Consider the following 59,346-nt stretch of genomic DNA (forward strand, 5'->3'; position numbering starts at 1 on the left):
CTAGTAACTGGTGGTCAACAGGGAAACAAAGAATTCTCCTCCTGAGTGGGTCCACTGTTGTGCAAATTTATTAAAAACAGAAAAACAAGAAGTCACATTCACAGAAGTAATTGAGCTGTTTTCACTTACAGTGATGTTTCTACAACTTACATGGAGTTTTTACATGGAGTTCACCTCTTACAAATTCAGCTGATTGGATTTGATTCAGAAAGACACACAACCCTTCTCTAAGTTTCTCTGAAATCTTTGTGCCTCAGACCTTCACTCACTGTTCTGACTGCCAGTTACTCCACTCTCACCATACTAATTTTTACCCATTTATTATCAAGAGGCTAACAGTTTAGTTTCATAACAACACAGTCCACACAGTTTGGTTTCTTTTTTTCCCTTTTGATTAACACAATAAAATAGTTTATAGATACAATAAAAAAGATAAGAATAGAGGCTCTAAAGATGACTCACTGGTATCTATGAACAATGCTTACACCAGATGGAATATGAATTTCATGAACTTCACAAATGTGCTGATAATTAAATAAAAGCTGAGTTAATTCAATTCTCCCAAATACACCAGAATTTTACAAACAAGAGGATGTGGAAGGAATATTCTAACTTTTATCTTCAGGTCAATGCTATTAAAAAAAAAACAGTCACCACAGAGACAATACAGCAAACAGCATACAGCCTGAGTGATCTGCTACTATGAAATAAAATAAACATAATTATACTTCCACAACCTAGAATTCTTGTTGTCCTTCTTCTTAATGCATATACAAATACACAAATGTTTTCCTTTCTTCTATTTCCTCTAAAATGTATGTTTATGCTTTATGTCCTTATAAGGCAGCACTTGAAACCCAAGTCATACTCTTGGTTTTGTACACACAAACTTGGCCAGTAAAGCTGATTCTGAGAGATCATAAACCATGATGTATTCTTTCCAGATTACAAAAAAGTGCCTTGATAGTTGTGAAGTACCTCAAATGTCCTTGACATTGATGTAGCTGTTTTTTTTATCATATTGGTAGTGTCACAGAGTTAATCAAAGCTTCAAACAACTCAAGGACAGCTTCTGTCTTACTCTTACACGACCAGAGGAGAAAGGAATACTGATATAAAAAAGTGTCATGTGTATTTACTGGCTTAATGAGTTGTACATGAGAATCTGCTGTTGTTGTGTTAATCCAGCAGTGTGTCTTCCTTCATCACATTTAGTGATGATAGTTTTTTTAAGAAGCTGCCTCATCTCACAGTGATCTGAAGAAAACTGGGTTGTGAGAGAGGGAGAAGACATGAGGCTTAGGCTGGGATTCGAAACTGTGATGGCCACATGGAGGCCTGAGGGCTCTTTCTATGGGTCCCATATCCCATATCCCATACATAGTATTAATATTCTTTTCAGCGTATTTACTATTGATATTGTTCACATGTCTGCCACGATCTACATTGATATTGTTTTATTGCTGGAAGAACCACTTGTATTTTTGTGTATTTTTTGGGAAAATGTTGCAACTCTGCTCATGCCAGCACTAGCCTGGCTATCGTCTTCCTATACTATTCCCTTCTCAGCTCTGTCTGGGCTTTCTGCCTTTGAAATGATTTGACTCTGGTAGAATCTGTAGTTAATTTGTATATTTGAATTGATTAGATTTTGTTGGTAATTGGTTAGACCCTCCCATTAATTTGAGTAATTAAAAACACACCGGGTGCTTGGTGGAGGCATTATTTGTCAAATGTTTGGTGTGTGGACGAGAGGTTTTTTGTAAATGATTTTTTGACCACTTTCCACTTTTCACTTTTCACTTTTTCGTACTTGAAACGTCACATTAAGTTTACTTTCGTTTTTGGCTAAGTTGTGCATTTTTGGTAATTATTTTGTCGCTAATTTTTTACAAGAAATAAAGAATATATTTTTTCAAACAAATTAAGTTGGATGTGCGTTCAAATCAAACCACCTGTTAACACCCACAGCCTTTGTTGGAATATTGTTTTTTGGAAACTAGAAGGCCACGATATATGTATTGTTTCAAATGATTTTTCATAACCAGAAATGTTTGGACCTTGAAAGTGTCCCTTAGATGTCCCTCAAAATAGAAGATACAAAACCGACACAACAGCACACAAAGCTGCATGCACACAAAATTTAACATTTGTATTTCTCTTAAATATTAAGGGTTCTGAGTATCAGATGAATCAGATCCACAAAGTGAGAAATGAATAACATTTTCTTGACTCAGCTCCCGTCGTTAGGTTGCAACTTTACAAATGCAAATTGACAAAGCCTTTAAAAAACACAAGCTGTTGTTTTCATTTTAATGGAAACAAAGAATGTTAAAATATATTGGGGCTCATTTACACCAGCCATGTTTAATCCAATTCTAGTTTGTTTGTCTAGAAGGTTTAGCTTGTTTGTGGAGAAGTGAATAATTGAATTCTGAAGCAGACCATAAAAGTGAATTTTGGTCTGCCTAAAAGCCTGCTGTGAAGTTGAAGTGAACTTGCACTTTGAATGCATATGTTAACGCCAAGCGGACTGGAGAGAGCTACAAAAGAAAAAAGCGAACAATAGCACAGAGCATTCTGGGTAGATATAACCAAAATAAATGCCAGTCTGGTTCTAGTGGGAGAAATGTCTCGTGTTTCTTTTACCAAAGACAAAAGAGAAATTCTCCAATCGCTAAAATCTGATGCTCCATTGTCATTCACATTTTGTGAAGAGTGAAGTTGCACTTAGTATCTTCTTCAGAGGTTTTGTGTTGTTTCCTTCTGTGGTTTTTGATGGAGCACCACCCCAGGTGAGGGGAGGAACAGGTTTTTCAAAGGTTTTGGCTTGTTTGACACAGTGTGAAAGAAAACCAATGGAAAATTGAGCAAACTTTTCAACATTGTTCCCAAATCTAACTGGGACAACCAGATCATCAGGTGTGAAAACGCCCCTAACCTCTTTCCATGTTACATAAGTACAGGTTCTCAAATCATTTGGTTCATAATAAACCAAAGTTGGCTGAGAATTTCATGTTCATATATTTTTGTAGAAACTTGGCATATTCAAGAGGAAAGGCAAAGACACAAGATCTGATTTGGCATCTTATTGGAAAATCGGGTCACATAATGTATGAAGCATTTAAAAAACATTAAAGTAAATTGGACTTCACAAATCGTTAACATTTAATTGTGACTTCACCTTGTGTGAAGGTGCGTCTTCATCTGTCTGACCAACACCTGGGGTCTCTCTTGCAGCTAAATTTGAGCAATCTTCTCCTGAGTCCTCTCTCTTCACTTTAACTTACTCCACAGCTTTTCTATAAGATTTAGGTGGAGACTGAGTCGGCCATGGAAGAAGGTGTAGGTGGTGTCTTGTGAACTCTTTATGTAATAATTTACCTGAAATGTTCTAGATCGTTTTCTACTTAAAACTCCTGATGATGAACCATTTGTAGTTTTCTAAATAGCATGAAAAATGTCCTGGTTATTCAGATATTCCATGATGCTGTGCACTCTCTGGAAATGTAAAACCCCCACAGCATCATAGAACCTCCACCATACCTAAAGTGGACATGAGGGACTTTGTTTTAAAGCAGACCCACCCTTTCAGTAATTCATGGCACAATACTTCATCTTTGACTCAATCTCATCATCTCGAACAGTATTAGTAAAGACATTTGAGTTCCTCTGGGATAGAAGCTATTCTGGTTTCATAACTTCAAACAGTGGTCTCCTGCTGTTGCTTGTGGCCACTGGTGCATACAGAAACATTTCCTACCCAGTCTGCTCCGTTTTTCTCTTTGCTGCTTGGTCCACTGCCTCTTACCTGCATGTATTTTGCTTCCCCAGGAGCCATGTCACTCTGAGGACATGTTTCTGTCTTAAAGGGATAAAACAATGGGAAGAACAGTCGATGTTATTTAGGGTGTGATCTAGTTTCTCCCCACCACGGCACTGTCCTTTGTGTGAAGGTGCATGTGTTTGGGGGTCATAAGCTAGAAAAGTTCTAAATAAATTGAGTTCATTTATCATTTACCCAACAACATACCTTACAGATTTGATGAAAAACAAGAAAATTGTGTTTCAGTGTATACTTACATTATGATAAAGAAGAATAGTGGAATGCCTCCTATTTGCAGTTTTGTATTAGATTGCAAATTCAGATATTTACACTGTTTCTGTGAAACATCATTATTTATGGAAAACGTGGATCTTTACATACAACATAAATGTTCAAAAGGCTGAAATATGTAGGTCCAATGCTACATGACGTGCAAATTGATTGGCACTGGCAAAGCAACCAATCCAGGAGGGTCATCTATTTTCTTTCGTGCTGATTGGCTGTACCCCGTAGAGTGGAAATGAGGAAAAAAAGTGGATTTTGTTTTTCTGTGGTAGTTCAAATCCAATTTCTACTGTGCCTACTACATGAAATCTTACTACCAAGTCCACCATTCCAACTTCCAGTGGCAGCAGGAGGGACTGGTGCATCTAACAGACTGACGGCATTGGGGCGGTGCTTGGTGTTGATGTAGTTCCATATAAAGAGGCTGTCAGTCGGTATCGTGGCCATTCAGACTTCGATTCCCAACCCTGGGAACTTTGGTGCATGTCTTCCCCTTCTCTCTCTGCCGTTAAATTGCATAATTGTTTTCTGTCCTGTGTGTCTCTGTGGTGGACAACGAGTCCACCACAGAGACACCTCAGAGACAGGACTCCAGGGTGGTCCCCACCTCTTCCCCAGTGACCAATAGAGAAAGGCTTCAAGATCTTTTCTATGAGCATTAAGGTGATTAAGTCAAATAGTATGAAAGCTATTGCAACAAAAACACCCTCCATGTTGAACAACAAACTGAAAACAACTGTGTTCTTGTTAGAAATACGCTTTTAGGCTAAAGTGTGTGAAGGCCACTCATTAATTATCCAATGTGTCTTCATTATGGAGAGAAGGCTGGAGTAAACACCAGCATTAGTAAGTAGCAGTGACTTTAATCAGCTGAGTTTGTGTGAGGATCAGTAAGAAAATATTTACACTGAAATCCTCTTCCTAGATGAAAAATAGGCTTTTTTTCAGACAAAGAAGTTGTTTTTATTGTGATGCATAATATGTCAGCCAACCTGACATATACTAAAACTACTTTACCAAATACCAACATTTTCTGTGCTTATCTTTGTCCCAATACATCATCATTCTCTGTATGATTTCTGCTGAAAATGTGTGAATGCCTTCTAGGCTGAATTTCTTGTTAGATTCATCGTGTCTTTTTATTGTAAACATTTGGATATTTCCAGAAGCAGACAGCGGAGAGAGAACGCTGATGACCCAGGTTGTGATGAAGATGATGAATCTAATAATGAATGTGGCTCAAAACAGTCCAGATCAGGCAGCACGGCAGAGACAATAGCACACAGCTAAATACCGGTAGCGACTGAAAAACTGAGGACTGAATAAGAGAGCTAACCAACACAGGACTTTACAGTACGACTGTGATGGCAGACAGACGACAAATGACATACGACGAGGATCCGACAAGAGACAAAGACAAGGTGGGACTAAATACACAGGGAGGGTAATCAAGGATGAGACACACCTGGGAAGCAATCAACGGGGAAGACGCAGAAACAGAGACTCAGGACAGAAACTGAACACAGAAAAACCTTAATATAAATACACAGAACACGGATCATGACACTCTAGTGTTTAGATCATCAAACAGATTTAGAGATCAAAGAGCCTTCAGACTGTCTGGATTCCACTGGTTGACTAGAAATCAATCCTTAGAGTGGTGAGAGAAATTAAGCTGTAAAATGTGATGAATCAGTTACTTTAAGATTTGATGTGGGGTGGTGGTTTATAAACTTAGTTGATTCATCACTGAACCCTGGTCTGATGATGGACCAGGTGTTGGTCTGCCCATGAAAGCTGCATGTTTTGAATATTTTCTGCAAATTCATATTGCTCTGTATGTATGATTGTGCAATGATTTCAAATATATTCATATTCCATCTTCTGTTACATTACTGTCACAAACTTCCATGTATTTTAGAGAGATTTTATGTCAGCAACACAAAATAATACATCTTGAACACTATGAAAGAACAACTAAAGAGCAGAAGTTAACAATGTTGTCTTAGAGCATGATTTCCCTTTCAGATAATTCAGAATAAGTGTGTCTAACCTGCTATGTAATGTTACAAAATAAGGATGTCTGCTGTTGGGTTGTATCAATCCTTAGCTCTCAAGTTACCATCATCAGTGTGCTGATAGTTGTCCACACCGAAGCAGTGTAAAAATATTAAGGTTCCCTCATCATCTAAGCAGTCCAGATTCACATGTAAACATTTAACAAACCCAATAGCACAATTATTTATCAATGGACTTAATCCACTGATGAATAAATATCACAGCTTTGTAAAGAATTCTTTGACTGTTTTTATCCAAAAGTAAGAGAAATTGAAAAACATTTCTAAACCACAACAATAGATTCACAAAGGACTAACAGTAGTCCTGTTTTAAATATGGATGAGAGGATGAAATATAACAAGATGACAAGGAATTTAATATTAACCATGTCGTTCCAGAATAAACAAACAAATGTGGATACCAGCTAATTCTGTCACACATTCCATCTTCAGAGTGACGGTATGATCTATCAGGTGATCAGCTGTGAACACTTATTTTGAGTTCTGTTTATTAAGATGGTGTGATCTAAACTATAAAAGGCAACTGAAAACTCTATCAGATCTATTTATTCCCCAGTGACCAGCTGACCAGCACTTTAACCATAAACTGTTTTCAGCAGTGGAATGAAAATAGAAAAAGAGCCCATCTTTCTGTTTTGTTGAGGTTTAAGGAGAGACGGCGCTGGAATCATCCTGGGGATTGGAGAAAAACAGCAAAGACTAGTTAAGAAGTGAAGGTGGAATTAGCCTAAACTTACAGGAGGAAAGATGGAACTGTCAGGCTGAGTTTTACTTGCATAAATTGACTCAAATTAATGCAGTCCCAGCATCTATGTTTAAGTATGTAATTAAGAGTTGGAAGTGTTTCCAAAAAGCGTGATTAATCATCTAAATTAGCTTAAAACTTAAAACAAATTAGATGAAGACTATATAAATAGCACTTTTTTTACAGTGCAAATATTTGATTGAATTAAAAAAGAAAAATAAAGCGCTCATATTAATTTAAAAACTGACAGATTAAATGTTCTCTGTGGATTCTTTCTAACTTGCATTAAAACATTTCTTTGTCTCCACCTCCCTTCACTTCTGGCATGACAGAAATGAAGTGAGCGCTTTAATCCCTAACAACATAACATCAAGGAAACTGTCACCTTTCAGCAACATCAACCTTTCTCTTTTATAAAACCCGTTTTTTCGTCGTCAGTCACCACCATCCCCATGAGGACAAAGTCTCACTTAAAGAGCAGAAAAATATAAAAGAAAACGTTTAAATGCAGTGCTGGAATTTACTAAAACAATTAGGGTGCCCTCCAGACGAGGAGGGAAAAGTATAAGTTAAAAGCACATGAACAAGCAGTCTGTTTGTATGGACATCACGTTCACTTTGACTACATTACATCAGTGCTCTTATGTGTACTCTGGTTCCACAGCTGCTGCTGTCACAGTGCATCAAACAAGAAAATGCTTGTTTTTATTACATCACAACTTTCAAGACGAAGACCTGGAGGAAGAGCAGACCGAGACTTCTTTCAAATCCAACTTCTTCTGATTAGATCAGTAGAAAATGACAGCAAATAATAGAAAATGCATTCCTGCTACTCGTAGTAAGAACTTACATTGAGTTTTTACATTTAGATATGTGTTCAGCATATATCTGAACACATATCTTAACCCCTGTGAACTCAATTCACAGGGGTTAAGAAACACAGTCGCCCATAAATACTTAAGTCAGCCTCTAAAACTGACCATTTTAATAGTTCAAAACCAAATATGCTTTAATATGCAGAGTGGAAACCATCTACAACAGAAACTAATATCTAAAGTCTTTATTTCTGCTCTTATGAGTCCAGCTAGTTTTCATCAATCAATCAATCAATCAATAACTAAAATACATGGAACTCCAGGATAAGCTATTTGTCAAACACCAGCCAATAGCCTGTCAAGAAGCATTGCACCACGTTTCAAGGTTCAGCTTCCCTCTTTGCATTTTGTTTTGCATGTTTTAGGTAAATTCTTTGGTTCCATATTTAAAATTCACCACCACCAATGTGGGNAATAAATAAATAAATAAATAAATAAATAAATAAATAAATAAAATACATGGAACTCCAGGATTAGCTACTTGTCAAACTCCAGCCAATAGCCTGTCAAGAAGCATTGCACCACGTTTCAAGGTTCAGCTTCCCTCTTTGCATTTTGTTTTGCATGTTTTAGGTAAATTCTTAAATTAGACAAATTATTTGTGAATAATTCTGAGTTACATTCCACAGAAAAATCAGCAAATGCTGAGCTGCGACGAGGCAGGAGTCCGTTGTACTGGAGCTTACAGTGCAATTACAGAGTATATCTAAATCCACCTGGCCTCACTGTGTTTGATGCTGGAAAATCAATAGAATTTGCCAAATGTTGCATCTTGCAGACACTGTTGTGTAATTTCTCTTTCTGCAGAGATCTTATAAAACAGTCTATAATTGTAGTGAGCTAATTTTTGATGAGCACTCTGGTTTTTGGGACCAGAGGTTACTATCAAGCACTTGGGTTGGGGCTGAAACTATCTATTTAATACTGCATGAAGCAGGCTAAAAAATTTGAAAAATCAAAGGCCTGCACTTTTACTTCCTTCACAGCCTTCATTACTCACTCTGCTTCATCAGATGGAAACCCAGACACACACAAACTGCCCAGTCCCTTCAGGGTCAAATGAATGTGGTATGATGTACTTTAAAATTCGTCATCAGAGATATTTATACTTTATGGAACAAGTGCTCTCTTTCAATAATTAGCAGGGCACCATAATGATGAAAACTGACATACTGCAATCCTGAGGCAGATGCACTCATGATGCACTAGAAACTGAGCCAGTTGAATTTACGCAATTTCTAAATGGTTGCTTAATTCTGTTAACGTTACAGTTACATAATTTAGCCATTTTATATTTTGCTTCATATTTTGTCAATACATTTTTAGGCTTATATTTGGAGGAACTACTTCAAAACACTGAGATATTTTTAAAGTACTCCAGTGAGGTTTCAAGTCACATTAGGTTAATGCCTAATATGTTGATGACTGTCAAATCCATGTTCTTGTAAAAAAACAGCACACCCAGACTGTTGATCATTTCTCAGAATGCCTGGGTAAAATCAAAGCTTAGATTTCCCTGAATCATTTGGGCTTCAGTGATAAAATGACTGAGGTCCTTCTATTCCAGTGACCCTTGTGACACCCAGCATGTCAATCTTGGCTCTTTGGTTCCATATTTAAAATTCACCACCACCAATGTGGGGGTAGAATTAGTTAGCAGTCTTATATTCTACACATAAGTCAAACCTGTAGGAAAAATAAGCCAAACAACTGGTGCTGCGTCAAACAACAGGGAAAGAAGATGAGTGAGACTCATTGGTGATTCTTGAGGCAAAGAATTTGGTGACCATCCATCACTCACTGACCGCCGCAGACTCCAGCAAGTCTTGCATACCACTACTAGTAATGCTGCCTCTTGTGCTGTCTTTTGAAATTATACACAAGTGCAAATCAAACACATTGCATTCACATTGAAGGTCTGGAAAATATTTACCAAACTTAACACGCAGTGAAATAAATAGTTCATTCGTTACGATGTAGAGTATGGATTATATAGCGTAAGCTTCTGGTAAGATATGCACAGTCTATTTCAAATCATTTTATTTGAAACGTTGCATCTTCCTGTCCCTCCTCCTGGACCACCTGCTTTAGGTTCCATTCTTCCTCAACAGTTCCTCTGCTAATGAGCTGGCTCTCTGATTGGCAGCTGGAGCAGCCGCCCAGCCGGGAGTCGGTGCAGCACGAGACATTCAGCTCGGTTGAGGCAGCTACAGACTTCATGGTCTGCTCAAGCTGGAAAACAACATTTGAATAAAACAAACAAGGGGCTTTTCATTTTTAACAGGCAGCGACCTATTGCTACTTGTTATTTTCCACCCTGGTGTTTCTTCATGTTTTTCAGTTCATGTTAAAGTTTTATTTTATTACTGTGTAATTATTTTGTGTTTGCTGAATAGTGAGACTGACGATAGGAGACTAACGGTAAAACCTTTGCTTTCATCTGGAGAAATTATAACCATGATATATGGTGTGAAGTTACAGTTTTCTATGAAGGAATAAAAAACAATGTGTTTAAGTTCTACATTGATATTTAAAAGTAACAATGTTTGAAGTTAAGGTTGAGTTTTCTAAGCCACATGAAATTACATTCATGCATACACATTCAAATATGCACATATAGTTCATAAATCTTTAAAGTGTTGCTCACATTTCCCACACTGATCCAAACTGATCAATGGAGGAACTGCATCTTTACACAAAGGAGGAAATTCTAAACACCTAAAGACTCTGAAGTTTAAGCAGTTAGAAGCTGTTTTGGTTTTAGTCCATTTTGCAAAGGTAAAAGAACACCAAAACTGGCAGCCTCAGAAGAACAGGAATTTATTATATTTCTCAGGAACAATCTAGAACGACGAGGCTAAGACCTTCTATGAACTACAAGTTCTGGTGGCGCTGTTTCACTACCACTTTATAAAAAACTGTCTCAAAATTCTTTAATCACCTAAAAACAAGTAGATGATTAAAACTTGGATAGTTGGCTCCAGCTGGATGTTCTGACAGGACAATGAAGACAAATGCACATCCAGACTTGGAATAGACCTCTCTTGAAGTCCAACAGAATATCCAGGAGGTTTGGATTGCTGGGTCTGCAAAGAAAACAGGGAGGATTCTGGGACACGGTACCGAGTCATAGATGGATCAAATCAGGAAGCTCAGCCTGGCTTGTTGACTTGGATCTACTCACCACCTGCAGCAAAGATGGCCATTTCTGACTGACTTCATTCACCGAGGAAACCCAGCAACAGAGAAGTCTCTGGGTGGTTCCAGATTGTCAGGTGGAATGATGGAATGTAACATTACAGAAATAATAAGTGACCATCTTGGAACCATATGAACTGTGCACCTAAAATGCCATACTGTTTATTATTATGTTTCATTTTTATTTGAAAAACTTATTCAGAATATTTACCCACATCCAATAGTACAGAGTTCTTAGTGCTCTTGTTCTGTATCAAACCTAACAGGAAGAGTTCCAGAGAACAGAACACAGGTGAAAATCGTTCCTGCCAGTAAATTCCTAAAACTGAAACATTGAACTTCACGTGAACAGCATTATCTCATAGACAATGTTATGGAGGAATGTCAATGTTCCATGCATGAGCTGTAACACTCATGCTTATGTTGTGAAATAAACAAGTGGAAGGACATTTTTGCAGGACTGTACAGGTTTTGCGCAGACAAACATCTCAGTCATTGAGCAATTATTGATTCAATCAATATTTTTCATATATCAACCAAGTTTGGATTGACACTTTTGAGCTGGCAGTCTGTTCCATTTAATTTTTTTACCCGAAAGATGTTTTACTTACATATGGTTTCTTTTAGGACCGCTCATGGTAGACGTCTTTCCTTCTCTTCAATATTTTATCGCCTTTTGGTTTGGAAACCAAACTCCTTCACTGTCTAACATTCTTGTCTGATCTGATGACATTCTAATCAGTCTCAGTGGTGATTTTCGATAATTTTGTCATTTCAAATTCTTGTGGTACTATTAGTGTTGCTGACAGGCAATTTGAAGAAAATCACCTCCTTTCCCTAACTGTGATAATAGGTCGTCTCCATTACAGCAGGTTTCATGACAAAATGTTTTTATTTGTAACTGATCACCCAGTCAACATCTTCAAACATCACAGAAATGCAGGTGATACTGAGTGTAGAAACACTATTGAACTTCAGTGGGACATGCTTGATGTGTGCTCATTATTAATTATTCATGACCGTTTTTAAAGGCCCCAAAAGGCAGAAATAAATGCATCACAGCATGCTTCAGTATTTATGGGTCAACAAACTAAGTCGTGTTTGTTTAGTCTCTTGAAACCCTTTACCTTAAAGTCTCAAGCATTACTCGTTTGTTTTCCCCTCAAGTCGTAAGTTGTTGTACATGGAAGGTTTGATCCGAATTCTTAACACATAAATGCTTCAGACCTACCGATCTGCTGCATTAGCTAAGTTCCAGCTTGATTAGCTGTCACCCGTGACCAACCAATCAGAAACTCTGTTATTATTTTCTGTATTGTATCCACTTATCATCTGCTTCTTTGTTGTGGGTCAGTGGCTTTGTACTCCACATAATGTTTGTTTTAAGTGTGTAATTGACAAAGATAAAACATTTCAAACAATTTTTGACATTTGCCATCTTTAAGGTTAACATGCACATTCTAAACTCTGTGATAAACACACATAAGCATGAACACCCCATTTTAGATCACATTCCTCTTCACCTAACATGAGTGGATCCACTGAGATCAGTGTGCTTTCAGATGCTGCAGACTGGATTGCAGAACCAAAGGCCTGTAGCATTCACCTGAACAAAGTGCAGATCATCAACTCCTTGGTATCTGGAGGAGTTCTGTGTTGCTGTTCTAACTCAGGCTTTCCACATGTATAACAACCAAAGTTTTCTATATCATCCTCCACATTTTAGCTCTATAGGATTCTGCTGATTAACTGATTTCTCAGGCCAGTTGGGCTCTGAAATGTACTATGTTGCTACTGCAACAGTTCATTTCGTCACATTTATTCCACATTCACATTTGTACATTGGGGGCAATATGTGTTACAGTTTATACAGTTTACAGCCATTTAAGAGGTTAATAACTTCCTGCCCTGACAAAGGCTTTGACCACAGGGCAATATTAATTCAAGTTTTGCCCCATAATTTTAAAGTTGGGGGCCAATCCCATTATCATTTAAATCTTACCTCTTCCTGCCTTTGTTGTCCCAGAGCTGAGCGCACTAAGTGGTGTGTGGGTGCCAGCAGAAAATGAAAAACTCATTACTCGCATTCAGTGTGTAGCTTGCCATTGCAGGAAATGAATATGTCATTAGCCTGGTTAACCCCACAAGTAAATTGTTTTAAATCCAGCCTGCACTATATGCATTATGTAAAGCAGTCCTGGATCAGCGCTGGACTCCTCCAGACCTTGAAGTCTGTTCCACCATTAATTAGAAATCATTGTTCATAGAGCACAAAAGAAAACCTAATTCATTTTTGATTTACATGTCATATTGATTTCAAGCATGCATGACTAACCTAACTTGATCTAAAATGAAGATCTTGGTTCATCAAAATTAATTATCCTTTCAGTTGAGATTTAAATGTTCCACCGTGTTCTTTTCATGTCATTGAAAACTGGTTTAAACATTCTTTTGTGAGCTAATCAAACAGAACTAATGTGTGCTGATATCTGAGAAACTCACAAAACGAGGAAGCACTGAGCTAGTTAAAGCATTTTAACCTATTATCAGAGAGGAAGAAACTAAAGCAGCAGATATGTAATGGATTAAATCTAGACTTTAAACTGGCTACAAGTGATTCACTTTATATTTAACAGTAAGAGTTCCTACTAAATTCCAGCCCCTCACCTTTAATTATTGACATGGTTCAGCTAAATGATTGGGATGCAACCAAGTAAAACACAATTATACATTAATTATACACAGATTGACGTTTTTAAATCTTTATTTTTGTTATTTATGATGCTTTTTCTGAGTTTAGATAGTGAAAACATGACATTACATATTAAAACACAGCACTGGTCTGGTTGGATGGATGGATTACATTAATCTACCAGGTATTAAAAATGAAAAACAATTTCTTTGGCCAAGTCTGGCACAGTATTCAAGCATGCATGTTGATTAATTAATTAAGTCTGTTATCTTTTTATGTTGGTTCTTCTTTACTTCAAATAATAAAGAACCAACATAAAATGATAACAGACTTCCTCAAAACCACTTATTCCATACTGGGTTCATCATAACATGATGTGTACATTCTTTTTTCAGTAGTGATGAAAACAATTAACATGAAGAGCCCAGAGAAATATATCTTAATATCACTGAATGACTAAATAAACAAACACAAACATTAGAACATATAATATTAAAATGTTCAGAAAATTCATAAAGCCAGAAGTTTCCACAAACAGTTTTAAAGTAGTGATATTCTTTTGAGTTGCAATAAATTTATGACTGGTTTATTTATAACTCTTAACTTTTAAAAGGATTTATATCATGTTTTCCATTTCCATCTTTGAGCGTTACATTGTGATATGATGTTGTTCCCTCGTCAGAAAGAAGAAACACCTGGACTGTTGCTTTGGTCTTTTATGCATGAAGGAGCAATCCTTTATGCTCAAAGGATTGCAATCCATTCAATCCATTCTGGGGTTCCTAATTGCCTGCTCTCACAAAGCTCCGCCTATTTCCACAAAGCTCCGCCTTGGAGCTGCAGTCTCCAGCTGAGCTCCTCACCCAGCGCCCCTCCCAAAAACCTCCCCCACTTAACTCCTCCAGACTAGCGACAGCAACAATTAGCAAACGCCTGGTGGACCTGCTAAGCTCATCATTGGATCTACAACTCTCCTAAGCTTTGTAATGATGTGTTTAATGGAGAGTGATGGAAGGAGTAGGACGTTCTTACAGAGACAGAGGCCAATTTCAACCTGTTGCCTACAGCCATGATGCAATGTCAAGTATTTTTGATAAATATAGCATTTTGTTTTTTTATTACAACTGAAGTTAATATTGTGTTATAAATGACACTGTGCCTGGAGAATACATAATACTGCCCCTTCTAAAGGTCAGGCAGGTTCTGTCCAGGTCTCTGTTTGTTGGACTCCTCCATGGTTTTGAGAAGGACATGAACATTTTAGGTTGAGCTTGAAATGGTTAATATTAGCTGAAGACGGGACAGATGTTAGCACACTACTGATTTAAGGATTTGTTCTCCTACAAAATGAGTGTGAGATAACATTTATCTACCACAGGTAAGAGAGGTTTTGCTGATATTAACCTCTTTGAAAAATCCCAACTATTCCTGTAGGACACTTGATAGAAATAATACTAACAATAAACAAATAAAAAAAGGACAAAATATGCAATAAAAGTCTGGTCAATAAACTGACAGCCAATGGGCAAACAATAAAGATTTAGTTTTATTTGACTGAGAATTTATAATTTGTAGAAGTAAAAACAAACAAACAAAAAAACAAACAAACAAAAAAACACATTATAAACAATTTGTTAGAGAGACTGATGAATAAACTCTCAAAATAAAGGAAGGAGACACCTGGTAGTCCAAAGCAGTAAATGACCCAAATTGACACCTCAGTCACAAATTTAGAAACATCACTGAATATAAAGAAGGGAGACAGAGGAGGTCAGTGATTGGATTAGCCATTTGGATGTGAAGATAAGCTAGTGAGGACAGCTGGCATTGCGCCTCCATGGCCTCCCTGATAACAAAGCTAATCCATCCATCTTAACCTCCTAGCCTCCGCTTTGATTCCCCTCATCAAACATCCCGCTACCCCATTGTTAGCCATGTTTGCTGCCTATCCTGCCACTGCTCTCTGGCCATAACTCTTCACTCTGCTGTGTAGTGACTGGGTCAGCCATTAATTTAGGTGAAGTGCCACTGTGTCTGCCTGCTGCTGGGCGCAGCCAGTCGAGCAGAACTGCTCTCCTGAATGAAAGAGACATGCTGCCTGTCATCTTTCACTTGCCAGGCTTGTAAGCTCCTCCGGGCCTTCTTTACATAACACTCACTTCCGCAGGTCCTCACAGTGACGGGCAAGACAAATTGCAATATTAAGGCTAAACTATCGGCAGGACATTTACTGTGGCCAAAACTTAACTGGACTCATAAGTCAGTTTCAGCAGACAGCCAGTTGCTGAGGATGTAGCACATACAGCGGGGCGCTGAGTCAGACCTGTTCGTTTTGCTCTGGTAACCTTTCCTGTCATAGCGCCCTCAAATGGTTGACCACTAATTCAAATGTGCATTGTTTATAAAAATGAAGCTCAGAAAAAACATTTAGTTGATCTCATTTCCCCTCATGCCTACTCTTAATCCCACATTCTGCCCATTCCGGATGCAGGTAGAGAATGTTGAGTGTTTTCTCTCTGCTTGTTGTTCTACTGTGGTAGAAAGGTGAAGGCGATCTGCTTTCTAATACTGGGAGTTTGAGATTTCTAAGAAAAAAACAGCAAAAAGCATGTTTTATTTCTCTGTTACAGCAGCTGTTTCATATTTGTCGAAGGGCTTTGCTCGGCATCATTATCAGAACCTCTCAACAAACATGATAGTTAGGGTAAACAGGTTCTTAATTGTCCATTAAATGTACATTATTTTGTCAAAAACAAAAAAATATAAAAACAAAGTTTCTCTTTATATGGAAACCCAGCAGGTTGCATCCAGTCATTGACTTGCATTCTCTCCTCCTGGACGAGCATATAGTGACTTTACAGCAGTCTCTCACACTAAGCATGCACGTAGCGAGAGTGGAGAAGAAAAACTCTCCTTAAGAGGAGAAAACCTTCAACAGAACCAGAACCAGAACCTTTTTCAGTATCAAGGCCATCTTCCACTTCCACTTCTGTTGGAAGTGCAGAAGTGCAGAGCAGAGACACTCAAAAAACCAGAAGAACTGATGTAGGATTACTTTCTGTTAATGAAAAGTAAAAAGTTAACAGTAGGAGAGGGAGAATTGGTTGATGACAGCACTATGTCATCAACTAACCAATCAGAATACTAGACCAGGTGTAACTTCTATAGACAGAAAAATAATTGTGATGGGTATTTTTCTCGAACCTACATAAAGAACCACAGACAACGTATATGAATTTTATGACAAAGCTTTTGCAAAAGGAGAAGTCTCCGATAGCAGCTTTTCCAAGCTGTTCACAGAGAGTTCTGATCTGCTTTCACGTGAGTTCCTTCTTTTATTGTCAAAGAAAAACAGTCACAGGGGGCAGTCAGTAAAAACAACAGAGGTCGTAAAACTTCTAACCCAAACACTAGCAGCCCAGTTCCAGGTGTGATATCTGATCTACGGTCTGAGCCCAGTTCAGCTCTAGGTCAAACTATCAACTAAGAAAAGGGTAAATAACACAAGAAGAATTTAAGGTCTGAGAACCACAGAGTTTGACTGTCTCACATGAAGATAAACAGACAGTCGTAACCTCCAGGTCAGTTTATACACAAATAAGGAAGAGAACACTTTAAACTAAAAATCACAATAATACTGATTAACATTAGACTGAATATGAACTAAAGTAATAACAAAATGATAATACCAAAAATCTCTATCAAATTGAGAGAAAACAAAGTTAACAGTTGAAATAACAACAAATAATGCAAACTGTAGAGGAGTAGAAGAAAATGGTCAGTTTGTCCTCCAGAAGTGAAGATTATGGCAGCTGCTGCTATAGCCAGTCTAACTTCAAGTTTTAACAAAAGGGAAAGTTGTGAGTCTTAAAAGTATGCAAGGGGTCTGATTCACAGGCCACAACTGGGATCTGGTTCGACATGAGAGGAGCCTGAGAAGCAAAAGATCTGCCTCCCATTCTACTTTTAGAAATGGTGTTGAACTGATATTCTTCAAACAGAAGTGTAAATATGTTGAGCATCCCTACTTCTGATTCTAGGAGAAGCGTTTCTGGCATGAGGACCAGTAATCACCTCTGCAGATCATGTTGAGGGTGGGAGACTCCAACCTCGAATATGTTTGCACCCACATGATGACTGGCTTCAAACAAGGACTGTAGTACGCAGAATCGCTGTTTGGTATGTGAATTTGTTTGGTATCTGTTTGATTTTATACAGCAATCTCTCTGTATTGAATCCTTCTGTCTGGTTTTACACCAAACAGGTGCAGGTGCTTCATATGTATGCAGGTATACCTGGTTAAGCAATTACTTTTTTGTTTATTTTTGTTAAAAAATAAAAAAAATGTAACAATTGAGAAATTTAGCTTAAAGCTTCGACATTCAGAGTGAAACTATTAAATACACTCCATTTGTGGTGGAAAATATACAGTAAATCAGAGCCTATATTTTAACTCCATTAAAGCTGCTCTCACCACTACAGTATAATATGTCAGATTTTTTTTTGAGTTCAATAATAAAAGGTTTGTCTAGTATAAAGTTAATCATATAAATAGAGTTCCATCTTCAGATTTCCTTCCTATGGAGAAAAAACTGCGGATTAACGCAAAAAGCTTTTCCATACGAAACTCCTGAAATGCCAAGCCAAGACATGAAATAATAATAAAAAACCCTGCAATTGTATTGCTGCTGTGCATCCCCATTCACCACTAGATGGAGTCCTTGAGGCGGCCGGGTGGAGGGTCCTCCTCCAGTACGTCATCCTCACACCGGGGACCAATTACCTCGTTACCTGATGCTTTTAAGAGAGGTGGAACGCCAGCGCTTCAACGCCGGAGTGCTGTCCAGTGATGGTGCCTCTCGCCCCTCCGAGTTATCTCCGAGTATCGGAGATAAAGAATTACTTTCAATACTGCTGTACTGAAAGTAATTCTTTCCTGTGACATCTGTTTTCCTCAGGTAAAACCTGAATCCAGATCTGGCTTTGACTCCTCGTGACGTCGCAGGCAGTTACCCCACTGCCCGAGTCTTCAGAACCTCCAAAGACAGTTGAAACTCGCCTCCAATCCAAGAGATCTGACTGGCAGTTCCAACACTCCGACGCCTTCAAGTACTTGCCTACCTGTCCGCCCTCCGACGCTGCCGCTCCATCCGACTCAGTTTACCTCTTCCTCAAATCAATCCACTCTCAAGACCACTGGGAAAGTAAACCCCACAGACCAAAGGACCCTCGGACCAACAATACCACGCCAACGCCGTTACTCATCTCCGTTCCTGTAAGTGCTTACCTGAACTCCTGCAAATCATTCAGAAATCCCACGGACTTGAACTCGCCTTCTCCCCTGTTCTCTTCAGTGCGCTGTTTGTCCAATGCCTCTCTGTTCAGCAGTCTGTTCCCTGAACAGAGGCATTGGACAAACAAATTTCATCTATGCTGTTTCCTCATGATGGCAAGCTCACCAGTTACTTCTGTTCTGGGTTAGAACACTAGAATACAGTCATCTCTGTAGAACCTTACTAGACATTTTCTAATTTTTGGTCAGATTTCATAGTTTATCTAAATCCTACAATTGACTGAATAAATGAGTTTTAAATACTTTGTTCAAATTCAGGTATTTACATCCTTACTGTGGTGTACATGGGTCTTCCAAATGGATAATAAAAGCAAGCAATCAAACTGGTTACAAAGTAGTTTAACAATGTCATCGATCTGAAGAGGCCATCACAAAGTCCTAATATCAGTACCAAAAATGAAGGGCAAAGCAGCCTAAAAACCTGCCCCAGTTACACCAGTCCTGTCTGGAGGAATGGGACAAAATTATAGTAAACTAATTCTGTGGAAAATTACTGATTTGACCAAAATCATTGTTTAAAGGTTGCTCTAAAGGAAATGTAAGAATTAAAGCTTAAGGAAAGTTTTTATTAATCAAATGCAAATAACTTTGATAATCATCCAAATCAGGAAAAGTTTTGCTTGGTTTAATATTGGGCAGTGAAAATTAAAATTGGTTTGTCTTGTATGTAGGTTATGTAAAAACCTGGTTTCAAATGTACACATGTATCAGTAGTATTTATTTCAAAGTGTTTAGCATCTCACATTATCATTACACCGTGATTCCAAACCTTTAAGGGATTCCAACATGAATAAATTTGTCCTTGTTAGCAGCCCCACTCACACAGCGTGTCCTTGAGAAGCACCAGAGTCCTACCAGCCTCCATGGATGCAGGATGGTTTTCCTTTGAGATGGGCAGAAATGTTTTCCACATGAAAGCAAAGGCAGTAAACAAAGCTGGCTCAAAGGGTTTCCCACCAAGGTTAACACAGCATCTGTACCAAGTTGCCATTAACCAGGAGTAAGTCTACTGCATTGACATACAGTATAACTGCCCACCAGTGGCCCTGCAGGTTGCTTTTCATTAGCTGCTTCCCTATTCAACACTTTATCAGAGGTGTAATTGTTGGGGGATTTGGTGATGCTGCGGCAAAGGAGTGCTGAAAATAAAATTGATCAAACAAGGGAACACCTGTCGGGTGCAGCCACCTGGGGATTGGGGGAGGTGGGTTCCTCTGCAGAGGCTTAAAGAAAGACTTCTATTGAAGATGGCCTGATTTGGTTCCCTGACTCAGTTAAGCTCCACTATACCAACATGTGTATACATTCTAGTTAAAATTAAATGAATTTACCATAGAGTTGGTGGATGTCTCTCGGAGTGCATGCTGAGTCACTTCAAAGCCACGTGCTGCATCCTTCAGAGACACTTACAGTCTGATGATTACTAGCAACTAATGACCATTAAAAGGCTCCACCCCCACAGGCTGATTAGCAAAGTCAAGGAAGGTAGTCTGGCAGTGCAATGTTGATCACATCAATTTGTCTAATCAGGCTAAATTCACTTTAATAAAAAGACACTCCTCATTTGACAACTTTATTTACGCTCCGTTACTCAAGCATTGCTCCCAAGATGCGCAACGACGACTGAGGGAAGTGGGCTATCTGAGTGAATCAAAGCTGCAGTTTTTAATGCATATTTAATTGCGGAAAGATTCTTTATATCCAAAAACAAGTCATTAATATGATTCATCAGCATGCACATGCACAAACACGCCTGAGAACATACTTTTAAGAGCTCACGTTGAAATTCTGGGGAACAGCCTAATGTAATTTTAATCAGTTTGACAAAATAATTTGGCTCTAGCTGACTGAATTCAAGGCATCTCTGTTCAACTTCAATACATTAATAGTTAGCAGCTTAAAATTGAAGGTTTTTGGATTTTTTTGTCAGTTTGTATGGTAAATTCTGAAGGCAATATGTTGCTATAATTCTATTCTGTACTATTATGTTACAGTACTGAGCAAAATGGACAACACAGAGATTGAATAAAGGAATAAAGGAAAGTAATTGCTTCTTTTTGTTTTTTTATTTTAAGTAAAACCTGGACACATCAGCCAGGAAGGTAAAACCTGGACATATGTAGGACTTCCAACTGGACAATGAAGGTAAGCATATTGCCTAATTAGTTACAAAATGACTAAAGGGAAACAAAGTCAGTGTTCTTGAGCAGCCATAACAAAATCCTGATCTTGGTTCTGTAATAAAAATCTGTTTGTAGAGCTAAAAAAAAAAAGTGTATTTAACCACGGACAACTACAGACCTGACTCATTTCCTCCCGACCATTCCTGTCAGGAGTAAATGGTCAAAATACACCAAATATACTCAGAAAATATTGTCTTACAGAGTGCATTAATATGTGGTTTCAATTTTAAACTGCATAAGAAACATGTTAAAACACAGGAGATGAAAGAGTTCAAGGCCAGGTATGATATCCCAAGTAAACATTATTTTAAATGTCTACAGATGAGACATTGTATTAGATCATCTCAAAATCAATGTGAATCCATCCCACTGCTGTAGACTTTGGAAATTGAAATGAAGAATGATTGCTTTAGAAAAGGAGTTATCTCCAAACTATATAGCATGTTAGTGGAGGGATCCTCTGAGTCGTCTTTATGGAAACTCAATGCCTGGAGGGAGGATTTACAGGAGAACTTGCATTCAGAGAATTTGCATTCAGAGGACTGGAAGAAGGCGTGTGCTGAAGCACAAACAAACTACCAATACACACCTCAAAGTACAGCAATATAATTGGCCAATGAGAACATGTGACACCAGAAAAGCTTAATAAATACAATGGTGCCATCCCAGACCTGTGTATTAGATGTGGAGAAGAGAAGGGAACATTATTCCATTGTATCTGGAAATGCAAGAAAGTTGAACAATTCTGGAGGGAGATTAAACAAGCTCTAGAGACTACAACAGCTATAAAACTAGTTTTTGACCTCAAATTGTTCATTTTAGGTTTATATCCTGGCAGACATATGTCCAGAAAGATTATTACTGCCATGGATTTATGTTTGCTACTTGCAAAAAGAGTCATAGCACTCTCATGGAAGAGTACCAATAAATCAAAATGAATTAACTGGATTAATGAAATGTCCACAACATTGCCAATGGAAAAGATTACTTTCATTATAAAAGTAATCTTAAATTACTTTCATTATAAAAGGGAAACTATTGCTATTTCAAAAATACTTAGGGTCCTTTTATGGAATATATAGAAAACATGGATGTGAGGGGTATCGGGGATGAGTTATAGTTGTGGTTGGTCCCCTGCAAATAAAGATAATCTTTATTTGTATACTTGACTACCTTACTTTGAATTATACATTTGAGTTTGTATTTTCTGAACCACGTACAATACTAAAATAATTTGGGCTAATTCCTGGAAAATAGAGAAACCATTATTGTTGATTGTTGTAATTGTTGTTTCTTCTCAGGGGGGGGTTTGGGGCATTGTTTTTCTTTTCTCATATACTCTGTATGTAATAAGTGCTGCTCTAAAATATCTCATAACAACCTGGCTTACAGGAAAAGACAAGTTGAATGTTGGACAATAATCTCATAATTTAACTACCCTGGACTTTTCCTTTGATGTGAGAGCACACTTAAATCCTATATATTGTTGGAAACATTGTTGAGAAACCAATAAAGATAATGTTGAGGAAAAAAAAACACAGGAGATTAATTAAATATCAGCAACAAAACAACACAAGGAAGATTTTTGTGAATCCCGTCTCCATACATGCCTTGGCTCCAAACAGAGGCCGTTGGTGCTGAACATGTTTTCATGGTTGGAATGGTTGCAGTTCAAACCTGACTGAATAAAGCTCATTGGCTGCACACTTGTGATTGTGTTGGACCTGAAGCTTTTAGCACTGCTACATTACCTGGATGTGGTTCATTGACTGAGATCCACTGAGCCGTAAAGCTCAGCTGTATGCAGTCTGGAAGTCATATAGAACCAGAGCAGTAGGCTGTTTTTAAGCTGCCTTTTAAAAAAATAACAGCCTTAGATTTAGAGAGCTGCAGCACTACAAAGTACAAGGCCAAGACACGACCCTGGGGTATTTATTTCTGATCTTATCACCAGGCAGAAGTAAGTAAAAAAAACCCCTCAAAAAAGCAATTTTACAAAACCAGAATAGAGGTTTCCCATATGACAGCATTTGTTCACATAGGAGCCATAAAATGTTATACAGTCTCTACCAGTGGTTTGAGGACATCATTCAGGAGACAACTGTTTTAGAACAAGTAATAAATGTTTCAGTGAAGTGAAATCTTTTGCTTTCTCATGTTTCTTTTTTTCAAAAGCCACTTTGGCAGTAGCTCTTACTGGATATTCATGACTTAATCACACTCACAGGCTCCCTCCATCCAACATGACTGATCTAGCTAAGAGGAACGGGTGAAAACGTGAGTCTGTAGATGTGCAGAGCTGGTAAAGACTATAACCGCAGCAAAAGGTGATTCTACAAAATACTGAGTCAGGTGAAGCTAGATGCAAATGCATTTCATGTCTCAGATTTTTATTTGCAAAAAAATCAAAAGCATTTATCCTTCCTTTGCTTTGTTGTATGTATAGCTGTTCCCCAGCACTTGAAGTAATTTGCGCAGTCTCAATGGGTGATTTTGTTTATTTTCTTTGATGCGGATCATCAGTCACCAAACCCATTTCAGCCATCCCAATCACCTTGATCACCTCAGTCATGTGAAAACTAAAAACATATACAACTATTAGAATACAAAACAGAAATTTACAATACAAACAACAAAACTAAACGTACCTCGCTGCTTTTACTGGGGAACACTAAGTGTTGATTTCGTTATGCCAAATGCATCTTGACAGTTCGTCATTCATGACAATGATTCTGCCAGCTTTTACAGGGCCAGCCCTCATTAGCTACGGCAGCCCGTGAGGTACATACAAACCAAAAACCCCTAAAACATTACAAAGTGCAAATACCATTAAACAAAACAAAATATAAACTACCAACAGTGCTAATCAAAACAGACATCATTAAACAATCTGCAACATCCTTAATTTAGAAAATTCACTTTAAATTATTTACAATAAATAGTCTATAAATGTAAATAATTTAGACAATTTATTTTAAATAGCTCACTATCCATTGCAGTGTGCCCTACTTTTTGTTAGCTATTCCACCAAATAACACTAAAACACATGGATGTTTGAGGTGGTAATGTGACAAAGTGAGAAATGTTCACCATTTCAGCAACAAGACAGTTCAAAGTGGTTCAACAAATGATTTTTTAGCCTTGTTCTAAAACAACCTTGTTCGACAGTTTTGCCGTTTTATAAAAGTTTGTTACAGATTAATGGGCCAAAAAACTGAATTCTGCTTCTCCATAGTGATTGAACATCCATCCATTTTCTGTACACCTTTATCCCTCAGTGGGGCCAGGAGGTGATGGTGCCCATCTCCAGCTATATATCCAGGCGAGAAGCTGGGGCCACCCTGGACAGGTCACCAGTCTGTCACAGGGCAACACAGAGACAGACAGGACAAACAACCATGCAGACACACACACTCACACCTAGGGAGAATTTAGAGAGACCAGTTAACCTGACAGTCATGTTTTTGGACTGTGGGAGGAAGCCAGAGTGCCTGGAGAGAACCCACCATGCACAGGGAGAACATGCAAACTCCATGCAGAAAGACGCCAACTGCGCCACTGTGCAGCCTGTGATTGAACATTTTCATACTATTTTGTCACATTTTACATTAGACATGGTTAAGTGTCCCAGACTCTATGTAATAACAAATAATAGTGCTGCACAGTGGCACAGTTGGTAGCACTGTTGCCTTGCAGCAAAAAGGTTCTGGGTTTGATTCCCAGTCTGGGGAGTTTGCAGGTTTTCCCTGTGCATTGGTGGGTTCTCTCCAAGTAATCTGGCTTTCTCCCACAGTCCAAAAACATGACTGTCAGGTTAATTGGTCTGTATAAATTCTCTCTAGGTTTGTGTGATTGTTTGTATTGTCTGTCTCTGTGTTGCCCTGTGATGGACTGGTGAGCTTTTCAGGGTGACCCCGCCTCTCACCCATTGATAGATGGAGATAGTCAGACCTCATGACCCCAATGGGATAAGGGTGTAAGAAGACAGATGGATATAGTATGAATCAGATGAATCAGAACACTCTGAAGCAGATGCCAACTTGACTTTTTGTTGACTTTTGTTTACAATATTTTTGGATAATTAATCCCTCTGATTTTGAATACTGTGCAGCTGGAAGGATTTTTGCTCATACTTTCTTTCGTTCTTTCTTTTTTTTTTACAGTTATAATGAATAACCATGGTAACACAAAGAGTTGAAAAGGAGGCTTTGTTAATGAACCAGAGAGTGCAGAGAGAAGGAGAAAGTCCAAACCTTTTCTTCCATCATCTCACTGCTCCTCTTTCTAAGTGACAAAAGCAAGTGAGGTGGAGTAGCAATGCTTACCACTAACCAGGTCAGAACCTTCCTGCCAAAAGAATCACCATCCACAATTACTCTTTAAAATGCTTAGATCATATGAGTTTAGATATTTAATTTCCCTTTAGGATGAATAAAATATTTTTGAATTTAACTAAATTCCATACCCAGTTCATGTAGTTTCAACAAAGAACTGAGTCCAAAAGGTTTCCCAGGATAATTTGTGAATATAGTCTTCCTAATTTGAAAACAATATCCTTGTTGCTATTGTTTCAGCTCTTCAGCCTTTTAAAGTTTCATGTCTACTTTGGCATCTATTGTTTTATTGTCTGACTCCGGTCCTGGCTTTGCTAAGACGTTGTTTTTTACAGGTCATCGGGGTGACATGAGGATGATTGGAACAGAGAACTGGACTTTCGAAGCAAAGATTTAAAAAAAAAGGATCTGGGTGAAAGTGCAACTAAGAAGAAGTGAACCCATGAGGGCAAAGGTTTTCCTCAGAGTCAACAGCAATTACTCAGCCCTACCAAATTGATTCTCAGTGATGTTTTTGTTACATGACTTTAAAAAGTAGGGATCATCAGTGGGTTTAAATTTTCTGGAAATGGCTTTATTTTTGTGGGAAATAGTGGCAGGGTGCCAGGTTGAATGAGATATTCTGATAAAGGTTGATTAAGGACAACATGAGCACAAGTTTGATGTATCCATGGTCACTTTGCTAAAGCTGTATACTTTGCTTTCCTACATCAATAAGACATGAGGCATGCTTACTTAGAGTGTAAAACACTGTCTAAAACGTAAAGGAGAAAGTAAAAGTGTTCACATCTTCATGGCTAAAATAGCAAAAAATAGAGCAAGACAAATCTTCAAAATTGTTCCAAAGTTGTACTGATTAATGTAGTTGTCAAATATTACTGTATTATGGTATATTCATTTAGAAATATATTTTTAACATGTGAAAAATGATCTTTGCTTATATGGGCATGCAATTATGAATGCACTGTACTGGTAATAGATACAGATATAGAAAATACTAAGAAAGACAAGACAGTAATTTATGGGACTTACTCTTACAGATGTAAGAGGGGTTGGTGTAAAAATAGGTTCATACTTCTACTCACTCCTTTGAACGTTTAATTTACTTTACTAATGTTCTTCTTTTTTCCTTTTCTTTTACATTTATTTTGTTTGTATTTGACTTTGTTTATTCTTCTATTACACTACTTTCAATAAAGTCAAACTACAAACTACTACCCTAATAAGTGATGGACAAAAAAAAAACATTATTTGAGTATTTCATTGTTTTAGAAAGTCATTTGTAGCTAATGGCTACAAATGAAAGGTCTGGGGAAGATGAGAGGAGGCATAGCAGACCTGACCTGTTTGAAGTGCGGCTTGATTGTTCAACTGATTCAGTTCTTTTGGATGTTTAACAGAAAAGGTAATGGACCGAGAACTTGTATTAATGGAGAGAACACTCAGTAAATCACCTAGAAACCACAGTCAACGTGTGTTCACAGATATTAATGCTTCTTGATTTCCTCCGCCGCAGGGGTGCCCAAAGTCGGTCCTCAAGGGCCGGCATCCTGCATGTTTTAGTTCTCTCCCTGGTGGTAGTAACAACCTCCTCATCAAGTCAATGTTCTCCTTAGGCCTTCTAATGAGCCATCATTTGATGCAGGTGTGTTAAACCAGGGAGAGAACTAAAACATGCAGGATGCCGGCCCTTGAGGACCGACTTTGGACACCCCTACTCTATAGAGGATCATGGTCTCAGCTCTCTGTTGGTGTAGCTCTCTGTGAGGAATATCTGGGTATTTTAAATTGTTTTGCTGTTTTTATTTTCGAGTGATGGTAAGAAACTGATTGGCCAGTAAATCAGATAATCTTTGCATTATGTGGTAGGTCAGTCTGCTACCTTGTTGGGTCTATACCACTTTTTTGGTCACCATGGACACCAAAGGATGGTGGTCTTCCATCCATGTTGGGTCTATTTTTTTCGCTCCACAAGAAAGATGAAGATGGCAGATAATGAAGATTTTTTTCCTCATCACTGTTTAATACAACACTGCTGTGTAATCAGGAGAATAGAGGGCTTGGAGATAAAATGTATGATTCTGTCAAGAGGCTTAAATATCAGGAGTTGACTTTGGAGATTATGTGAGGGGATGATTTGCATACAGACACTCCTGACAGAATCGATGAAGCACAAAGTACTAACTCCCTGCTTCGCTGCATAAAATAAGGAGGACATTTTCATCCACAAGGGGAGACTTCTCCTCAGCAGGAGAACATAGGGCTGCTGGCTACAAAGACAGGCTTTAGATAAAATAACTGCAGGTGTCTCTTGTAAACTCTGCCTTCCCCATTTGTCCTGTTTCAACCTCAACCCTCAATGGATTTTATTGGGTGGTGGTGAAACTTTGGTGCATGGTTAATAACTGTGAATAGGAAGGAAAATCACAATGTTCTTTTGTATTCCACCCTTTTCACCTTGATACCCCTTGAATAAAATTCGAGGCCCCTAAAATCTGGTCATTAATGTCGTTGTTGAAAGAAAGCTGTGAAGAAGTCCTATTTCTCAGAGAGTTTGAAAGTCATGGTGTTTTCTTCTACTTCACAATTTTCCACTGGTTTCAATAGTTCTATCACATTGTGAATGTTTTCTGGTGGAACTTTTCCCTCTGAATTGAAAAGATACATGCTATTGGTGAATCTGAACTGAGTATGAGTGTATATTGTTTTGGGTCTTCACTCAAGTTCTTTTGTGATTGCCCCTGCAGTCCTGAGTCAGATGACCTGGCTAAAAACCCTGAATGGAAAGTGTTGTTTTGTGGTTTTCACCTGACTGTCACTCTAACAAGTTATTAAACTCTCTGCCCTTATCGCCCTTCTTTTCTGCATTGCTTTTTCAGTTGACCCTGATCTCTGCTAACTACGACGCATCGTATGCTCAACAACCTTTAGAAAACATTTTTAGGTTTCTGTTGGGAACCAGGATTTTGTTTCTTCGTGGGTTTTTTCTCTGTTTGCTTGCTTCTTCCCCCTTCATCCACTAGGTGGTGACTGGAGGCCGCAGTCCGTGGAGGGCGTGCCGACTCAATCAGCCCACCTGTGATCCATCAAACATCATCCTGGAGTATAGGAGGAGCAGGCTTTGACGCCTGAGTGTTTGCCAGTTATGGTACTCTGCACCCCTCTGAGCTAGCTTTTTGTGTTTCTCTGAAAATTCTTTTAGTAATTTATCCTTGTCACCTCTTTCTCAGGTGTTTCCTTGTGACGCCCTGGAAAAATCCCTTGTGAAACCCAAGACCTAGTCTTCAGGATTTTCCCCTTCATGACGCTGTGGATTGTTACCCACTGGTTTCCCTAGTCCCTGGCTTTCTCATTATTCCCCTTCGTGTCGCCGTGGACTATTACCCACTGCTTGCCCGAGTCCCTCCATCGTCTCTGCAGTAAAACCGATCCTTGATTCTCAGCTGGCAGTCGGTTCACTCCTTGCTCCTCCTCACCTGTACGTCCTCCACCACAGCCTTCACATTTCCAACAAAGAACTCTTTCTGTCAAGATCTCACACTGGAACCTGGATCACTTCAAGGACACTCACAAAGAGACCAAACGCTGGAACCCACAGTATCTCCTCCCTGGCAGAAGTCTCCTTCAAGATCAAGTAAGGTCTTTCTGATCGTTTCAAAAGATTCTATTTTCCGACGACCTCAAACTCACCATTTCTCTGTCACTAGTCAGCATACAGACGACACCGGTTGCCCCTCCCAAAGATCAGACTCATCACGTTCTCATCATTGTTGAAATAAACTTTATTTATCTGATTATCTGTTCTCCTGGTGGTGTTCTGTATGTGGGTAAAGAAACTGGAACCCAACATGACAGTTGCAACATTTGTCCTTGCAAAATTCAGCATTTACAAGGCAGCAATAAAATAAGAAAAAAAAGTTTAGAACACTGGCAAACTTTTTGAAAATATGACCAAATATCTAAGCTTTTTCTATATAAAGCTTAGCATATGAGGCATGAAGCTTGTCAGGAAAACTACCTATTTCTGCCCTGATTTTCATTCTTCTGTTTCATCACTCTGTTTTATTTCTGTTTAATTATATGAAATTGATTCATATTCCTTAACTCTCAGCTATTCCCAAGAGACTCCTGATCATCAATAATAAATGAGTTCCTCAGTTCTGTCTGAATAAAGTCAGAATAAGGGAGACACTGACTGTCTTAACACTTTTAATAATTTCTCTTTGATATGTTGGAGACAAACAGCAATGTTTTTGTAGTTAATATGTTTTGCTGAAATATTTCTACCAGTCTGACATTAATTAGAATATATGCTCATATTTTTGCCTTTTGAAATGTGCTTATAACATACACACAGAAATTCTGTTTCTAACCAGAACCAAAAAATGCTTTGATTTCTACTGCTAGTTTGGTTCCTGTTGAGTTGCTGAAGTGGAAAACCTTAGAAAAAATTTAGCATTGTTTTAACACAAAATCTTTACATAATTCCAGAAAACCTGCAAGAAAAATAAAAGTCAATGTGGGAGAAAATAATGGTGGTGAAAAGAGGCTTTATGTCCCTATGAGTGAGTTTATAGCTGGGTACAGATCTGTTCATCTCCAGAAAACCCTTCACCCAGTCAGCCTCCATCTTTTACTTCATGTTTTAAAGACTTTTTGGATCAGTGAACTAAACGTGCCTAAAAGTGCCACACTCCCCCAATATTACTTCCTGCCAACTTTTTACTTCATTTGGAAGACAGAAGTTGAAAAGTTGGATAGATTAGAATTTATTCTACCAATCAGTAACCTCTGAAGCAACATGTTGCTGCCAGCAGGAACAGCTCCTTCTTTTGTTTGCCTGATGTTAATATAAAATAATAAAACAGACAAACAGAAGTTAACCGCTTGGACTGCAAATGTAGACCAAGCGTAGATATACTATGCAAGTAGTGAGACCTTCTTTTTGCCTTCAGATTTCTCTGTTATTTTGGCCCATATCTCTTCATCACACTGTTGAAACAGATGTGTCAGCTGAACAGCCATGATCTGATGTTCATGTTCCATCACATCCCAAAGAAGCGCTCCGGGACTGAGATCTACTTACTGGCAGAGTCCACTAAAGTAAAGTCACTGTCATGTTGAAGAAAGTGTTTTGGTATGAGTCAGGCTCTGTGACCCGGTACTTTGTCCATCTGGATGTGACCGACTGAAGCTACGTACCCTGTACTGTTGGATTTTATTGCCTTTTCTTATCTGACAGGAGCAACATTTAGCAAGACCTTCTGCTACTACAGTCCTCGTCATGTTTTGAGGTATTTTCCTGACTCATAAACTCAAAGGGGTTTATTGAACCACTTCAGTCTAACTAGCCTTTTTAGTTAGATTAAGAATGTCTTTGTTTGTGGTTCTATGATGTCGATGATGTCTGTAAGAGGAGAGGAATAGTTAGACCAGGTGAGGTTTGATAAAGACACAGTATAGGTGAAAGGAAAAAAAAAAGTGTTTTACTGGGTTGAGGTGGAAGGTCAGAGTTGATGGAAGGTGTGATGGTCCTGCTGGTGGATTTCTGTTGCAGAGATGTTTTGGTTGGAGTAGGTTCACACACAAAAAAACACACACACACACCATGATTATGACAGCCCACTTGGTTCAAGGTCCTAAATGTAGCTATTTGAACAACTGCTGCCTTTCTGTCATCTCCAACCGATAGTAATGCACTGTAGTAATAATTACTGACTTTTCTTACTGATGTCATTAAGGTACTTAATGTTTTATCTTATCAGCTCTAGTTTTCCAAGGAAAATCAACAGTTTCAAGTGTTATTGTTAAGCAAAGTCTGGGATCCTTATTCAGATTCTCCTCTTGTAAAAGTCAGAATTAAAGGAAAATTGGACTCTGCGAAACGTTACTGGATCCTGTCTCAACTGTTAGCGATACACTCAGTCTGTTTCACTGGCATTCTCTTGATAGATGCTATAGGAAGTGAAGGATCACTGAACCTTCAAACTCTCACTTGCAGTCCAATCTGACGGTCAGAATGCAACAAATCATCTCACACGGTGTGTTGTACACAAATACACAGGAATAAATCATCATATGCCAAACTAAACTCTGTTTTTCCACATTTAGGCAAAGGAAAAACTTCTCTATGTGTCACAAATGTCACATTTGTTAAACACACTGAACTTAACCGATTATGCAGATTTTGCTAATGTTATGAAACAGGTCTTTCATAACTGCACACAAGACTGTTTATTCATGCTTCACTTCATCCTACCATCACTGTTTGAAAAGACATCAAGAGACTTGACCTCCGCTTGAGGCACATAATGACCCCTGACCTTGATGAAGCAGTCTATGTTGTTCCAACTAAGCCTGGTGACCTCAGAGGAACCGATTCACCCGCCGCAGTGCTAGTGAGAGTACAGAGCACAGTAGAAAGGAAAAGGTTAAAGGTTACTTAAGGTTGCTTGAAATACATGCACCTTTTGTCGGCATCGCACGAGTCACGTCATCAACAACTGGATATTACTGCTGCTGGGGGCAAACATGACAAGAAGTGGTAGAAGGATGATGTAGTGGCATGTTTTAATGACTTGTCGGGGGAACAAACATATTCATGTGATTTTAAATGTGCTTATTGTTTAATGGAAACACCTCAATGGCAAAATTAAGCTTTTTCAACACTAGTGGATTATTGACAAAGTTTTGTGCTCATTTGTGATGAAAACGTAGTTACTCTGTTGTGCTGTGGTGTCATAGGGATTAAGCACCACCCACAAAGGAAGGCCATAGTTCTCAACACAGCTGTTACAGGTTTGATTCCCAGCCTGGTGACCTTTGCAGCATTTTCCGCCTTCTCTCATTACCCATTTTCCTGTCAATTCACTGTCAAATAAAAGCCACTAGAGCCAAAAAAAAAAAAATTAGTTACTGTGACTGACGTGTCTTTGCAACCGGATTCACCAACACTTAACCTAATTAGCTCAGTGTCACATACAAAACAGTTTGACATGAACACCGTCTCCTGCTGCACAGTGTGACACTGTGTGGGTACGCGTTGTAGAAAGGTACCTTTGTGTGGACGAGTACACCCGAGTATGTAAGGAGGCCTACACCAAAGCAAGTCAGAGTTGCTTTGGTGAGTGAATAATTCTTGGAAGTGTTCACTGTTCCATGTTTCTTTATCTATAGATACGGGTTCTCAGTGGTTCTACTGGAGTCATAAAGCCTCAGAATGGTTTTATTACCCTTTTATAAAGTGACAGATTTCTCTTTCCCTCCTTTAATAACAAAGCCATCATATGACAACTGGGCATTTTGTTCAGTCAAAATATCTTTGTCTGATACTATTTTTTTATGTTTTGAAACATTTATGTGTGACTAAAAAATTAAACTGATTTTCTTATTCAAACATAAACCTATGAACATATATTTACATTAGTAAATCCGTCATGCAGTATTTCTGGAATTTATCAGAGTATATTATTTATAGGATCAGTGTTTCTTGTACATTCTGACGCTTGCTGCCAAACTGCCATTGGAAGCATAGCTTTGATTCCTGCTCCTTTTAAATAGTGAAAGGGTATTTTTATTTTTTTTCGGAGTTTTATTTTTTTAAGGACGATGAAAAGCTCCCTTCCCTGCTTATCCCGTCACAAAAAAAAAGGATGACTTATCTTTTCAGTGAGATTCTAATTTATAAAAAGCCAGAACCACACTGGCAGATGTGCTTTGCTTTCATCAAGTCGACTCTTATTTGCTCGGGTTTATCTTCCAGAAGAGATCCACATTGTGACCGAAATACATTTTACAACTGTAGAGACAAGCGGACCGAATCCAGCTACGGAGTCACATTCAGCACTCCTTTGTAGATGGTGTGCAGACTGCAAAGTTGTGCATTAGTCAGGGCTAGATAAAGCTGAACCACTCTTTATTATAAACCAAAAACAAACACCCTGCTTTGCCTAATGCTCACTGAAGGCACCGGGGATTTGGTAAGGCAGCTCTCTCTGAGCAGCTGACCTGTCAAGCTTTCAGTTGATCTTTTTATACCTTTGTTGTGATGAGTATTCAAGAAAACACTGTGTTCTTTGTGTTGTAGATTAGGTGACACCTAAACTGTAACTAATGCCTGAAAGCTTACTGTGCTGGAAACTCTCTCCTCACCAAGCCATAGAGAATCAATGTCAATGCAATCAGAAAAACATGCATGCACAAGTATCCCAGGCATTGTTTGACTACAATATGTTGATGTAAATAAATCCCCCCGTCATGGCCTACACAAAGCACAGCTGATAAATAAAAGACATTTTTCAGCACATTGCTGACCATGTCCAAGATGTTTTAGATCGCATATGTCAACGTCAAATCCGGCCCGCCAATACTGTTTCTGTGGCGCTATAGAAACCAGAGCAGGGGTGTCCAAATGTTTTATCAAATAAATTAACTAAAATTAAGCAAATAAAGTAGTGGGATTTTTAAAAATCTTCTGTAGGAAAGAAACAAGAATCAATAATTGTACATCAAAAGCTTAAAAAGAAATTTGCAAGTTTGCTGCTTTAAAATAAAAGCATTTAGTTTTCCTTTTGTGTTAGCTTTATTAAATTAATTTATTCTCAGTATAACAAAAGGTTTTGCATCACTTTCTATAGAAAAGCTTTCTAAATTTAGCCAAGTTCAATAAGTTAAATAAAAAAGTGCAGTAAAGTCAATGTTTCAGTGAAAATCTCGGGATAGATGTAGATCTACGTATTTTAAAAGCCTGGATGTAAAAAGACACACACTTTGTGTTGCTCTTTACAATTTCCACTGTAAGAAATTTTTTCTTACAGTGGAACATATGTAAATATGTTCTTACAACATATTTATGTTGGCAATGCTTTTATGCTAATTAAAAATAAAAAGTCTCCATCTGCATCAACTGCCTGTTCTGGAAGAGCCAAATTTGTATAATTCATGAGTGACAGTTGCATGAAATCAGTCCAAGGGCCAAAAATGGCCCCCGGACTGCACGTTGGGCACCCCTGCTCTAGAGAGACATGTGAAGAGGACCTTCAAGATAATGGCTATGTGCTTAAATATTATTTTATCAATTGCATCAAAGCAGTTTTTCACTGTATATTACCAAATTGCATCAATATGAAATACAACGTTGTCCACATTGTGAAAGCTGAGTAACACTATCAATAAATTCTCATCAGTCACCATGGCAACGCTCACAACAACTCCTGACTCAGAAGCGGGCGGGGAGATGAGGAGGAAGGGTGGGGGCTGTGATGAAGAAGGCTTTAGGGAAAAGTAATGCCCAAGTAAACAGTTTGCACAAACAATTTAAAATTTGCACATAAACATAAAGATGAAACCCTAGATAACCTATTTATACAGTTTATCAGCCAAAAAACAAACAAACAAAAAAAAAACTGTTGATTGGGGGGTGAGTTTTACTTTAAGCATCACTGAGCCATTCTCATGCCTCCCTGTAGACTTGACATGTCATGTAGAAAAACATGGATTTGATGGTAAAGCATGCAGTTTGCAGAAAACTGCATCTGCCCAGACTCGTCTCTTTATAAACACATATAGCTGTAAATAAGTTCTCCATGTTTAAATGACATACAGTCAAATGTCTTCATGCAGGAAAAAGAGAAACTTCATTGGATGAGTTGGAGACACTCCTAAATGAGACGGGTACAGGTGCGACTTGGGAACTACTTATAATCAGACATCCATTAATGATGTCCACACTTAACATGGAAAACAAACACTGTTGTTGTTAATGGTGCAGAAGGACTTTAAACTTTACCCATGTGGTTTCTGTAAACACAATAGCAACTTAGCTTAACGGCTTGCAAGAAATGAGGCCGTAAAGACTAGACTTTGTCTTCACAGCCTCCCCTGATGGAGACCGAGTTTCTGCGCTCCCATAATGCCATTCATAATGGGTCAATGAAATCATCCCACATTGTTGCAACTTGCTGTTAGGTCTAAACTTTGCTGTTCAATAGAATGAATGAATTGTGCCAAACCACCTCACTGCAAACATGGCCCAAAGCAACAAAAAAATTGTTCTCGGCAATCAGAACAGGATTTGGGCCACTTCATTTTTGAAAATGCTTGCTGTGGACGCTTGAGATGAAAAAAATTCTTTATCTTAATAGATGTGGTTTTATTAACTATGATATTTAAGAGATGCCGAAAAGTGTGATTATTAAAAGATGAATACTTTGTGCATCTGGTTTTTATTATAAGGAGATTGAAATATTTTACTCTAATTAAGAATAAGTCTGTCTGCATCAGCGGCCAAATTTACATCATTCTTGAATTGTGCTCTAACCTATAAGACACACTGTAAACTCTTTTTGCAAGGACCATATTTGTGTTTACAGTAAAATACCTTAAAATACAGTAATCCTTTTTGTTTCTGTTTCTCTATGGGGATATGCGGGCATGTGCACACGCTTGTGTGTGTAATGACAGAAGTGCAGATACTCAATAACGACTGGATTACAGCTTCATACTTCCATAAATGATGTAAACACTTGTTTTAAGGGTTATCTGTTCTAGTCCAGAAAGGCAACACTTGTTTTTTCCTTTACTTACTGCTGTAGCACCAATGACACTATGACAATTTTGTGATATTTTCTGCTCTATTAGAAAGAACTTTGTGCCACTGTTGCCATGTGACATTATTGGTGAATGGCCCTGACTTAGCAATTCTTCATCAAACGGGCAATTATTAAACATCATCATCATCATCATCAACAACAATCCAGGTGTTACTAAAATTCTATTCAGGGGGTTGATTAAGTTTTGAGAAAACCTTGGTCATTAAAAGTATTATTGAATGTGGAATCAGAATGAAATACTCAATTATTGGTTTTATTAAGCCATTTAAAATGCTTTGATGCTTGATCTTTGTTTTTTAAGCACAAACAATTTAGAATTTGGACAGATAGAACTAATGTGCAAGGTGTGTAATAATGTTTGTTGCCACTGTATGTTTGGTTGTGTTCAGTCATTTCGTTCCAGTTAAGATGTACTTAAAGACAGTATAATATCCAGTGAGTGACATTATAGTGGACGGTCCATTCATCATTAAAATCAATTTAAGGCTAAAAATACACACTTAAAGGCATATTCATCCTCTTAATTTGGTGATGTGGCTCACTTCCCAGGGTGTGTTTGCATGTGTGCGTGTGCGTGTGTGCGTGTGTGTGTGTGTGTGTGTGTGTTTTATGGAGCAGCATAAAGTGGTTTTTAAAAGGGGAAACACTCCTGACAGGTTATTGTGACTAGTATAATGGCCAGCCTTATATATGGAGGCTGTTTATCTTTGATGCAGACATCTGGTGTTTGATTCAGGAAACTTGCTGTTTTCCTCTCTCTCTCTGAGCTTGTTTCCGCTCTAACGGCTGATGAAGGGTACTAGTGTCACAAAGTCTCTCAGAGAACAAATTAAAAAGCACTTTTCCAATTTGAATGTGACAAATATCTTCTACTCTCAAACTACACAAGCCAAACAAATCTGTTCCAAGAAATATATGAAGAAAATTTAAGCAGGTTGCTAAAGTGTGTTCAACCTTCATCTGATACTTGTTGAGGCAGGTTTTTAATTAATTCAGTCTTCTTAGGCAGACATCTGCCATCAGCTTGAGTAAATCTGGATAACTGTAAGCAGACAGCATATGTCCTATTGGCATTTTCTTTGCAGCTGCATCTAAATGCATGCGAAGTGCACATTTCAGAATGGGTATAAAGGATGGAATATAATCGTATTATGCAATGTGTGTCCAAATTCTGTTGCGGCGTCTTTCAAACGACCCTGCAGACTCAGGCCGGGTTCTTCATAGACCATTAAGACCTGAAGTAAGCAGCTGTAGATCTGGACAGTCAAACTTCACATTTTATTCCCACTGTTACCTCAGCATATATTCTGTCACCTTGGCAACCGTGACGGCTCTACTCACAAGCTGGTAAAAATGAAGCTGGAAATCTTGCTGGGCTTTTTTTGTATTATTTATTTCATCCTTTTTAAAATCTTATTTTACAAAATTATATAAAAAGACATCTTTATGGAGATGATAAGAGCCTAAAGATGCATTTTTTAAAGATTTTAACTTTTTTAATATACTTAACATTTAAAATTGCTCCGGCTTTGTTACAATAACAAAAGTCCCTGGTGAAGGCCTGCAATGAATCTTGGGATGTGATGAGGCGTCCAGGAGGCGTCCTAACCAGATGCCCGAGCCACCTCAACTGACTCCTCTCGTCGCGAAGGAGAAGCGGCTCTATGCTGAATCCCTCCTGGATGACTGAGCTGCTCACCCTATTTCTAAGGGAGAGCCAAGATACCCTACAGAGAAAACTCATTTTGGCCGTTGTATCTGTGATCTCATTCTTTTGGTCATGACCCAAAACTCTCAGATGAGAGTAGGAACATAGGTCGACTAGTAAATCAAGAACTTCTCTTTTTGACTCAGCTCTCTCTTCACCATGACAGACTGGTACATCGCCTGCTTCAGTCCAGACACTGTGCTAATCTGCCTATTGATTTCCTGCTTCATTTCCCCCTCATTCTTCTTGTGAACAAGATCCCGAGATACTTAAATTCCTCTACTTGGGGCAGGATATCCTCCCCAACCCAGAGGAGGCCATGGCCTCAGATTTGGTCTTGGTATACCAGATGTTTTACCAGAATTACTGAGAAGATGAGATGGAAATTAATCAAAGCTCTGCCAACAGGTTGGCAGGAACGCAGAAGATGCAGCAGTCATGATGCTTTGTGTTCTACATTGCAGTTATGGTCATTTGAAACTGAACTGGAAGTTTTGGACCAAAATTGCAAAATATATACTTGACAGAAACAACTAATGCTGAAATGATTAACTGGACTAATTGTGATTAATCAGTTACTGGAATAACCATAAAATAGTTTAGTAATCAATTAATCAATAGCTGGAGTAAACAGAGTCTAAAGAAGACCATTTTGCTGATAGTACAATTGAGCCAAAATTGTATAGAAGTATATAGATTTTTTTTTTATTTAAGATAATCTGTTCTACCTAGAACTCATCAAGTGGCAGTTTTAGCTTCACCTGGTTCAAACTCTATAAAAGAAAACATGTCCTGTTTTGATATTCAGTTATTAATTGGTTAATCCAAAATATGATCAATAGATCAGCCCTTTGATGTGTTGATAGTAAGTCAAACAGAAATGGCTTTTCATGTTAGAAGCATGTTTGTTGTTGCTACAAATGATCAGGCGTTCGCTACAGGAATGCTTATCATTGCAGTTTAGGCAATAAAATTCTTATTTTCTGATTTAAAAAATCAAATAAGTTGTTTATTTGCATCTTTTAATGTATTTCTAATATTGTAAAAGAAAGAATGGAATAATCTAAAGATTGGGTTAATATTTTTTTCCAATTAATTGTTGGAATTATTGAAAGGATAATTGATTAGTAAAATAATGATTAATTGCAACCCTGAACCTGGGGAGTGATAATATTTCCCATCATCAGTGAGTTTAAACATCCAAATGAACAAAACCAAGACTTCACCAGAACAAGTACAGAACTAAACGTGACAAAATATCTGATGGGCTACATGGAAAGGCATGGAGACAACAGAAGGAGAAAAATATAGATAAATGAAGATGTGCAATGCTGATATAATCCTAAGAAATAAAACTAAAACTCAATCAAAAGCTGTTTCAGTAGGTTAAGGGGCTGTACACCCATGCTAATATATTTTTATAGTATTTTTTATTTCTATTCCCTCATAGTAAAATCTTAGTTCATTTGTTTAACTTTATGAATAAAATATACAATTATTTTTCAAGACCATGTACTTTACTGGAAATTTAACAGAAGTGTGTACACTTTTGAGATCCATCTTTAAAGCTTTGCTACGTTTCTTTGTTTTTTTATTTTTCGAAATCAAAAACTATAAGCCACACTGCTGCTCATTATAAACATATTCACAGTAAGAAGAGTTCAGCATGAAAGAGGCATTCAGAACTTATCCTTTACCCTCGTCATGTTGATATCCCATAATGCTTTTCTGCCTCATTAATGAGCATAAGAAAGTACACAGGGCAATTTAAATGCACACAGTGAAACATACACAATGCAGCCATGTCTCTGGGCCTTTAAGTGTTAAGAGAATATGAAAGCCTCAGAAATGAGTGCTTTGCCTCTTTTTCTGTTCTCCTGATGGTTCATAAGTTCTCTCATGCCTGTCTGCTCTTCTTCTGACCTTTTCAAAGTTATACATACAAAATGAGTTTTTTTCTTCCTTCAGGAATGAACCATTTGGAAGCGATTCCATATTTTAGAAGATACTTTCTAGCCCTCCAAGGATTTTCAAATGCCCATCGAGTCTCGCTCTGCATGAGTTTTTTTTTTTTTTCATTACTTCTCAGCCTTGCCATTTTTTCCCTAAATCATCCCACACTTCAGCTCTCACTTTACATCTAATATTGGGCCAGGATTTCAATTTGTTGTCTGACCTTTTCCCAGCTACATTCTTCTGGAAAGCGCGGGCCACATTGTGCTCGCAGGACTTTAATTCCAGGCACCGAGCATCCACTAACAGAAAAAGTCCATCTCAATTCTTGAAACTAATACTCGCTATCAAAGTGTCAGAGTTTTTGATGCCTTGGAAATGGAAATTATTTACAGGTATTAGATAGCGGCCTGCTCGACATTCGGCCTTGAGCAATGCCTTCTTCCATAGCAGCAATCTGACTGTTGACTGGCGTTTTCTTTGTGCTTGTTAATATTTTTCCCTGCTGTTTGTCGAAATGAATCACCTGCCTTGGAAATATTGTCAACAGAGGGCAGAATTATTCAAGTGAGGGTGTTCTAGATATGCCTGGGGGCGAGGTGGAAGAGGGGTGGTAGGTCGCTGAGTGAAACGGTGTTCCATTCTTCCTGGTGAACAGCTCCACACATCACATCGCAAAAACTCCTCAGACTGATGTGTTACACAACCATTACCTCAGACCAGATCTCGTCAAAGCTAAATCTTTATCTACACTCTCTCTGAGTCCAGCAGGACTCGGCCATAAACCTGACCACCTCACTTCCCCACCAATGCATTTGTCCCGTTCCATTTGTTTTCTGTAAGCACCCACCTGATGAAGTGATCTACTGCAATTACCCCCTTATTTGAAGAAATGGCAGCAGCCATGCTGTCAACAGCATGGTAATTGTTTGCACCATTTCCACTCTGATCCACTGTGCCATCGCTGCTCCACCCTGTTGAAAAGGAGAGAGATAAAGAGAGACAAACGACCCGATACTCCGACCGCAGTGATATGGCTGTCTTTGTGAATGGCCGTTTTGTGTTGGCCCAGATGCAATTATGCTTTCCTTTGTTCCTGTTCACGCATCACCTTGTTCCTGCACCAGCTGAACAGTGATGCTGTGATAGTGAAAGTGAGAGGTGAGGTGTGTGTGTGTGTGTGTGTGTGTGTGTGTGTGTGTTTTGGACATGGGATCAGCTGTTTTTAGGCTTGGAAATCTGAGCTCCAAAATTAATCAATAACAACATGACCACCACCAAGGTGGTGACGTTGCATAAGCTTTAAGATTCAGGAGTTCTACAGTACCTGAAAATACACACAGAATTTAGCTATTTACCCTTCACTGCATTGATGTAGTTAGAATTATTCAGGAAAAGGAAATCCCCAATTAGTTGCTGTCAAACAAATGGTTAAATAGGTCTTCAGTATGCAAATTAGCACAATTAGGAATAATTAGTGTCATAAGTTTAACCTCAAGATGGCAGCAAATTGTTTCCAATGGAGCTGCTGTATGTAACTTTCATAAAAATTTATTTTTTACACATTTGTTAAAACTATCACTATGACCTGACAGTGCAATATGAGACGGATTATCTTTTAAAAAATCAAACTCCTCTGCGTTAGCATGGTTGTTAGCATGAGTTAGCTTCTGAATTCAGAAGAAAAAAGCGCATGTGTCCACAGTGGGGCAACGCTGAGACTAAAAAGAGGTGCAGAGAAAGAAGTAGAAGATGGTCTTTGATTTCTAAATGTAGATAAGGTGTATGGTGTTGTGAAAAGTATTCACTCCCTCTGAGGTTTCTTCTGCTTTAGCTTTTTTGTGACATTAAATGTTTTACATTATTCCATGTTCTAAAAACATGGAATATCAAAACTAAAGTTATTTATTCCTCTGTAAATAACTCATGTAAATAAAGTATTTATTGTCATTACAGCAATCAAACACTTTTTTTCATGTTTCCATTAGTATTTTGACAGTTTACTGTGAAAACGTTTTTGCTCCTTGGATGTTAAACAGAATGATGTGAATTTTTATTATTTAACTGAAACAGATGGATGAGCTCGTGTTGTTCTTGTTTTTATGTCTTTGCTTTGGTTATCTGTGCGTCTCAAAGCTGATTCAAAGGGCCCTCCATAGGAACAGATAGAAAAAACAAAATAAAAAGCTTATTTTGTTTTTGTTTTTCCACTAAATAACAATCATCTTTGTAAGTAAGATGTGTTACTTTATTTTGACAGGCAAAGGAGGAACCATAAAGAAAAGAGGTTTGATTTTGGATATCCGATGTGCAGTAAATGCAAATTTATGTCACAGCAGATTTTGGTGAGCATGAAGATAAAACGCTGAATGGTTCTACTCCACTGTCTTTGTAAAATCTGAATATTTTCAAACCGAAACAAACATGGAAGCAGATACGCATTTTAGTCTTTGAATTCTGTAATGAGTTTGCATGTATGGTGAGAAATTAAACTTTTTTTTTATTATTATTGTTTCATTTCAGCTCAATTTTGCCTGCCGTGATTAGTGGCCTTTCATGATCACAGCAAACCCGAATTAAGTTGAAACGCAGCGTGAAGCAGAATGTGACAGATAACACACAAAGTTATTAGAGGAAGACACTATCAGAGGCTGTTTTTTTACAAAACCAGGCCCTGTCACAGCAGCCAGCATTAAGTTGCTCTGTAATATGTTAACGAGAAGATTATTCTTGTAGTCTAACATTCCCACCAACAAGTCTGACTGGTTTAAAGATTGTATTAGGCAGGTGTAGTTTTGGATATAAATGACATAATAATTGCTTAAGTAGACTATTAATATAACTTGTAATTTAAATCAAGATTACCAATTCAAGGCACCACAAGATTATCCATACCATCAAGTCTCCGTTTTTGTCTGGAGGCTTCTGTAATCATGTCGGACCCCCCCCCCCCCCTCCCCCCTACCCCATTCTATTTGCAGTCCCCCCCCCCCACTCTCTCTGCAGTCTTATTCAGCACCCACCTTCCCACTCCTCCTCCCTGACAATATCAAGCCCCGCCCCCTTACGACATTTCAAAAAACAAACTTGCTACACTAAACTTGCTACACTAGTAGTTCACAACTGAAACTGCAGACAAAAAGATGATGAACAAACTACTGCTTTATTTTGCTAAGTTTGGCAAAATAAAGCAAGAGTGGGCAATATTCTGTTATTGTTGCTGAAAAGACACGACCAAAAATATTTTAGAACAATTATGATCATGGATTGCTGGTGTTCCTTTTAATATGTCAAACCTGGAAGAAACTGTTTTCTTGACAATCTACGACTGATGGACCTGTTGCCTACACAAATCACACTACTTTGCTTACTTCATTATAATATTGCGTGTTTAGTTTATTGTTGAGCAGGTTAAAAACAAAAAAAGAAACTAAAATACTTAAACTTGACATGTTTGCCTCCCAAGCCAGACAGTTTGGACTCCTCTGGTTCAGGTGCTTTAATTACTTCTGTAACTGCTGTGCAAAGGCTGCATAAGACAAAGCAGAAAGCATGAAGTGGCGTTCTAAAACGGGCAATTATTTTCAAAGAGCAACATTATAGAGCTGATGGTAACATTTAGAGCTCTGCAGCTGGAGTGAGAGTTAGGAAGAGAGACACAGCTCAGCTCTCAAGTTCAGGTTATTTTAAGACATAAGAGATTTCTTTTCCAAAGGAGTTAATAAATCAGAGGGAAGGGGCTGGGTCCTGAGAAGAATTATTAGGGATTCATTAATTATCCTTTTTGTATTTTCAACAGCATCAGGAGTAAGGTCTCGACTCGCTTCTCTCCTGCCTCCTTGCAGATGTGGATCTCTTTCTGTCTGGTTTGAAAATTCAGGACTTCTGAAGGAGTCTTGCCACATCCCATCCCTTCACCTTCCTGTGAAACGCCGCGTAAACACCACAGCATGAATGATAATTAGATATCACTGGCAAACTTCAGTCGGATCATAGCTCGCCACTGAGAAACTGAAGGGTTAACAAATCTCTTCAAATATTTCCGGACAGAATATGTAGTGAAGACGTATCCATCATGAAATTCATTCTGTCATCCAGCTCTTCCGTTTCTGTGATTCGTCTTCAAAGACGATGATGAAAGGTCTGGATAAAAGCAGCCATAAATAGAAACACTTTTGAATCCCACTCTGTAGGGACTGTCAGATTTCTGCCAAAGACACCGATCAGGACCGCCAGGCAGACTGTGACGTACCATCCTGGGCCCGGCAACCAGAAAAAACCTCACACCTTTTTGTGTGCCTTTTTTTGAAACCTCACACACAAAAAGGCACATGGTGTGTTACCTCTGTAACTAACATGAAATCAGACTAAACACAGAGTAAAAACATCTAGTTGTTTTTACACAATTATTTTTATTTGAAACATGTCGGATTAATGAGAGAAGAAAGTCAGAAATCAGTGTGTGTAAATTTATACACACACACCTTTTAATAGATGAGTATATATATTTGATTTATTAAAATTATGCTTAATAAATGAGTTTAAATCTGATTTATTAAGCATAATGATCAAAGAAAGTGTCAGAAGGCTGTCAGAGCATTACAGAACGTCTTTTATATCCAAGGACAGAAGAACATTTACAAGATGTCACGCTGTGTGGCTGAGAGTGGTGAGAGAGACGCCGGGAATCCCAGGTAGTCATGATGAAATTAGATAATTTAATGATAAACCAGGAGGAACAACAGAAAATACTGGCAGCACAGGAACAGACACAGACGTGAGACGAGGGTGAGACACGACGAGGATCCGACACAGACAAAGACAACAGGTGGGGTTAAATACACAGGGAAGGTAATCAGGGAACGGGATACAGCTGGGAGCAATCAACAGGGAAGACAGATTCACAGGGGAAACTGGACTAACACAGAAAAACTACACAGAAAACACAGATCCTAACACAAGACAGAGAACCAGCTTCTCAACAGGCTGCTCTGAAGGGTTCTGTAACTGTTCTTGTTGGTTGGTTTGACTCAGTGCAGCGAAAGCAAATGACAGAAGCTGAAAATGTAACAAATGTAACAAAAGTTGCAACTTTAGTTCCCCATTGAATCAGTGCCCTCAGCTGAATCAGTGCAGTCAAGTTCTCCAATCCCTAATGCCCTTGTTGAATCAGGTGTGTTGAAGTGGAGATGCATCTAAACGTTGCAGGACACATTGGCCCTCCAGGCCTAGTGTTGCCAAACCCTGAGTGGTATTATATTGGAGGGGTGCATTTCTACCAAAAACAAGACCCTGAAAAAAAAAATACTGTCTACTCTGAATAAACTGTATGTAAAGATCTGGTTTCAACTGTAACTGACGGAGACCACAGGGTGAGCTTGAAAACAGCTGGTCGAGCTCAAACCTCGTCCATGCAGCAGAACAGCTTTTAAATGTGTAGTGCACCAGTTTTCACCATCCATACTAATTCACCTCACTCCCCCTCAGCTACAGTAACTGTTGAATAACATCCTCAGTGGAATACTGTCTGATGCAAAGATATAAGCTATATAGCTGGAACATCCGCCCACCCACCCACAGTTGTGTCCACTATATAGTGACTCAGTCACAGCAGGCTAGAGCTCTCAGCCCTGCACTGAAGCTCTAAATAAACATCAGAACATTCCTCAGTACATACCTGATTCTGAGGATACAAGCAAAAAGTCAATGACAATGTCAAATGTATATATATAGCACTTTAAAAACAGGTTTTAAACTGCACCAAAGTGCTCTACAAAAAACAATAAAATAAGTTGATGAAAAGAAAATGAGAAATATTATAAAAAAAAGTAGAAAATTAAACATTAATATTGGTTTTCGTATGTGTTATTTCCTGAGATTTAGACCTCTACTGCCTGACCTTAAGGTTAAAAAACAACTGTGATTCATATTAGGCTATTTATTAAAACCACTGTCTTACTCTCATCAGTTCTTTTTCCATATATGTCACAGAGGAGCCTGGCTATAGGTCAGTAGTCACAGATTTACCTATCTGTGTTTTTTTGGGGGAGAATATATATATAATATATCTGAATCAAAATGCAACTTGGGAAGTTGAAATGAGACCTGACACACTATTGGCTGGTGTTTGCAAAGCAGCCAATCCAGAAGCTCCATTCTAGTGCTTAAACTTTATCACTTAATTGTACCTTGAATGTTAAAAGAAGTTGATTTGAGGGTGAGGGGGTTCATTCTTCTTCAGACAAATAATTTTACAGATATCCCAGACAAAGAGAAGACAGATTCATCTTCTGTTGTCCGTCCCTGTGCTTCCCTGCTGCTGTTCTTGGACCGAAGTGGCTTCCAGTCAAATTATGTACAGGTGCGCCCACACAGTCCTACTGCCAACGCTGAGTCAGCTCTGCTCCGGTGGCAACCTAATTTCTCAGCTCAGTCCTCTGTTGGAGACTGTGTTGCTTTTTGTTGCGCACTCTTGAATGTCTTCAAGCCTTCTTCACTGCAAACTGATCAGGAAATATTTTCTGGAACATTCTTACTGTTTTTTGTGACAATAAATTGTCTCTTTTTAGACCAATAAAGCTCTTTGGAATAAACTCACATGGATCTGATCACTATGCAACGTTTCTTTAAAATCAACAAAGCATCTGTGTCACTACAAAATGTCTGACCTTACTGTTCACCAATCACAGTCTGGAGTACAGACTGTGATTGGTGAAAACCTGAAGAAGCAGCATTAAAATCAGCAGCTCTATTTTTTTCTATGACCCGTTTCTTTTCTGTCAGTGTTCTGTTTTTTTGGGTTGCTTGGTAACAATTACATTCTCAAAGAAGTTAAAAAGCACTGCCTGTTTCCTCCTAATTCAGCGCCAGAGCAGAGCAGAGAGGAGAGCAAACTGTCCCCATAGTGCAGCTGCTTTTGACTCCAGGGATTTCTGCACATGGACAGAGGCTTTACTCTGACTTTTTAATGTGGTCTTGAATTTGTTCCTCAGTATTTTCTTTCTACTTCCACTGAGACACCAGCCTTCTCACTGCTATATAATCAACTGTGTGGAATGTGTCAAGAGACAAAAATGCAGGGCATGCTTTATAGGAAGCACTTGTCAAAGAGATTAATTCTTTGCTTGCTAAATGCTCCTAAATGATATGTAGGAACTTTTCTGTGTTAAAGTGTGTATCCTGTACTGTTCAGTGGGCTGTTTGTATTCATCACCCGAGTCCACCGTGTAGCAGCACATTCCACACACCTTGGAGATGGATCAGGTATAGGATAGTTCAGGTTGTTGTTTTGTGTTTGTTTTTCCCCACATGGGGCAAAATGTTTAATTTTCTTCTCATTTGATCAGAACATAATATCCACATATTTTCTCAACTTCTTTGGTTTTTCTTTCAGTAATAGCTTTCTTCTCTTCAACATAGAGCTGATTGTTAGCCTGTTAGATGAGGTGGCTGGCCAGTCTTTTGATAGATTTGCCATGTTCCATCTATTTTTATACTGAATTTTATTTGGGTGAATCAGATCAAAGGGGACTGACTACATTTGTAAAGCTAGTTGTAAACAATTAATCATTTTCCTTCCACTTTACTATAAATATAGTAATTCTAGCCTGTCCTTTGCCTTCCTACACTATGCTGGTCGATTCAAATGTCACTTCACATACAGTCTGGGTTTTCTCCCATTGTCGTGGATTCCCTCCAGCAGAATTTCTACTTGGCCAATTAGCAAATAGAAGGAAGAGTAGTTAACAATGATGTTGATTTTCTGCTCTGTTTTATAAATTGTAGTCTGCCTGTAGTCTTGGCAATGCCAGTGGAGGAAGTGAAGGAAGCCATTCAGTTGGAAATGTGACCAATATTTGGTCACACTTCGAAATATTGAATTAACATTAACATCCATCTGTTTGGCTCCGCTCTTGTCTCTTCGCAGTTGAGGATGATTGTTTTCATTGCATCAAACTATCACATTACATATGTTACGGCCAAATGTTAGCTTAGCTAAAATTTTAAACGTCAACAGAGACCATGCCTCCAGGAAGCGATCACTTCTTGATAGCAAAGGGTCCAGACCCTCTGGATGAAGTGAAGTGTTAGAACAATGGGCTGGTTTTTTACAAGGTTACAATAATTCACTACTTTTCTTTTAAAGGCAACCAACAAAACCAAAAAAAAACAAAACAAAACAAAAAACGTAGAAATGAGTGTTCATGCCAAAAAGTGAAAAGGTTCAATAAGGGTAAGATTACTTTTACAAGGAACTGTAGAACAATGCTGGCTTATTGCCTGAACTTGCCATCATAGTTTAAGATTACAGTACAGAATGACAAAGAGAAAATAGTCTGTTTTCACAGTCTGCTTTTGTAAATAACAACTTCTCCGGTTAGAATATATTGTTTCCCTGCATAAAGACGTGACGCGTTCATTGCAAAGTCGAGAGCGGAGGCAGCTGGAGTTGGACGAGCTTGCTTACAAACGCTATTATTATTATTTCTTTCACTGTGGGCTTTAAGCGACAATCTGGAAGTGGAATCACAAATAGCACAAGTGGGAGAAAGAGAAGCAACACTCAAAAACAACTGTCTTTGAAATAATTACCAAACTAGAAGTGCTATGGTAAATTTAGGAATCATTTCTCCCATCTTGAAATGAAAACAGACATCAAACCGGGCGCCATTTGCTGTGCCTCGCACTCAGTCTTATCTAAGGCTGCCTTATAAGAGACCACTTGGTGGGGATGTAATTAATTTCATTTTCCAAGCAGCAATAAACATACTGTTGAAGAAAAATAAATCTGGAAGTCACTGTGATAAATACAAGTTATTGGTGGAGGATGAAAAGTAAACTACGCCTCTGCTACGTTTTTATTTATTTTTTTTTACAGTTGCTGTAGGAACTTATTTCAATTCAAGATTGAATCTGTGATTTTCAGTTAAAACCAAGCTTTTGGATAAGGTACAGGGATACAAGTTCTCAGAGGGTTTTCTTTAAAGCATTTATTAACACTTTGCTGCTATTTAAGGCTTTAGAATAGTCAAAACTTAACAGAAAACAGATTAAAAGAATAAAAATGAAAACAGACGCACTGGGTAATTTAAGAAGAAAAGAATATTACCTCACCACACAAAGTCTTTTAATACAGCCTTCAGTTCTCCATTGTCAAGTCTCACTCTATTGTCTGCTTTGGTTCTAACCCAGTCGGGTGTGTCCCCATTGGCAGTGTGTTCCTCACTAACTGGCCATGAGGAGTAGGAATGTGGGTGGCCTGTGACTACAGGAATTGTAGTCGATGTTCTGATGATGTCATGTTGGTTATGTACCCTTAATGCTCACATATGCTCATATATACTGAGGCGTACACACAGATTCCACGCACAGTTGAGATTTCAGCATATCAATTGCTTACAATACTTCTGGAAAATTCCTTCATTTGCCACAATCTGAATGGATACCAGCAGGCTTGATGAGCTATTTGGGCACCAAGCCCCTTTTCTTCTCCACCAGGTCAGCCACCGTTAGTGTGGCACAGAGAGTGGCAGTCTGGCTGATGTGCAACCTTGTGATTGGTGGTACCAACTCTCAACCTAATCAGCCCAATGTCACGTGCAATTGGGCTGATTGCATGTGACATTGCAATCAAGTTCATGTTCACATGAACATGAAATATGTTCATGTGAACATATTTTCCCACTGAGCAGTTCATTGTGTGACACTGAGGATGCGTAACAAGCTATAACATAGTAAGTTTGTGTGAACGGGTCCGACTGATGTCTGCCTTGAGTCCGCTTTTGAGTTAATGTGGACATCTGCGGAGTGATAAACATTTATGTATGTGGTGGTCTTTAGGCAACTAGTTTTCCTGTAGATTTGTTCATTGCATGTTGCCTCGTCCAGTTGACACTGTATGTGCTCTTCAACCACAAAAAAGATTTGGACCTCAATGTTTGACCATGGAATTTTCAATGTGAAGCATGCCAACTGCTAGCCTGCCCATTGCCCTCCTGTGCAATTCCGCTCCATTAAAATCTTGCTTCCCAGCACAGTCTGGGCTTTTTCTCATTGGCCTGGATTTCTCTAGTAGAATTTCTACCGGGCTAATCAGTGAACAAAAAGAGAATTTGCAAACAATAACGTTGATTTTCTGAGTTGTTTTAGAATTGTTGCCTGTAGTTTTAGCAACAGCAGGGGACAAAGTGAGCAAAGCTGTTCAGTCTGTTGTTAATACTTTTAGATAATCTCAAAAAGCAATCATTTCCCACCAGCCAAGGGTCCAGATCCTCTGTATGAAGCAAAGCGTAGAACAATGGCTTGGTTTTTATTAGTCTAGAGGAGAAGGGGCTTCAGAGAGACTACTGTCTGGTAATGCTTTCACAGGTGCATGACATGCACCTGAGTTAAGCAGGCTGTAACTTGTGTTATAACTTGCTTTAACTCCTAAATACAGGAGTCAAGTTTTCTTATATTTGGTTAAGTGTCTCCATCTCTGGGGAGCACATACATATATTTGTTTGGTCCAGAATCTGCCCAGAAAATTTGAACAGTTTTAGTGATGCCAATCAGACCATGTCCTCCATTCCAGCTGTCTTTCACATATCAAGTCACTATATATATAAGCCGGAGGAGGTGTCTCGTTTTTCATTTTGACTTATGTGCCATTTGGAGGATTGAGCTTATTTTCTCCACAGACGGGTCACGCAGGTGTCAGGCTGTTTTTTATTGTTCGCTCTCTGCTGTCTATCAACATACAGTTGCAGCTGTGCCGCCTGAACAAGTATCAGTGAACGCTGCTTGAAGCAATGCCAATATGGGGAATTATTCATCTTCCAGCTGCCCCCTTTGCTCTCTGCAACCGTCACCGCCTCGCCTCTCTGCTGCTATCGGAGCGAAGGAGTCGTCTTTTCAAGTCAAATTTCCAGACTAGCCTGAATAAACACTGCGGCTGATGAGAGGTGATAACAGCCCAAATTGTGCTTATGACATTTCTGATTCAATATCCACAGAAATGACATTTGTGCGGTGGTGTTAGATCCACGTGTGGCTGTTCTCTTTCCACCTCTTGATGACATCTCTGACCCAGGTAGTGACCCACTGTGACAGTTGTCATCATTTTAATCTTCTGTTCCTGTGTTTGGGGTCCTTGGCAGCTGGTTTCGAGTTTTTTGGTCTTTTTTTTCTTCCCTTTAAGGCAGCTGGCTTTTGATGGATGGGATTTGTCATTCTGATGTTCAGCCAATATCAGTCAGGAGCAGGAACCAATCTCTGTCACACAGCTACTAAAACATGCAGCATACATATCTTTAAGGGTGGAAAGAAATTAAACTGGCTGGTGGAAACCCGTGGTAGCACAATAGAACATCCAGATTCTAAAATGTGAGGCTAGAAGTAAGCTTAAAGGCAGGAACCAACTTGCTGTGCGACAGCAGGGCTACTGCTTCCTGATGATAATCACAAAGCATTCCACTGGATGTCTATAGCTGTGTTTCCATTATAAATGAGTGCAAAACTTTGTCACTATTCTGCTAATGTCAAAAAAACATTATTTCGCAACTGCAATGTTTCCATTAAATAAGTAACACAATTAAGATCACATGTTCACGCAATTAGTAATTAAACACATGCCATCCAATGATCCTCCAACTACGTCCTGTCTTCTTCTACTAAAAAATAGTAAAACTAAATTTAGGTTTGTAGAAATTAATCCAACTGAATGGGAGCCTAACTGCAATGTCAGACAGGTACAGCTGTGGTATACAAAGAACCAACAAAACAAAACAAAACAAAGCAAAAACAAAAACTCCTTTCTGTTTGGGGATCCTTACTAAAGACATAATACAAATGATCTGTATGATGGAAACTTCCAGGCTTATACTAACCATAAAAGTTGTGTGTAAAAAATAAGAACATGTTTGTTGCTTTGGAAACATAATGAGTGGTGAGCTGTCTAGAAGAAGTTCACTGATGTAAAAAGAAGATGATGTAAGTTGAGGTTATTACAATGCCAAGAAGGAGAGCAATCAGCAACAATCTTTAAACATATATTGCCTGACAATTTGGGAAGGGTTATAAAGCCATTTTTCAAACTACTTGAAGTCGTTCTAAATCATTCTACACTGAGAGAGATTAATAACCATTGGGAAGCGTTTGTGTCAGCCAATCTTCCCTGGATTTCACGTTTCAGTAAATTAACCCCAAGGTCAGGCTGAACGATGCAAAAAGAAACAAGAGAGCTCCATCTCAGACTCTGCAGGCCTCAGTTAGCATGTTAAATGATAAATCTGATGACAGCCCAACTAGAAAATGACAAGAAATCCTCTTCTTTCTAATAAGGAATATGGCTGTGCAACCCATAGTACATCTTTATATTATATCCAAAATGGAATAAAGTGTTTTGAAGAGATGAGACCATATTGGATATGTGTTAGCTATAGCACAGCCAGATGCTTGGAGGTAAACAAACAGGATTAAAAAAAAACAAAAAAAAACAACCTGTAGCCTGGTAAAAAACCACCACCTTGTCCTACGCTATTTGCTTCGTACAGAAGATCCACAACCTTGGCTTATGGAGTTTGTTTGTCAGTGAGATTCTTGGAGCTGAGGTGTTCAGTCTGAAGAGGAGTGCCAACCTTCGCTTTTTCTAAAAATCATAAGGAAGAGTGGGCCATGAATTCCTCCACAATGACAAAAGAAAGATTAGACAGGAAAGATAGTTTTGGTAGTCCTGGTTTGGTTACACAGCTGCTTTTATAAAAAGAAGAGAAAAATGATTAGTCTAGCAGCTTATTCTTTGTGTTGAGTGCTTAAGTATTCAGAAGTTTTGTGATGTGAATAACTTTATGTACTTCATTTGTCTTCCAGCTGGACGTTGAGAAGCCAGTTATAAAAAAAATAACCTCTTGACCTTTCAGGACCAGACAATGTTTAACATCCATCCAGGTTCATCTCCTCCTTGGCTAAATATTTCCTTCCTCCTGGATCTTGGTAAGTAGAGCAGTTACTCTACTGAACAAAAGACAAAAATGGAGTTGCTTGATGAGATGATGTAATTCATATCTTAACCCTTGTGTGTGCAAGGACTGAGGCAAACGTAGAGGACTGTGGCAAATGATACAAGTTTTACGGGTGTGGGGTCGGTTGGACCCCATTTCTAAAGAGAAGGGTTAAGCTTGTCAAGTAATCTTGAGCATCATGGTAACAGCCCCACATACCAGTATCTAGGAAAGACCCACAATATGAGTAAATGAAAAAAGTAGGTTTAGTAAATGAAAAAAGTAGGTTTTTGGAATAACTACGCAGTTTGAGATATTAACACGTTCATTTTACATAATAGTATTAATTAATGAATGCTTATTTTTGCAACACTTGCAACTAATAAAAGTTTGAGTACCTTTTGAAATTATTTTTGGTCCTTTGCAGACAATCACACACCTTGAGTAATGGAAAAAAGTCAGTGGAACCTCAAGAAAATGTATTTTCAGCACAGGTGCCTCCCACATCTTGACGACTTTCAGTATATCAGAAGATGCACAATGGACTACTTTTGAAATGTGCTGGTGAAGACAGGACCAGTGGTGGGAACTAACGAAGTACAAGTACTTCGTTACTGTACTTAAGTACATTTTTCGTGTATCTGTACTTTACTTAAGTAGATTTAATAACGGATACTTTCTACTTTTACTCCACTACATTTTACAGTAAGTATCTGCACTTTCTACTTCACTACATTTCTACAAAACTGTCGCGTTACTCGTTACATCCATAGACATAATATAAGAGTAGACCCCGCATTGGCCGCTCCGGTGCAAGAAATACGGCGGCCATCTTAGAGCGGTATATACTCCTACTTGCTCAATCAAAACAGCAGAAGATGCCTCAGCACTGAGGGATATTGTTGTTCTGATCGATGGATTATTGATGCGAGGGCTCCACAGACAACATTTCACAAGTAAGATGGACATATTATTGTGTATATATTGTGATTAGAATATTACTTTACTGTATTTATGTCCACCGGCGAGATACCAGCTAATATTAGCTACAGTGCTTGTTGTAATACGGGTTCAGCCCCGCTATGAAGGCTAACTGAGATTCCGTAAATCTAAAAAAATTAATTATTCTCTAACATTGACTTAGATAATCTGACACAAGGGCCTATATTAGAAATGAAACAATATAACACTATTATAAAACTTATATTATGTGTTATAACATTCACCGGCAAAGTTTACACAGGTGGTAAAGACTATTATTTATATTCTTTCACTCTGTCAAAAGTAAGATACATCCTAAATCTTCCGTTTTTGTTTTGAAAGTTTTCCTAAAGACACAATGTGAGGAAGGATCTATAAACATAACTACAGCCCACACAATACTCCTTTGTGGAAGTAAACTAAAAAAATTCAAAAATTAGGGAATTAGGGAATGCTTTACTAGTACTATGTTTCCTTTTGTATCAAATCCAAATTTTATATCACATTTCTTTTCAAAGGTTCAAAGGAAAAAAAATAGAACAAATTATTTAAACCTTCCCTCCAAAAGCCAAGGAAGTCGACTTCAAAATCTTCTCAGGTGTTTATCCCTCTAAGGAGTTCCTTAGACTTCGATTTGCTATTGATGATAACACTTGTTTACTTTGTGACGGTGATATTGAATCGACTGAACATCTTTTCTATTAATGTGTGTATTGTAAAACTTTGTGGAATGATGTGCACTACTGGCTTTTCCCAAAAATTCCTAACTTACCTGAATTTTCTAAGAAAGACATTGTTTTTGGAATTATGAGAAAAGAAAAGACATTTGAAAGGCTACTAAATGTAATCATTATTATGGGCAAGTTTTTCATTCACAAATGTCGTTTTCTTAAAGCCAAACCATCTTTCCCCACTTTTCACAAGGAACTCTGCCACCTCTTCTCATCTCTAAAATTCATGGACAAACATCAAGATGCAGAACCGTATGATATGATAAACAATCTGGACCTGTTGGAAAACCCCTATTTTTTTTATTTTTTATTGTTTTTTTTTGTTGTTGTTGTTTTTGTTCTTTTGCTTTGCTCCTTCGTTTCTTCTGTATGTATGGGAGCAGCCTGGGTCGGCTTCTTCAAGTCCTTTAGATTTGTTTACATCTGATGCCGATACCATATTTGTTGTATATGATGATAATAATAAAGAAAAAAAAAAAAAGAAAAAAAGAAAAATGTCTATGGTTACATCCAAGTCGCGTTGCGCTTTTTTTTTGTCCGTTAAAATGTGAAGTTCAGGGATTTAAGGTGGAGCCGTAAAATCCAAGCAATAACGTGACTTGGTGTCTGTTGTCACCCATCGCCTCCACCTTTACTGAGAAGGATCTCGCTGCAGCAAACAGAAAGGGGCGGGGACGGACCACTGACGGACCTTATTCGGAAATGGGACCATTGCACTCCGGAAGTGAAAGGGACGCTATTTCCTATTTTATCCACTGTCTCCTGTTTTAATTTTCTTTTGAAATCTGTGATATAGCTTCATCTTTAGGAAGGAGTTTCTCTCTCAGCATGTATTTGAACTTCTCTCTTTTATTTACTTCAGCGCAGCTCACAGTTTTTAACAATTTCCGTTGCCTTCTGTGTACTTCTAAATCTGCTCCTTTTTCGCATCTTTTCGGGCCTGCTACTGCCTCTAGTGGCGTGGTAGTGGTAGCACAACTAATATAAATACATTACTAAATCAGAATACCAAAGTATTCTGATTTAGTAATTCTCGCATAACTGGAAAAGATAAAGTTCCTCACAAAACACCATACCTTTTAATTGTCTTAATGAAGTAGAGCTAATTAAATGACATAAACAAGACCTGAAAGTGGTTGCCGTTTCACTCTTTAGCCAACCTGTTGAAACTGGCTAATTTTAAGTACCTTGGATCATTCCTGGACAGTCAGCTCAATTTTGCTGAAAACACTGGCTACATTTTTAAGAAACGTCACTCTATCTTTTAAGAAGACCCAGTGATCTTGGGGTTACCTAACAAGTGCAACTTGTGCAAAACCTCTAGTTTGTTAGAGGTAACATTAGCTAACATTACCTCTAGTTAAGTAATGTTAGCATTTTAACAATGAGTTAAAATGTTAAAATTTAAAAATTTAACTTAAGTTTTAACTCATCTCAAGTTTTAACTGTTGAGGGCTTTAGCTTTTCATCTCCTCAGCTGGTTTGGTAACATGAGCTGCAGACTAACAGACAATCTTTTAAGAATACTTGGAAAAATAGTAGGTAAATAGTGGTGAAACCAATAACAACTCTGTCTAAACTGTTTAGAGCATCCATCCTTTTTTTTCATCAGTTTCAGCTCATGAAGGCGTTATTGTGTTCCTCTGGTAAATATAGAACATCTATTAGAAGTCATTCACTAACAGTGCAATAATTATTATTAGCCAAATTAAATTATAACATTTACCTGTAGCATGCTAAGTGTTTACTTGATGCACAAATTGTTGATATTATGATTCTATTAATTAGTTTTATTTTATTGTTTTAGAGTCAAAGAAAAATGTCCACCTTGGAAGACTAAATAGTTTAATCATATGTTTTCCTATATATAGGACTCTACCACCAAAACAAAAATGTGGATTATTGCTTGTTTAACAATCTTTTTATTTTATTTTTTTTCAGCCAACAGTCCAAAATCCGATGTGAGATTCATCCGTGCTGCAGTGAATCCGTCTCTCTTTATAGATATCTCCCTTTTCTTCCTCACATCGTGACTTTAGAAAACTTTCAAAACAAAAACGGAAGATTTAGGATGTATCTTACTTTGACAGAGTGAAAGAATATAAATAATAGTCACACCAAGCACTGTAGCTAATATTAGCTGGTATCTCGCCGGTGGACATAAATACCGTAAAGTAATATTCTAATCACAATATATACACAATAATATGTCCATCTTACTTGTGAAATGTTGTCTGTGGAGCCCTCACATCAATAATCCATCGATCAGAACAACAATATCCCTCAGTGCTGAGGCATCTTCTGCTGTTTTGATTGAGCAAAGTAGGAGGGTATACCGCTCCAAGATGGCCGCCGTATTTCCTGCGCCGCAGCGGTCCATGAGGCGTCTATGCTTATATTATGTCTATGGTGGTCCATCCCCGCCCTTTTCTGTTTGCTGCAACTAGGTGTACTTGCCTTTACTCCCACGCGGAGCTCCAGACATGCGCAGTGGTTTCCTCTGAGCGGGAGAAGATGTCTGTCTGATCGTCAGTAATATAATAGCGCTGCATAAATATAAGATATGGCGACATGTAAAATCAGCAGCGCTTCGCTTTCACAGACGGTGGGGACTTCGTCCACCTTTTAGCGTCACTTGGAAGGAAAGCTTAATGAAAGGTAAGCACTGTGGACGTGATGCTAGCAAAGCTAGCTGTGCTGAGACACACATGTTGCATCTGCGATAAAAAAAAGTTGTCACGCATGCGCTGAATTATTGTGTGGAGGTGTTGACTGAGGTGTCGCAAATATGGGACAACGCTGATTGGTCACAGCGTTGTCACAGCGCATGATTTTGCGCTGTGATCGTTCCTGTGATCGATCCTGAATCCTGAACGATCCTGTGATCTAGGTGTTTTATAGGATTGTGGATCTTTCAGATGAATTTGAGAAGCAATTTTGATAGGTAAAACTTACATTTTTGTGTGACGTAGCGCGGGGTGCTGGTCTTGGGTAGGTGGTCTTGACTACAACTCTGATATGTGGCTCCTGGTTCCATGTCCTCCCCCACCCACCTTCTTTCCATCCCCTTTCTGTTGGATTTCTTTAAAAATAAAAGCCACTAGTGGCAAAAAAAAAAGTGAAGTTCATGCTATGTTAGGACAGGAGACAAGATGTTTCCATACATGAAATTATGATGCATAGAATCACATATCTAAATCTAAACTATGTTACAGAGAGTAAACATAATAAAAACATGCTTTATCTGTAGCATTGTTCATTAAAATGGCACATTTCTAATGTATTAAAATTAAATATGATCGGTTCACTTAATGATATTGTATTAGCGATTAGGTAATGCATTCAGCAAGTACTTTTACTTTTAATACTTAAGTATTTTTAAAAGCCAGTACTTTTTTACTTTTACTTAACTACAAATGTTAATGTGGTAGTTTTACTTTTACTTGAGTACATTTTTGTCTGTGTATTTGTACTTTTACTTAAGTACATGTTTTAAGTACTTTCTCCACCACTGGACAGGACCAGGAAGAAGGTGCATATTTTTTTCTGTAACTGATTACCTAACCAGCAATGTCAGTGTTATGTAGGGATATAAATAATTAAAATTAAATAATTATATACAAATAATAATTAAAATAATTAATTAAGATTATCAATTAATGGTTTATTAGATAAAAAAAAATGTTCCAATCAACTAACTAATAACATCTGGTTAGATTAGATCTTCTTTTAGTGTTGTAGTCTGACCTCAATGTAGAAGAGGCACTGGTCATCCGTAAGCAAAGCTGATTGAAGACCAAGGGAAATAAAAAATGGTCTTTATGCGGTTCTGTTTTGAAATATAAACACTCAAGATCCTTAAGTTCTAACTTAATACTGCTCATTCAGCCGAACTGCATAAGGGAGCAGTGCTAACTTCTCAACAAAAGATTACTGATGTTTTATGAAGGTGAAGATTTGATTTCAGGAAAGCGTGGGGTAAAGGACAAAGATGGAAAAAAAACCATGATGTCAATAAGCACGGTTGACTTCCAGGACTGCAGTGAGTTAAAGCATGTCAAGGAGCATCTATCCTTATTGCAGGACTGAACTTGATGCATACTTCCTCCTCAAATACGGCCGTTCCATTTTTTTTTTAAATCTTTATCAAAGCATTCCCCACTGAGGTTGCGTTCATCCTGTCCATGTCTGGTGTGTGTTTAGACTGGCCTGTTCTCGACACTGAGATCCTTGTGATGCTCACCCAAGCCATTCCCCGTTCTACCTGGGCTCAGTTGGTCACCACAACGCTCTGTTTCTCTCTCCCGTTCAGTCCCTTCCCACTCGTCAGATTTCACTTGCTGCCTGGCCACCCAAGTGTAGATCGCCATGGAAGTAAGGGACAATACACCAATTTGTAATAATTTTAACAAAAGCATCTGCTCTTTTCTTACTTTAAATTTACAGCTTGTGCAAGGACGCTCAGCCACATCAGTCTGCCCCCACTGCATGTCACTTCAAGGCCGTCCAGGATCCAGGACCTGATTTCTCCTTACCTGTCCGCCTGTAACATCATCCTTGAATTGGCCATCCTTCACCAGCAAGATCCAGATCATTCTTTCGTTAACTTCTGTATTACTGCTCAATCCCAGGAAACCATTTCTTCTGGATACAGTATAAGTATGCACAAGTAATAGGTCTGCAATAGGTACACACACAGTTATGCCTCTCCTTTTCCCTTAATTTTTAATTTTATATTGCCTGTGAGGGCAACCACTGTTCTATTACTGTAACGAACCATTCATGTGCAAAGCTAATTTTAGGAGGAGCTACCG

The 59,346-nt window shown here is 38.4% G+C and overlaps 1 long non-coding RNA gene across 1 annotated transcript; it reads left to right on the plus strand.

Annotated features, from left to right (window-relative positions):
- Positions 1–18,532: 18,532 nt before the first annotated feature.
- Positions 18,533–19,370, plus strand: LOC107837154 (uncharacterized). Its single transcript, XR_001663147.1, has 2 exons — positions 18,533–18,974; positions 19,054–19,370. It is a non-coding gene; the product is annotated as an uncharacterized LOC107837154 (long non-coding RNA).
- Positions 19,371–59,346: the final 39,976 nt, after the last annotated feature.

The sequence above is a fragment of the Poecilia formosa genome, unplaced genomic scaffold (assembly GCF_000485575.1).
Source record: "Poecilia formosa unplaced genomic scaffold, Poecilia_formosa-5.1.2 Scaffold118, whole genome shotgun sequence".
Lineage (NCBI taxonomy): Eukaryota > Metazoa > Chordata > Actinopteri > Cyprinodontiformes > Poeciliidae > Poecilia > Poecilia formosa.